The sequence below is a fragment of the Triticum aestivum genome, chromosome 7B (genome assembly GCF_018294505.1).
Source record: "Triticum aestivum cultivar Chinese Spring chromosome 7B, IWGSC CS RefSeq v2.1, whole genome shotgun sequence".
NCBI lineage: Eukaryota > Viridiplantae > Streptophyta > Magnoliopsida > Poales > Poaceae > Triticum > Triticum aestivum.
The window spans coordinates 532,375,313-532,447,401 of record NC_057813.1 but is presented as its reverse complement, the minus strand read 5'-3'; the positions used below and the strand labels follow the sequence as shown (position 1 = coordinate 532,447,401).

At 46.7% G+C, this 72,089-nt stretch overlaps 2 protein-coding genes across 2 annotated transcripts; one reads left to right on the top strand and one right to left on the bottom strand.

Moving 5' to 3' along the window:
• Positions 1 to 35,189: 35,189 nt before the first annotated feature.
• On the top strand, positions 35,190 to 39,095 carry LOC123162247 (RPM1-interacting protein 4). The gene is made up of 4 exons (XM_044580023.1): positions 35,190 to 35,423; positions 37,923 to 38,417; positions 38,507 to 38,719; positions 38,802 to 39,095. Exons 1-4 carry the CDS (start codon positions 35,418 to 35,420, stop codon positions 38,835 to 38,837), a joined length of 750 nt encoding a protein of 249 aa, XP_044435958.1. The 5' UTR covers positions 35,190 to 35,417; the 3' UTR covers positions 38,838 to 39,095.
• Positions 39,096 to 55,509: 16,414 nt separating this feature from the next.
• On the bottom strand, positions 55,510 to 59,534 carry LOC123162434 (fatty acyl-CoA reductase 1). The gene is made up of 11 exons (XM_044580212.1): positions 59,356 to 59,534; positions 59,155 to 59,258; positions 57,908 to 58,107; positions 57,653 to 57,753; positions 57,394 to 57,586; positions 56,749 to 56,910; positions 56,699 to 56,702; positions 56,555 to 56,635; positions 56,183 to 56,452; positions 55,942 to 56,069; positions 55,510 to 55,849 (listed from the first exon to the last, which is right to left on the bottom strand). Exons 1-11 carry the CDS (start codon positions 59,444 to 59,446, stop codon positions 55,684 to 55,686), a joined length of 1,500 nt encoding a protein of 499 aa, XP_044436147.1. The 5' UTR covers positions 59,447 to 59,534; the 3' UTR covers positions 55,510 to 55,683.
• Between the last annotated feature and the right edge of the window lie 12,555 nt (positions 59,535 to 72,089).

The following is a 72,089-nucleotide window of genomic DNA, read 5'->3' as shown; positions in this document are numbered from 1 at the left end:
TGTTGATTTTTATGGCACCAGAACGATAGACCTCCTCGATAACGTAAGGACCTTCCCATTTTGAGAGAAGTTTTCCTGCAAAAAATCTTAAATGAGAGTTGAATAATAACACATAATCTCCTACGTTAAACTCATGCTTTTGCATCCTCTTATCATGCCAGCGTTTGACTTTTTCTTTGAAAAGCTTGGCATTCTCATAGGCTTGGGTCCTCCATTCATCAAGTGAGCTAATATCAAATAACCTCTTCTCACCGGCAAGTTTAAAGTCATAGTTGAGCTCTTTAATAGCCCAATATGCCTTATGTTCAAGTTCAAGAGGTAAATGACACGCTTTTCCATAAACCATCTTATATGGAGACATACCCATAGGATTTTTGTATGCAGTTCTATAGGCCCATAATGCATCATCAAGTTTTTTGGACCAATTCTTTCTAGATCTATTCACAGTCTTTTGCAAAATTAATTTGAGCTCTCTATTGCTCAACTCTACTTGACCACTAGACTGCGGATGATATGGGGATGCGATTCTATGATTGTCATCATACTTAGCAAGCATCTTACAGAAAGCACCTTGAATAAAATGTGAACCACCATCAGTCATAAGATATCTAGGGACTCCAAACCTCGGAAAAGTAACTTCTTTAAGCATTTTAATAGAAGTGTTATGATCAGCACTACTAGTTGGAATAGCTTCTACCCACTTAGTAACGTAATCAACAGCAACTAAAAAATGTGTATAACCATTAGAGGCAGGAAAAGGTCCCATATAATCAAAGCCCCAAACATCAAATGGTTCAATAACAAGAGAATAATTCATAGGCATTTCTTGACGTCTACTAATGTTACCTATTCTTTGACATTCATCACAAGACAAGACAAACTTACAAGCATATTTGAAGAGAGTAGGCCAATAAAAACCAGATTGTAGTACCTTGTGTGCAGTTCTATCTCCAGCGTGATGTCCTCCATAAGATTCAGAGTGACACTTGAGTAGAATATGTTCCTGTTCATGCTCAGGCACACAACCTCTAATAACACCATCTACTCCTTTATAAAGGTGTGGATCATCCCAGAAGTAATGTCTTAAATCATAAAAGAACTTTTTCTTTTGCTGGTATGTGAAACTAGGCGGTATATATTTAGCAACAATGTAATTAGCATAATCAGCATACCAAGGAGCAGTATGAGAAGCATTGACGACCGCTAATTGTTCATCAGGAACATTCTCTAACCTAGACAAGTTGTATGCAACGGGGTTCTCAGCTCCCTTTCTATCAATAATATGCAAGTCAAATTCTTGGAGCAAGAGAACCCATCTAATGAGTCTAGGCTTAGCATCTTTCTTTTCCATAAGATATTTAATAGCAGCATGACCAGTGTGAATAGTAACTTTGGAATCAACAATATAAGGTCTAAACTTATCACATGCAAACACAACTGCTAAGAACTCTTTTTCAGTAGTAGCATAATTTCTCTGGGTAGTATCAAGAGTCTTACTAGCATATTGGATAACATTCAATTTCTTATCGACTCTTTGCCCTAAAACAACATCTACAACATAATCACTAGCATCACACATAATTTCAAAAGGTAAATTCCAATCAGGTGGCTGAACAATAGGTGCAGTGATCAAAGCTTTCTTAACTGTTTCAAATGCTTCTACACAATCATCATCAAAGACAAAAGGAATATCTTTTTGCAATAAATTAGTCAGAGGCCTAGAGATTTTAGAAAAGTCCTTAATGAACCTCCTATAAAAACCGGAATGACCAAGGAAACTCCTTATACCTTTTATGTCCTTGGGACATGGCATCTTTTCAATAGCATCAACTTTGGCTTTATCAACTTCAATACCTCCCTCGGAGATCTTGTGCCCCAAGACAATGCCTTCATTAACCATAAAGTGACACTTTTCCCAATTCAAGACGAGACTAGTGTCTTTGCATCTCTGCAAAACTCGATCAAGGTTGCTCAAACAATCATCAAAGGAGGATCCATAGACTGAGAAGTCATCCATGAATACCTCACAAATCTTTTCACAAAAATCAGAGAATATAGCCATCATGCATCTTTGAAAGGTAGTAGGTGCATTACATCAACCAAAAGGCATACGTCTATAAGAAAAAGTACCAAAAGGGCAAGTAAAAGTAGTTTTAGATTGATCCTTTGCTGACACAGGTATTTGAGAGAAGCCAGAATAACCATCTAGAAAGCAAAAATGTGTGTGTTTGGATAGTCTTTCTAGCATTTGATCAATAAAAGGTAAAGGGTGATGATCTTTCTTAGTGGCTTTATTTAACTTACGGAAATCAATTACCATCCTATAACCTGTAATAATTCTTTGCGGGATCAATTCATCTTTATCATTAGGAACAATGGTAATACCTCCCTTTTTAGGAACACAATGAATAGGGCTTACCCATTCACTATCAGCAACGGGATAAATAATACCTGCCTCAAGGAGCTTTAGTATCTCCTTTCTTACCACTTCTTTCATCTTGGGATTTAATCGTCTTTGAGGATCTCTAACTGGTTTGGCATCTTTCTCCACTGAAATTTTGTGTTGACATAATGTGGGACTAATGCCCTTAAGATCATTCAGAGTATATCCAATAGCTTCTCGGTGCTTCTTCAGAGTTTTCAATAATCTTTCTTCTTCTTTCTTTGAAAGTTTAGCACTAATAATAACAGGATATATTTCTTTTTCATCAAGATAAGCATACTTAAGATTATCAGGTAAGGGTTTAAGTTCAAACACAGGATCACCCTTGGGTGGAGGGGGATCCCCAAGTATTTCAACGGGAAGGTTATGTTTCAGCATAGGTTCCTGCTTAAGGAATACTTCATCTATTTCCTCCCTTTCCTTCATAAACATATCGTTTCATGGTCTAGAAAATATTGTTCTAACGGATCAGTTGGAGGAACAACAATGGAAGCAACACCAATAATCTCATCCTTACTAGGTGGTTCCCTTTCACGAGGTTGTCTACTAAACTTAGCGAAATTAAACTCACGAGACATACCATCTATGCCAAAAGTGACAATATTCTTTTCACAATTTATCTTAGCACTAGCTGTATTCAAGAAGGGGCTACCAAAAATAATGGGACAAAAATCATCTTGTGGGGAGCAGGGTATTTAACATCTCGAACAATCCCAATAGGTTTAATGGTATCCCTATTAGCAAGCTTAATAGTAACATCAATGTCTTCTAATTCAACGGGTGCAATGTCATGCATAATTTCTTGATATAAAGTATAAGGTATTGCACTAGCACTAGCACCCATATCACATAAGCCATGATAACAATGATCTCCTATTTTAATAGAAATAATAGGCATGCCTACGACAGGTCTACGTGTCTTAGTATCAGGTCTAGCAATATTAGCAGTCTCACCCAAGAAATAAATAACATGCCCATCTAAGTCCTCATCCAAGAGATCTTTAACCATAGCAATACTAGGTTCAACATTAATTTGCTCAGGAGGTATATAAGTCCTAGTATTACTCTTACGAACAACAGTCGAAGTTTTAGCATGATCCTTTATCCTAACAGGAAAAGGAGGTTTTTCAACATAAGCAGTAGGAACAATAGGATCACTATAGGTAATAGTCTTTTCTTCGACTGTAATCGGTGCAACTACTTTCACTTCAACAGGAGGATTATATTTAAACCACTTCTCTTTAGGGAGACCAATGTGAGTAGCAAAAGATTCACAAAAAGTAGCTACTATCTCAGAGTCAAGTCCATATTTAGAGCTAAATCCACGAAAAGCATCGATATCCATAAAAGATTTAACACAATCGAACTTAGGTGTCATACCTGACTCCTTACCATCATCAGAACCCCAATCTTCAGAGTTGTGTTTAATTCTTTCCAATAAGTCCCATTTGAAATCAATAGTCTTCAGCATATAAGAACCAACATAGGAAGTATCGAGTAGGTTGCGGTTATCAAGAGAAAGCCGAGCATAAAAATTCTGAATAATCATTTCCCGAAAGAGCTCATGATTGGGGCATGAATATAACATTTACTTAAGCCTCCCCCAAGCTTGAGCGATGCTTTCTCCTTCGCGAGTCCAGAAATAATATATGTAATTACGATCACGATGAACAAGATGCATAGGATAGAACTTCTGGTGAAATTCCAACTTCAATCGCTTATAATTCCAGGATCTCATATCATCACATAGCCTATACAATGTCAATGCATATCCCTTCAAAGATAAAGGGAAGACCTTCCTTTTGACAACATCATCGGGAATACCTGCAAGCTTAAATAATCCACAAACTTCATCCACAAAGATAAGGTGTAAATCGGGATGCAATGTTCCATCTCCTACAAATGGATTAGCTAGCAGTTTTTCTATCATACCCAAAGGAATATCAAAGTAAATATTTTCATAAAGTTCAGTAGGTTGAGGAGCAACTCTTTTCTCTTCTGGCTGGGGTGAAGATACCCCAAACAAGCCCCTCAAAGGATTAGTTTCCATAGTGACAAGTAACAGAAAATTTCACCACACTATATAAATGTTTCCTTACCAAGTTCCACTCACCAAAAGCGCTACACTCCCCGGCAACGGCACCAGAAGAGAGTCTTGATGACCCACAAGTGTAGGGGATCAATCGTAGTCCTTTCAATAAGTAAGAGTGTCGAACCCAACGAGGAGCAGAAGGAAATGATAAGCGGTTTTCGGTAAGGTTTTCTCTGTAAGCACTGAAATTGTAGGTGATAGATAGTTTTGTGATAAGATAAATAGTAATGAGTAACAAGTAAATAAAGTGCAGCAAGGTGGCCCAATCCTTTATGTAGCAAAGGATAAGCCTAGACAATTTCTAATAATGAGGAAGGAGCTCCCGAGGACACATTGGGAATTATCGTCAAGCTAGTTTTCATCACGTTCATATGATTCGTGTTTGGTACTTTGATAATTTGATATGTGGGTGGACCGGTACTTGGGTACTGCCCTGACTTGGACAAGTATCCCACTTATGATTAACCCCTATCGCAAGCATCCGCAACTACAAAAGAAGTATTAAGGTAAACCTAACCACAACATTAAGCATATGGATCCATATCAGCCCCTAACGAAGCAACGCATAAACTAGGGTTTAAGCTTTTGTCACTCTAGCAACCCATCATCTACTTATTACTTCCCCATGCCTTCCTCTAGGCCCAAATAATGGTGAAGTATCATGTAGTTGACGTTCACATAACACCACTAGAGGAAAAGATAACATACATCTCATCAAAATATCGAATGAATACCAAATTCACATGACTAATAATAGCAAGACTTCACCCATGTCCTCAGAGACAAACGTAACTACTCACAAAGCATATTCATGTTCATAATCAGAGGAGTAATAATATGCATAAAGATCTGAACATATGATCTTCCACCAAGTAAACCAATTAGCATCAACTACAAGGAGTAATCAACACTACTAGCAACCCACAGGTACCAATTTGTGGTTTTGATACAAGATTGGATACAAGAGATGAACTAGGGTTTTGAGAGGAGATGGTGCTGGTGAAGATGTTGATGGAGATTGACCCCCTCCCGATGAGAGGATCGTTGGTGATGATGTTGGTGATGATTTCACCCTCCCGGAGGGAAGTGTCCCCGGCAGAACAGCTCCGCCAGAGCCCTAGATTGATTCCGCCAGGGTTCCGCCTCGTGGCGGCGGAGTTTCGTCCCGTAAGCTTGCCCACGATTTTTTCCAGGGTAAAAGTGATGATATAGCATAAGATGGACGTCGGAGGCCCACCAGGGGGCCCAGGAGATAGGGGGCACGCCCTATAGGGGGGGCGCCCCCCTGTCTCCTGGACAGGGTGTGGGCCCCCTGGCATATTTTTTTCGTTTAGAAATTCTTATTAATTCCAAAAAGTTGTTTCGTGGAGTTTCAGCACTTTTGGAGCTGTGCAGAATAGGTTTCCAACATTTGCTCCTTTTCCAGCCAGAGTTCCAGCTGCCCGCATTCCCCCTCTTCATGGTAAACCTTGTAAAATAAGAGAGAGTAGCCATAAGTATTGAGATATAATGTGTAATAACAGCCCATAATGCAATAAATATTGATATAAAAGCATGATGCAAAATGGACGTATCAGCGTGTCCGATTCTTTCAAGGATCGCACTAGTCTGGGTTTGATGCCGCTCATGATGAGACCGTTTGCATGTCCGACCTGGCCGTTTGTTTGGGATGATAGACGGAGGCGTAATCGAGCTTAATGCCCATGTTGCCGCACCAAGTTTTCACTTCATCGACTGTGAAGTTTGAGCCATTGTCAATGATGATGTTGTGGGGGACACCGTAACGGTGTACAACCCCTGATATGAAGTCTATCACTGGTCCGGATTCGGCCGGTTTAACTGGTTTGACTTCTATCCATTTGGTTAACTTGTCCATGATGACCAATAAGTATTTTTTCTTATGGCTTCCCCCTTTAAGAGGTCCGACCATATCTAGCCCCCAGACCGCGAAGGGCCAAGTTATGGGGATTGTTTGGAGAGCAGTAGGGGGCATATGGCTCTGATTGACAAAGAGCTGGCAACCGACGCAATGTTGGACAAGGTCCTGTGCATCTGCTCGGGTTGTCGGCCAATAAAAACCTGTACGGAAGGCTTTGCTGACAAGTGCCCGAGCCGCAGCGTGGTGCCCGCCGAGTCCGGCATGGATTTCAGCCAAGAGCTGCCACCCTTCCTCTTCGTAGATCCATCTTTGGAGCACTCCGGTGGCACTTTTCTTATAGAGTTCTCCCTCATGGACTTTGTAGGCCTTGGAACGCCGCACAATACAGCGTGCTTCATTTTGGTCCTCGGGGAGCTCTTGCCTATTGAGGTAGGCCAAGAAGGGCTCGGTCCACGGGGCGATTACAACCATGATTTCATGGGCCGACGGTGTTATTTCGGTGGCGGAGCCCCCGATTACGTCAGATGGTTCGGAATCTGGGGTTGTATTCGGAGCCGGACTGGTGTTGCCGGACTCCTCTTCCCATACCATGGATGGCTTGAACAGCCTTTCCAAGAATATATTAGGTGGGACGGGGTCGCGTTTTGCACCGATGCGGGCGAGGATATCCGCAGCTTGATTGTTTTCTAGAGCCACATGGTGGAATTCGAGCCCCTCGAACCGAGCTGACATTTTGTGGACGGCATTACGGTAGGCCGCCATTTTCGGATCCTTGGCATCAGAATCTCCGTTTATTTGTGATATTGCGAGGTTTGAGTCCCCGCACACTTCTAGGTGTTGAATGCCCATAGAGACTGCCATCCAAAGACCATGCAATAGAGCCTCGTAATCAGCTGCGTTGTTAGTCTGTGTATAATATTTGGAGTACGTATTGGACCGTGTCTCCGGTGGGGGATGTCAGGACTACACCAGCTCCCAATCCGGCCAGCATTTTAGAGCCGTCGAAGTGCATGATCCAACTGGAGTACGCGCCGCACTCTTTAGGGAGTTCGGCTTCTGTCCATTCGGCGACAAAGTGAGCCAGTACTCGCGACTTAATGGCCCGCCGTGGTTTGTATGTTATGTCGAACGGAAGGAGCTCGATAGCCCATTTAGCAAACCGTCCTGTGGCGTCGCGGTTGTTTATTATGTCGTTGAGTGGTACTTCGGAGGCCACCGTAATTGAACACTCTTGAAAGTAGTGTCGTAGCTTCCGGGATGCCATGAAGACCGCGTATGCTATCTTTTGATAGTGTGGGTATCGGGATTTGCATGGAGTGAGGACAGTAGACACGTAATATACCGGCTTTTGGAGCGGGAACTTGTATCCGTCTGCTTCTCGTTCAACGACGAGCACTGCGCTTACAACCTGATGTGTTGCAGCTATGCATAATAGCATAGGTTCGCCAGTATTTGGCACGGTCAAGACTGGATTGCTGGCCAATAGGGTCTTTATTTCATCTAGTCCGGCCATGGCCGCATGTGTCCACTCGAAGTGTTCGGTGCGTCGAAGAAGGCGGTAAAGAGGTAGTGCCTTTTCTCCTAATTGGGAGATAAAGCGGCTTAAGGCAGCCACACATCCAGTTAGTTTCTGGATATGCTTGAGGTCTGTTGGGATAGCCAAGTGCGACAGAGCTCGGATTTTTGCCGGATTTGCTTCGATTCCTCTATTGGAAACGATGAAGCCGAGCAACTTCCCGGAGGGTACACCAAAAACACATTTTTCCGGGTTGAGCTTGATGTCGTATGTTCGGAGGTTGTCAAACGTGAGTCTCAAGTCATCTATTAAAGTTTCGATGTGTCTTGTTTTTATGACCACGTCGTCCATGTATGCCTCCACTGTTTTGCCGATTTGCTTCTCCAGACATGTCTGAATCATACGTTGATAGGTTGCGCTGGCATTTTTGACCCCGAAAGGCATAGTGTTGAAACAGAAGGGGCCATATGATGTTATGAAGGCCGCTGCGGCTTGGTCGGATTCCGCCATCTTTATTTGATGGTATCCGGAGTATGCGTCGAGGAAACATAGTGAGTCGTGTCCTACGGTGGCGTCAATGATTTTGTCAATGCCAGGGAGGGGGAAGGGATCCTTGGGGCAGGCCTTGTTGAGGTCTTTGAAATCGATGCATAGGCGCCAGGATTTGTCCTTCTTTGGTAGCATTACCAGATTTTCCACCCAATCCGGATGTTTTATATCTCTGATGAATCCGGCCTCAAGTAGCTTGGCTAGCTCTTCTCCCATGGCTTGCCGTTTAGGCTCTGAGAAGCGCCTAAGAGTCTGTTTGACTGGCTTGTATCCTTTCAGCATATTGAGGCTGTGTTCGGCCAGCCTGCGTCGGATGCCTGGCATGTCTGAAGGATGCCAGGCGAAAATGTCCCAATTCTCGCGTAAGAAGTCTCGCAGTGCGGCGTCCATTGTGGGGCTCAACTGTTTCCCAATGGAAGCTGTCTTTGTGGGGTCCGTTGGATGGACCTGGAATTTGACTATCTCGTCCGCGGGCTTGAATGAGGTGGACTTGGGTCGTTTGTCGAGTATTACATCGTCTCTGTCCACTTTGGTGCGCAGCGTTGTTAGTTCTTCGGCCGCTAGGGCTTCGGATAATGCTTCGAGGGCTAGTGTGGCAGTTTTATTTTTGACGCGGACTGGCTAGAGTGATGATTCCATTGGGTCCGGGCATTTTGACCTTCATGTACGCGTAATGGGGTATCGCTTGAAAGTTCGTGAATGCGTCCCGCCCTAAAAGGGCGTGGTATCCGCTGCTGAACGGGGCCACTTGGAATGTGATTTCTTCGGACCTATAATTCTCCGCGTGCCGAATACCACATCCAGTGTGATTTTTCCCGCACACTGTGCCTCCCGACTAGGGATGATTCCCCTGAAGGTCGTGTTGCTTTGCTCAATGCGGCTTTTGTCAATTTCCATCTTGTTGAGGGTTTCTTCATAGATCAGGTTTAATCCGCTTCCGCCGTCCATGAGTACTTTAGTGAGCCGGAAGCCGTCCACGATTGGGCTAAGGACCAAAGCGGCTGTTGCCCGGACTGTTTGGAATTGAGGTTCGTCACTAGCACTGAAGGTTATAGCAGTGTCACTCCACGAATTTATTTTTCCACGTGGTAGACTTCAGCCAAACTTCAATGAGCTCGCTTGCGCCTATTATTTAAGGCAAAAGTCTAGAAGACTGTCAGTACTGCATTGTCGTCTTCGGCGGGATGTTTCTCTGCTTTATGGTTTACAAGAAGATCCTCACCGCTCTTTGCTACCTGCCGAAGTATCCAACATGCTCTAAGGCTATGCATTGGCGTGGTATCCGACGTGCTGTGAATTTTGCATGGCCCATTGAGCCATTCTTCCAATACGGTTCCACCCCCTAGAGCGGGCTTTGGTTTTTTAGGAATTGGATCGGGTAACTTATGAGAGTTTGCCCTTTTAGTTCGGACGAAGGGTTTAGTGAGAGCCGGATTATCCCAGAAGTCTGTTTGGGTTTTCCAGGCGCTTTCCATCATGCAGTACTTCTGTACTATGGTTGTTAAGTCTGCAAAGTGTACTATGTCACGGTGACTTATAGCATTAAGGATCCCTTTGTTCGTGCAATTTTTGCAGAAAAGTGAGATTGCGTCTTCCTCGTGACAGTCCTTGACCTTGTTTACCACAAGGAGGAATCTGGCCCAGTAGAGATGTACTGTCTCTTGGGGCTCTTGTCTGATATGGGAAAGTCGACATAAGTCTGGGTGGGTGGGCATAGTTAAGTCTGAATTCTGACCCGATCTGACATCCAGAGGCAGAGGAGCTTCCAGTCTTGGCAGCTCCAACTCCGGGATGTTGCCCAATTTTTCTGGCCCGTTGCCAGATTCTAAGTTCGGGGTCTGGGTCAAGTCCTCCCGTGAACGGGTATCCGGCTCAGGGAGCTCGGTAATCCAGACATAGTTCGTCCTCAAAGTAGAGGGATAATCCATGTATGGCCCTTCCACTACCGCTATCTCATGGGTGCCGGTGGGGATTTAATATCCCTTTGGTATGGTTTAAACCCAATCCGATCATAGTCTGTAGCGACTCCCAGAGCGGCGATGCGATCCAAGAGCTCATTAAGGGAGGAGAGCTCCATTGGATCCATCTGTTCGGCAAGTTCTGAATTGACGTGGAGGCTGTTTTTGATGACCCGAGAAGTCATCGTCAGCGCGGCAGCCGATCGAGCGGTCATGACGAAGCCGCCTAGTCGGAGAGTTTGGCCTACCGCCAGGGCTCCCCCAGAGGTGATGTTGTCCTTGACAACAAGACGAGCCATCAAGCCTTGTAGCGACGACATAGAGGAACTCTCAATGAAAGCACCAATGTCGGTGTCAAAACTGGTGGATCTCGGGTAGGGGGTCCCGAACTATGCGTCTAAGGCTAATGGTAACAGGATGCAGGGGACACGATGTTTTACCCAGGTTCGGGCCCTCTCGATGGAGGTAATACCCTACTTCCTGCTTGATTGATCTTGATGATATGAGTATTACAAGAGTTGATCTACCACGAGACCGTAGAGGCTAAACCCTAGGAGCTAGCCTATGATGATTATGATTGTTGTCCTCCTACGGACTAAACCCTCCGGTTTATATAGATAGCGGAGGAGGCTAGGGTTACACAGAGTCGGTTACAAAGAAGGAGATCTAACATCCGAATCGCCAAGCTTGCCTTCCACGCAAAGGAGAGTCCCATCCAGACACGGGACGAAGTCCTGAGTCTTGTATCTTCACGGTCCAACAGTCCGGCCAAAGTATATAGTCCGGCTGTCCGGATACCCCCTTATCCAGGACTCCCTCAGACCCGGCACTCTTTAACCCAAAAGGCATGCGCATGAAGCAGTACTTACCACATGGGGTGTTGAATGAGGTCTTCTCTTCGTCTTCTTTGGACATGAAGATCTGAGGATATCCAGAGTAAGCATCCAGAAAAAAGAGCAAATCACAACCTGAAGTGGAGTCCACGATCTGGTCCATGCACAGCAAGTGAAATGGATCCTTTGGGCAAGCCTTGTTGAGATCTGTGAAATCTATGAAAAGCCTCCATTTCCCATTGGCCTTGCGCACAACCACTGGGTTTGCTAACCGTGTCGGATGCAGTACTCCTCTGACCAGACCAACTGCTTCAAGCTTCTTAATCTCCTCAGCAATGAACTGCTACCTCTCCCAGGCCTGCTTTCGAACCTTCATCTTGACGGGTCGGGCATGCGGGTAGACAACAAGGTGGTGCTCGATTACCTCCCTGGGAACACCGAGGATTATCATATGGTTGCCAGGCAAACACATGGATATTCGCCCACACGAAGGCAATGAGCGTGCTTTCCTATTTGTCATCAAGGGGGCGCTGATAGTGAAGGTACCATCAATGATAGCCAGCCCTGCCAGGACCTTCTTCACATGTGGTGCAACAACCTTGGATCTCTTACTGTTGGAACTCTCCGGCAAGTCATCAACAGGTGCAGCGCACTCCGAGGGGGTATGCTTCCTGGATTCCTTGATGGTGTCCCTACTATCCTTTTTCTTTCCTTTGTTCTCCTTGGTGGGGACTGCTGCTGCCGTGGCATCTGCCGCGATTGCGTCCCGGTACATCTTATCCACACAAATGATTGCGTCTTTCTCATCTAATGAAACTGAAATGACTCCTACCGGCCCTGGCATCTTAAAGGTGTTGTAGGCATAGTGGGATGCTGCTATGAACTTTGCCAGAGCTGGACGTCCAAGGATCCCATTGTACGGTAGGGGGAGGTCAACCACATCAAACACAACCTTCTCAGTCCGATAGTTCAATTCTCCCCCAAATGTCACTTGTAGCATGATCTTTTCCTTAGGACGACTCCTGCCGGGATTGACTCCTTGAAACGTGCCCGTGACTTTTAGTTCCTCCTCTGCTATCTGAAGCTTGCTGATAATCTTTGGGGAAATCAAATTCAACCCGGCCCCGCCATGAACCAGCATTTTTGTGACTTTGAGGTTGCGAATTGTTGGAGATACCAACAACGGCAAACACCCTACCGCAGTGGTGCGGTCAGGATGGTCCTCTTTGTCAAAGATGATGGGCGTGCTTGACCATTTGAGCAGCTTCTGAGACTCTGCCGCTGGCTCCACGACATTGACTTCACGCACCCACTATTTAATTTGGTGGTGAGAGGAGTGCAAAGATGCACCCCGTCAATGCACAAGGCGTCGGTGGCCTTCTGGAATTCCTTCTCGCTGGTTTCCTCTTCATCCCCTCCATCACTCTCATCATTGGGAACTTCTTTCTCTCGGCCCCTGGCGGGTTTTCCTTGGTTTCGAAAAGCCTTGCCGAGGCGATTTGCTTCACCGCCTCGGCCCTTCTCGCCAGTACTATTCTGAACTTTTTCCTTATCACACTTCTCATATTCATCCCTCTGCCTCTTGACGAGTTGTTCAACCTGACGACACTCTTGGAGATCGTGGCTTTTGGTATGATGGATCTTGCAGTATGGCCCACCGCGTTTCCCAGCCCTCTCGGCAGCCGCAGCCTCCCGGCAGTCAGCGCACGCGGCAGCTTCCCTACCCGGGGCCTCAACCTTGGCCTTCTTGCCGGTACTAAGCATGCCCGATCCTTCGACTGTCATCACTGCCTTATCCTTGCACCTCTTGTTGCACTTCTTATTCTTCTTCTTCTCATTGGTGGACTCATCGTCATCCTCTGAGTCGATGTCAACACAATCTTCCTCCCCAGGGAGTTTTCTTCCCTCCTCCACCCGAGCGCACTTGTTCACCAAGGTGTAAAGCTCCTTCATAGTCTTGGGCAACCGCACATTCATCTGGGAACGTACCCTGCGGTTGTGCACATTGGACTGGAAGGCAGCTATCACAGCCGTCGGGTGGATATTTGGGATATTTCTGTGGACTCTGCTGAACCTCTGCAAATATTTGTGGAGAGTCTCTCCTTCTTTCTGTTGGAGAAGCTGCAAGTCGCTGGGCCGCCCTGGTTCTTGATGGCCGCAAGTGAGGGCGCCAATGAACTCATGGCACAGGTCAGCCCACGACAAAATGGAGTTCTCTGGCAGGTGCATCAGCCAAGACCTCACGTTGGACTTGAGTGCCAAAGGGAAGTAGTTGGCAAACACCTTCTCATCTCTTCCCCCAGCAGCTTGAACAACGATGGTGTAGATGATCAAGAACTCTGCCGGTTTTAGCCTCCCATCGTACTTCTCGGGTATCTCTGGTTTGAATGTGCGAGCGGATGGCCAATGGACTTGCCGTAGCTCACGAGTAAAGGCAGGGCACCGAACCTCGAAAGGCAGGCACCCGCCTTCCTCGAGCGCAGGCTAGTCGACGTCGGGACCATCGCACCCATTGGTCCAGCGGTGGTCGTCGCGGCATTGCTCGATGACGACGCGCGCACCTTCCCTCCCCCTGTCCTCCGGAGCTCGCCGTTGGCTTGGATGTGCTCGAGGGTCGGAAGAGGCTATCGATACATCATCGGGTTCTTGATTTTGCAGCGCCCTACTGGCTGCCGTGGTGGGGCTGCACAGTGGGGGTAGCCGCTTCCATACGACCAGCGGCGTGAGCCGCCGTTGTAGCTTGGGGAGGCTGTGGCGGGCCAGCTTGCTATGAGCCCCCAGCCTCGGTGAAGCCAATCAGACTCTGAATTGTGGCTCTCCATTCATCCATCTGATCGGCCGCCGGTGGGAACCTCAACAACAGCTGGGCCTGCACCATGGCTTCCGTAGCGGTGCTTGGCATCGGAGATGATGATGTGGATCGTACCGTCGCCCGGCTTCTGACAATGCCGGTGGCGATGGCGACGCGCCCTTGCTGATGCGAGCCAACCACTTGAATGGTATGGTGATATGGTGAGTGCACTTGAGGGCCAGTGGCTCCGTCGGGCACAGTGGCCAGGTCAGCCTGCTCGGGGGAGTGTTGCGGTCGCGCTTGTGGCGAGGGCGGACGGAGGGCGGCGATTCGCCCCACACTGGGCGCCACCACTGCGGTTGTGCCCTTAGGCAAGGGGGAGAGGTACATATGGAATAACCCCTTCGTCCGTACCTTGCGGAGCACAACCACCGGGATGTTGCTGATGCTGCTCTCCTCCGGTGCCTTCCGCTCCTGCTTCGGCCGCGGGGAGGTGGTGACGCCGCCGCCTGCGCTGACCGCGTCCCCCGCAGCGCCCGCATCCTTGTATATTTCCGCATTCTCCACGGCGTCAGCAGCCGTGGGCGGTGGAGCCTTCGAGGTGGATGGGTGAGCTGCAACACCGGGCTTTTTCTTGGGCGCCATAGTCGACGGAGCCGCCGATGATGAAAATGGCGATGAAGATGACGCGTTGCTCACTCTTTCGGGTTCGCGCAAGTGATCCCCCTACCTGGCGTGCCAAAGATATCGTGGGAAACCACAACCACCTATGGGGCCATGAGCCCTTTTCTGGTTCGACAGGGAGATGGCACGTTGCACAAAGAGCGAAGGAGCATGAGACAACATGATAGAGATCACACGGGAAATTTTTACCCAGGTTCTGGCCGCCGCGAGGCGTAAAACCCTACTCCTGCTTTGGTGGATTGATGGTGGACTGTGGTGGAAAATGCAACGCTCTTGCCCGACAGGGTTGCCTCGGGGCGAGAACGTCTACGCGCGTATGAGTGTGCAAGGGTCTGAATCCTTTCTAGTTTCCATGGGCCTCCTTTTATAAATCAAGGGGTTACCACAGTGGCAAATCAGTCGTTATGCACTGATTAGATAGCAAACATTTCTATCATACCTAACTCTGCAGGATACCAGAGCGCATTAAATGCGCCACTCAACGTCACATCACAGCTCGCCCGGCAGGCCTGCCGGGCCTCGCCAGCTTTGCGCCTGCTCGCTCGACACGTTGTAGGACGGGTGTCGCTCGTAGGTACTTTCTGTAGGAAGTGGCCGCCATGTGGCATATAGTAGCCACTTAGTCACTTTGGAGCTTGACATTGCAGCGATCGATGACTTGGGTCGCTTGTGAGGTGGTGCGGTGGCATGGCTTGCCTTCGCTAGCCCAAGCAGGCCAGCCGGGATGATCCAAAGGTGTGCTTCCGGGGATAACCTCATCCTCGCCAGGTTCGCCTGCCCGGGAAGGGAGGTTTCTCCCTTTAGCAGTATCTTGCTTCTATAGATAGTCTACGTCTTCTTTGTGCTGCACGTTGGTCCTTAGGAGAACTGGTCCCTTGTGCTTGAGTCTGATCTTGGTGCTGCAATTTTGTTCTCGTGCATGTGCATAGTCTGGGCAACGGACCCAGGGTTTGTTGCACCGACAGGAACTGCCTATAATTTGTCTAGAATGGAAGATATTAGGAATTCTTGGTCGTTTTCATTGGCCGGAAAAGCATGCCTCTCAAAATAGTTTTATCTCTAATTCAAGCCTTGAGCTCTCGCACCTTTGCAAATCTCTGCTTCCCTCTGCAAAGGGCCTATCTATTTACTTTTATGCAAATTTTATTTTAATTTGAGTCTTCGTCTTCTCTTATAAAGCACCAACTAGAGAGCACTATTGTCATACTTTTGCATTGGATATAGCTAATATTGAGTATGTTTCATGAATGGGTCAATGATTGAGCATAATGGGTTAGGGATAACTTTCTTTAGCGTTGATATTTTGAAAGACATGGTTGCTTGTTAGTATGCTTGAGTATTGATGTCTTCATGATAAATTATAGACTATTGCTTTCAATCATTCAAGTCCAAATATCCATGCTACAAAAGAAAAGAATATATGATGAATGTATTAGGTAGCATTTCACATCAAAAATTCTGTTTTTACCGTTTACCTACTCGAAGATGAGCAGGAATTAAGCTTGGAGGTTCTTGATACATCTCCAACGTATCTATAATTTTTTATTATTCCATGCTATTATATTATCAATCTTGGATGTTTTATATACACTTTCAAGCAATTATTTATTATTTTTTGGGACTAACCTATTAACTTAGTGCCTAGTGCTAGTTGTTGTTGCTTTTTGTTTGTTTTTTTGTTTTGCAGAATATCAGTACCAAATGAAGTCCAAATGCCACGAAACTTTTTGTAGATTTTTTTGCTAGACAAAAGAGACACTAGAAGCTTTGGGAGAAGACCAGATGATGAAGTATGGGCCCACATGGCTCCTTTTGAACTAACTCCGCCTCTATAAATTCTCTAGAATCATGAAATCAACAGAGGAGTCCATGAAATACTTTTTTCGCCGCCGCAAGTTCCAGAACCACGAGATCCCATCTGGAGGCCTTTTTCGGTATTCTGCCGGAGGGGATTCGATCATGGAGGGGATCTACATCATCCTTGCTGCCCTTTCGATGATGCGTGAGTAGTTTATCATGGACCTATGGGTCCATAGTTAGTAGATAGATGGCTTCTTCTCTCTGTTTGATCTTCAATACAATATTCTCCTTGATGTTCTTGGAGATCTATTTGATGTAATGACTTTTTGCGGTGTGTTTTTTGGGATCCGATGAATTGTGAGTTTATGATCAGATCTATGCATGAATATTATTTGAGCTTTCGGTGAACTCTTTTATGTATGATTGTTATATCTTCATAATTTTTCTCTGATCTACTGATTTGGTTTGGCCAACTAGATTGATTTATCTTGCCATGGAAAGAGGTGTTTTGTAATGGGTTCGATCTTACAGTGCTCAATCCCAGTGACAGAAGGGGACATGACATGTATGTATCATTGCTATTAAGGGTGAAAAGATGGGATTTATTTTATGCGTGAGTTTATCTTGTCTACATCATGTCATCTTACTTAAGGCGTTATTCCGTCTTTCCATGAACTTAATACATTAGATGCATGCTGGATAACGGTTGATGTGTGGAGTAATAGTAGTAGATGCAGAATTATTTCGGTCTACTTTTCTCAGACGTGATGCCTATATACATTATCATTGCCTTGGATATCGTCATAATTATTTGTTTTTCTATCAATTGCCCAACGTTAACTTGTTTACCCATCGTATGCTATTTTCAAAAAAGAAACATCTATTGAAAACTATGGCCCCCGGCTCTATCTTTTATCATATAGTAAAACCAAAAGTATCTTATTGCGTTTTTCTTTTATTTATTTTATTTTGTATTTTTGTCCGATCTATCTATCAAAAACTATACAATTTAATTTTGCTTGTAACCGCCAAGGGATTGACAATCCCTTATTTGCGTTGGGTTGCAAGAATTTGTTGTTTGTGTGCAGGAGCTGCTAGTGAGTTGTTGCTTGGTTCTCCTACTGGATTGATAACCTTGGTTCTTAACTGAGGGTAATACTTATCTCTACTGTACTACATCATCCTATTCTCTTCGAGGAAATCCCAACACAGCTCACAAGTAGAAATGTCGTAAGAGCGAGCGCGAAGCTCCTACAAGCAAGGAGCGGCGGTGGTGGTTCCTGCACAGGAACAACGGCAACAGGGTTAGAGCAACTCCAATGGGGCGACCCAATTCGTCCGCCCGCGTCCGTTAGGGTCAGCGCAGACAGAAAAGTCGGCCCGACATGCCGACCCAAGCGGACGCGCATCCGCTTTCGTCCGCCTGCTGACCCATTCCAGACCCATTTTTGAGCCGGATTTGCATCGGCACGGACACAAGACGGACGCGCGCGCTTGTCCTCTCTTCTCCCCGCGCGCGCACACCCTCCACCGCCTGCTTCGTTGCCAACACCGCCGGCCATTTTTTCCGATGAAAAGGGATACATAAATAGTTTTTGCGTACGCAGATAAAAGAAAAGATCAACTACTCGTCGGTTTCCGACTCCAACTCGGTAATGTCCTCCTCTAACATTTGAATGTAGGCGTCATCAGCCTGCTTGTCCTCAAAGTCCCACCCTGATGTTTCTTTCAGTCTCAATTGAGCGGCCTGCTTCCGCGCACGCTTGCCCTCCCGATAGGCGGCTCGCTCCGTCCTCCTCGCCTCCCTCTCCATCCTCCTTTGCTCATAGAACTGACGTTCGTCGGCGATGTCGTGCGGGAAGCATTCGCAGCACACAACCAAGGCTTGCACGTCCATCTCAGCGATGGCGAGGCGGCGCTGCTGCCTTCGATGGACGCGACGATCCTCGTCGGCGAAAAGAAGCGAGAGATGCGCCAGATCCTATGCCTGCTGGCTCGACACGTCGGGAAAATTCATCTCCCGACTAGGCTGTCAGAGGCGCCATGCCGCCGCGTTGTACACGCGGGCCGCCTGCTCTACGGTGTCGAAGGTGCCGAGGATGAGGTGTTTCTCACCAAACAAGATCTCGGCGGAGAAGGCGACGGAGGGGCGCTCGCGGACTCCGCGAAAATCCGAAGCACCAAGGCGGCGCATCGACATGGTGGCGCAGAGGTGGCGAGGCTAGTGAGAGTGGGCGAGACGAGTGGGCGGCGGACTGAGTGTGGAGGGAGCGCCTTCTTATAATGAGCGCCGGCCGCGGCGCCAAAGCAAGCGCGCGAACCTTTCCCGCGCTCTGGAGCACCAAAGCCAGTGCGCGCTAGACCGATTTTCCCCCCTGCGCGTGAACCTTTCCCGCGCGCTAGAGCGCCGAAACCAGGGCGACAACATGGCCGCTGGCATGACCTAAAAGCGCGCATGGTCATGAAATGAGTCAGCGCGTTGGGGGCGCTGCCGACCCAAATCTAAAAAAGGGCGGACGCCGGACGGGTGGCCAATCCAAACGGACAAAAAGCGTTTAAAAGCACCATCCATTTGGGTCGGCCCGTTGGAGTTTCTTTTAGAGAGAGAGGAGAGGAAGACCGAGAATAGGAGAAGGAAGGAGAGGACAGTGACTCGGTGGAGCACGGTCGGCGGGCATGGTCGCTATCGCTGTCACGGTCGTTGTACCACCCCCTGCCTCTTTCCCTCTTTGCACTCTCTCACTCTCTGCGCCGTGAGGAAAAAAATGGGGAGGGGGGAGGGGTCTTTCTGTTGTCCGGGTAGTAGACCTGCACACGTTGACCAAAGACACATTCCCATCGAACCTTTTTGTTTTTGTGATGTGGCCACTAGGGCTTCTTTAGGATCCGTGTTTTTCATCCAACGGTTAAATTCTAGTTCGCCAAGTGTGACATTCCCCTTAGAGCATTTCCGTTTATTTATTGGGTCGCGATAACTGCCACACGTGTGGCATGGATACGAACCCGCCCACACGCCTCGTGTGGCGTGAACAGGAACCCGCCCGCACGACCACGTCCGGGCGCGCAATTGCACAGCCCGCACGTCCGGTGTGTGGCAACCCCGCCCGCACTGCCCCGTCCGGGCCAGATGACTCGCTGCCCGCACGACCCAGCCGTTCCCGGCTTCCGATCGTTCCCCTCTCTCGACTGCTGCCATCGTCCCCCACCTCTCGAACCCCTACCTTTGTCGTCGGCCTTCTCTGGTTGCCATGGCAACAAGAGCAGATCCGTAGGGCACTCCCACCGCAAACCACACCCCAACCCTCCCCACCCCCGGCCCCCCACTCCAACCTAGCCCTCCAAAAGACGAACAACTGAAATCAGGTGAAATCTCCCGATCTCGTACTGCTTCTCATCCTTCTTCTGCTTCCACCGGATCCATGCTATAGGGGTAAAACACTACATGATTCAGTGTATCTTCGCAATTGCCAAGCAGAATACACCAGATCTTCCATGTACTGCGTTGGAGATTAACTTAAGTTCCTAGTTTGATTGACGCAAGTAGTTGGGTGTGAAATGGATGAGTAGGAATCCCTAAAAAAGGACAGGAAGGACAATTTTGGAAATAAAGGGGGTGGGAAAAATTAATTGCCACTTGTGTATAACGACAGTTGCCACCTTTCGTTGTCAGTAACTGCCACCTAGTTGACTTGTTGCTTGCCATCCCTATCTTCTATGTGCAAGCAGCAGAAGAATACAATTCTTGTGGATTGTTGATGCGTTCTTCTTCATGCAGTGATTGAGAAGACATTGGAAGAAGCAAGACACGGAAAGAATGAATCACGAAGATGGCGATGATACCTGGGGTTATCAAAGGCCAGAAACGCCCCCTTGGGATGCATCAGAGTACAGTCAACTCATCTCTGCAGGGCCGTTGCTGCCACTACTAGAACAATATGCAGGCATTGGTATGATGCATGATAACAAAAGAAGAGAACAGTTGCCATCTTCGCAACGATGAAGATGACATTCTACTTATGTCGTACACTGTCATTTTTTCGCAGGTTCTTATGACCGAAACACACTCAGGGGCCCCCCGTGGCAAGTTCAGTCACAAGGCGCTAACACTGACAAATGTACGGGCAGCCAACTTCAACTAGCTAATATGGCTAATCAAGGTAATGCATACGAAAAAGAGCACATACTGGTCTGGACATGAAAAATAAACATGCAAAAAATGGCAAAAGGACTCATGAGTTATCATGGGTGAAAATGCAGAGCCTTCATGCAGCACGTGGCATCAGGCAGCACCCATGTACCTGCCATCAACGTCATACACAGGTGAGTCCATAAAAAAGTGAAGTTGCGGATGGTCAATTAGCAGAAGGAGCATAGTTGACAACTACAGTTGCCATGACTGTACATCTACAATTGCCATGGATAAATAACTGCAGTTGTCATCTCTGGACAAATGTTGTTGCCATCACTGGACAGATGCAGTTGCCATGGAGGAACAACTGCAGTTGCCATGCCAGTGCAACTACAGTTGCCATGCCAGGACAACTGCAGTTGCCCCATCAGGGGCAACTGCAGTTGCCATGGAGGAACAACTGCAGTTGCCATACCAGTGCAACTACAGTTTCCATGCCAGGAAAACTGCAGTTGCCACATCAGGGGCAACTACAGCTGCCATGCTAGCACAAACTGCATTTGCCATGAATTGACCAACTACTACTATGCTTACAGGTTATTACGGTGGTGGTAACCCGACAAACGTCTCGTGGCAAGCTTCACAGATTGCAGGTGGAGCACGTCAATTTGGTGTCACAGACCACACAAGATGGTCACATGCAGCACAACAAGGTAAGAAAAAAATTTGAACCACAAAACAACACTACATTTGTTTTTGTGGCAAAAAAGATCACGTGACGAAAAAAAGATTTGTAGCAGTGATGGTGGACAAAAACCAAGCATAAAACGCTGACAAGTGGGTTCGTGTAAATGAGTCATGTATTGTCTTTGAAAATTTGCCAACTGCTAAAAGCATGTGTGCATCACTAATGGTTGAACGCATTTTGCCTAGTGAGATCAAGCTTAGAATGCAATAGTTTTGTTGCTAGAACACAGTGGTTGCCATTTGTTGGTAGCAGTATTTGCCATGTATGCAAGACTGCAGCTGCCATGCATATAGAATCCAAGTTTTCGTACTAAAAAAAGGAGCTTGTTGTCGTGCAAACAATAGTTGCCATGTTTTTTGGACTGTAGCTGCCATGACTGGACAGCTACATTTGCCACCCATGTCCACGCGCAAACTCACATCTTGTTGTTCGAATGATGTAATGCCAAATCACTCGACGTTGATGTCATCCGTTGCGACAAACATGTTATTCAAACAAAAAAATCTTACTCTCATACCTGTTTTTTCCATTACAGGGCCTACAACTACAGTGAACAGCGGCGCGGGCACATCTACTGCGGGGAGCTCTGAGCGCACAGAAGACGCGTTCCCCCAGCCAGTAGACAATCATGCTGCAAACAATGTTGAGTCAGTGTCAGAAATAGCAATCATTCCAGCAATTCCCACAGCCACCCCTTTGAACGCAAGCACTGGCAACACTCAAGTAGATGAAATTACCGCCGATACTGAAGTGAATGATGAAACTGACGACGAGGCACAAGGGGATGAAGATGATGGGCAACCAGAGATCGTGGTACCTCAGCCACCGTACATTGGGTAGAGATTTGAATCATTTGCAGAAGCAAAGGAATTCTACCAAACATATGCAAAGTTCCATGGGTTTGCCGTCAACACTGAATACCGTAGGAAAATTAAGAAAACTAACGAGTACAGCAGAGGTGAGATGAGGTGCCACAAGGCACGAAGGAACAAGAAAGGGAAAGGTGTTGCGCTTATCGTTCCGGAACGAAAGAGAGGGATCATTCTCAAGACGGGATGCCCTGTCCGGTGTAAGCTAAACGTAGATGGAACACAGTATGTGGTCACTGAATATTTTGACGAGCACAACCACAAGCTCATAAATAAGTTCGACCTGGTCAAATTTCTGACCGCCCACAGAGGATTCACCCCAGTCGAAAGGCAATTCATAAAGCTGCTACATGATTGTAACATCGGTCCATCAAGAATGGTCCAGATACTATCACTCATTCACAGCAAAAAGGAGAAACTGAGTAGCATGCCCTACATACCAGCTGGCGTCACAAACCTACATGCCAAGTACCATAGAGAGAGCAAGTTGGCTGACATAGAGGCCACAATGGCCTACTTCGATGAGAAAGCGAAGGAAGATCCAGATTTCTTCTACAGGATAAGGTTGGACGATGAGGACCATGTCAGGAACATGTATTGGGTGGATGGTGCTGCAAGGAGAGCCTACAAACATTTCCGAGATTGCATTTCATTCGACGCAACATATCTAACTAATATGTACAAGATGCCATGCGCTCCGTTCATAGGAATAAATAACCACAATCAGTCGTTGCAGTTCGGCTGCGGGCTCATTCTGAACGAAGACACAGATGGGTACGTTTGGCTGTTCAAGACCTTCTTGGAGTGCATGGATGGACTTGCTCCGATGAACATAATAACAGACCAGGATTTCAGCATGCGTGCAGGCATAGAGGAGGTATTTCCGTTGGTAGTGCACAGGCACTGCAGGTGGCACATTATAAAGAAGGCTGAAGAGACGCTAGGACCGTTCTTTGCTGACCGTCTAGAGCTCCATAAGGCGTTCGAGCTGTGTGTGGACCACAGCTTGACGGTGGAGAAGTTTGAAAGGAGCTGGATGGCCATGATTGAAATATATCAAGTCCAAGACAACGAGACGCTTGCTAACATGTGGGAGAAGCGAATGTACTGGGTGCCGGCCTACTTCATGCAGTGCTTCTTCCCCTTTCTGTAGACTACGCAGCGCAGCAAGGGGTTCAATGCTGTTTTGAAGCGGTACGTGAGCCCTGGAAACTCATTGCAACAGTTTGCCAAGCAGTACACAGCTTTGCAACAAAAAATTCTGGGATCTGAGCTACAGCAAGAAGCTACCACCGCGCCAAAGCAGCTGAAGTTGCTAACGTATTTACTGATGGAGAGGCAAATGAGCAAGATATACACAAACAAGATCTTTAACAAGTAAGTCAGTTGCGTTACAGTCTTATTTGCGCAAAAAGCACTAAGGCAGTAGGTGCCTTATAGAGTGCAATGCAGTTGCCATGATATGCAGTTGCCATGTTTAATGAAATACTGTTTGCCATGCTTACTCAGCTGCAGTTGCCATGTTCAATGAAAATTCTATTTGCCATGCTTGCTTAGATGCATTTTCCATGTTCAATGAAGTGCAGTTGCCATGTTTAATGCACTGTACTGCCATTGGGGCATGTTGGTATGCAAATGCCAATGTCAACTGAAAAATGTTATATTCTCGACACATATGCTGAAATGCAATTGCCATGTTTACTAAAAATGCAAACTACCATGTTTGTTGAAAAATGCAATTGCCATGTTTACTGAACTGTAGATGCCATGTTGAATAAAAATGCAGTTGCCATGTTTTATGCAAAGTGCTTCCAGTGAGGAATGTTGGTGTGGAAATGACAATGGCCAGTTGAAAATGCACTACAGTTGCCTTGTCTAGTTTACTGCAGTGGCCATGTTCAATGTACTATGTTTGCCATGTTCAATGTACTATGTTTGCCATGTTCAGTGTACTATGTTTGCCATGTTCAATGTACTATGTTTGCCATGTTCAAACAAAATGTATTTCTATTTCCATGACAACATAAGGTGCTACAAAAAAAGATCGCACGATAGTTTAACAGAAAACACACGAAACTTGCAGATTCCAGGAAGAAATGAAGCGTGCCAGCATGTTCACGGCTTTCCAGGTGGACGAACATACGTTCAAGGTGTGTTCTATTTTGGGCATGTCAGATTCAGAACCTGAAGACCCGAACAAAGTAAGGAACTACTTCGTCAAAGCCTCAATAGGCGAAGGCGAATACTACTGCCAATGCTGCAAGTTTGAACGGGACGACATTGTGTGCTGTCACATACTAAAAGTAATGGACATGAACGCTGTGACACAGATGCCCCGCCATTTCATAAGGCGGTGATGGACTTGGGACACCGACGACGTGTTTGCGCCGCAGACAACAAATGCAGTTCTGGTTGTGCATGACGAGAGACCTGAGGCAACCATGGAAGCCGTGAGGCACGTTGTGCTGACAAAGAACTATGCTGAGCTAATTGATGAAGCGTGCAAGAGTGATGAGACAGCGAGAGTCGCAGAAAAACACAGGAAGGCCCTGAAAAGAGAGCTTGATGAGATCAAGAAGAGGAAAGTTGAGGAAGCCTTACACCGGTTCCCCCGCACATCAAGTGTGCCTTCATCCACGGGGCCATCATCTGAAAACTCTGATATAGGATCTGGAACAGCAAGCACACAAACCCAGGTCAGGAACCCACCCCGTTCCATCACAAAGGGTCGTCCAAGAGAGATAAGGTACAAATCGGGATTGGAGATTCAAGCAAAACACAAGAAAATGAAGAAAGGGACGGGCAATCCATAAGCAAAAATTGGGGCGCTGTGATATGGTCCTTGTGCACATTTTGTTTTGTACCCTAGATGTTGTGATTTTTTTTAAATTGGGGTAATGACTCTTGAGGGGCTTCAGAAGTTGAAGGAAAATGCATTGAATGGATAAATGTAGTTGTCATGTTATGGGTACTTAATCTGCCATGTTATGTGTAGTTAATCTGCCATGCTATTTTATCCTAAATATGCCATGCTATTTTATACTAAAAATATGCCATGCTAGTTGCACTGGATCTGCCATGTTAGTTGTACTGGATCTGCCATGTTAGTTATGCTGGATCTGCCATGTTAATTATGCTGGAACTACCGTGTTGTTTGTACTGGATCTGCCATGTTAGCTATATTGAAAATATGCCATGGTATTTGTAATGACTCTGCATCGCATATATTTCCATGACAATTCGACGCGGTTTAGTGACACATATTGTGTTGTGTGCAATGTATGGGAAACAAGTTGGAAAAAGTGTAACGTGCATAAATCGCAGCAAAGGTTGTGGCTACATGATCAACCTACCATGCTAGCCAGTGAAGTTAGTGATGAAAAAGAAGAAGCAAAATGCCCAAATGAACAACGACGATGACTTTCACTAACCATGTCTGATGAGCTACATTTGCCATGTTTTAAAACATCATGACGCATTCGATACAGCAAACAGGTGCTACAAACGATGAAACCATAGTAATAATGATAAACATAAAAACATATCTGCTGTCACGCCTAAATAGGTTCACATCCACACATATATTACAGAAACTATTCAAATGTCGCTCACACACCACCACTACATAGTAGGCTACGCGGGGTTGCAGTCATAACATAGCACACGAACATAGTTTTTAACGAGAACAAAAGAGACAGTACCTTACATTCCTCAGCGACAGAATGTAAGGTATGCGTCTGGTGTGTATCACCGCGTGATCACTTGTACCTCTTGATGACTTTCTTGATAGCTTCCTCCACAAACTCGCATGCTCCGGACCGCTTGTTGAAATCTTCACTCGTCAACCAGTTCCATGTGTAGATTTTCCGGAGCTCAACGGCCATTGCAGCTGTGACAGCGGGGACAAGTCTACCTTCCCACTTTGCAAAGTATTCCAACGTGTGAAAGCCACAGTCCGTCCTGCACAAGAAAAAGAGTCAGGTGAACTCGCAAAAAAGGACAGACATAGCAGTGATAGACTTCAATTCAGATGTAACAACAAAAGAGGGGTTGGATTGATGTAAATGCCACATGAAGGAGGGGGGTAGGAAATTACATGTTCCCTTGCTTCGTAGTTGACACGTACTCAATCGGGAAATGTCTGATCTGGATCTTTGAGTGTTTGTAGTGACGGTTCCATGTCTCCTTGAGGTTGTTGATGAAGAATTCAGCATGCCTAGTAAGGTCTGCATCAGTTGCCGAATGAATTGAATCAAGCACCTCAACACATTGGTTCTTCAGGTCAAGACAGATCGCATAGTGGTGACCACACTTGTCGTGTTGGTCATGTGGTGCAAGCTCCTGGAACATGGGGAACATGACCTGCATTTAAAAGTGAGGGAAATGAGAAGCGGAGTTCACATGAAGAACCGCAGAGGGACAAAAAAAAGTAGAATCACGTAGAATGTTTGGTTATGGGTGGGGGTAGTTGAAAGAAAGTTGCCATCCATGTATGAACAAAATTTGCCGTGTATTTTTCTATGAAGTTGCCACATAGTTTGCACGAGATGCAAAAATCAAAAAGTCAGGTTGCACGACAACTATTGCCACATGAAACATCTGCCACATAAACAGAGTGCAGAAGATGGCAAAAAACCATACCATGTGAAAAAAAAGTGCAAACAGGGAAGGAATACTCACATATTTCTTCATTGTGAGCTTGAATTCACCGTGTTGTGCACAATTCTTCCTCAGGATTTTGTGGTGGAAGTCACCATCCCATATTTTGCAGGTCACACTGTAATGCATGATTGTTTTGTCGGCACACACATCCATATGATTGTTGATGTAGTCAATCCCGCATGCAACTACATTCATTGATATTTTACCATTTGGCCTCACGGACTCGGCAAGATCACCCAGGTCGACGTACGTCGCTTCGCATTGAATGACCTTGGTTCTGTCCAAACATGAGCTGTATGAAAGCGATATAACATGAAAGAATCATGCCTACTAAGTAAAAAGAATGAAAGAACTAAAACGTAAGCGGATCATGTATAGAAAGTACAAAAAGAAGATGAATGGTAAAAAAGGAACAAAGCAAAATGAGAGATTATGGGGGTGTGGTCATTTACGCTTTCAGGTCCTTCATGTGCTTGCTGCTGGACCTCACATTTCCAAAACGCTTGACAATATCGTACAGCTGGGTCTGATCCTTAGTGGCCCTGAATTCGGGCTCATAGTCTTCCGCGGGAGGTGGGTGAACTACCCTCTGCTGCATCACAGAACCAGGGGTGGCACTCCTGATGGTATCCTCAGATATCGTATCTGCAGGCACGTTGGAACTTGATTGCCCTTGCCCTCGTGAGGTCCTCCTCTGCAATGCTGCCTCCTCGATCCTGCGGTAAGCTTCATCAAGTGACGGTGAAATCTCCTCAGGGGTGGCTGCAAGGATCAAAAAAGTGGATTAGGCCTAAAAATCAAAAACAGATGCATTGTGAGAAGATAGGGTACATGATGTGAGATGTATGTACAAAAAAGTGGGGAGTTGCCATGTGTGGTGCAACTACAGTGGCCATGTTGTAGCAACTACAGTTGCCATCTAGTTGCACTATAGTTGCCATCTGGTTGGACTAGAGTTGCCATCTGGTTGGACTGTAGTTGCCATGTCACAACAACTACAGTTGCCATGTTGTGCTAACTCCACTTGCCATGTGCTTGCCGAATGGAAAAAATGCAGCATGGAAACAAAAAAATGCAGGTGACATAGTGCAGCAAATCCAGTTGCCATGTGTAATGCACTGTATTTGCCATGTGACAACAACTATAGTTGCCATGTTGAATCAACTTCAGTTGCCATATGGTTGCCCAAAATGTGAAATGCAGTATGGCAGCAAAAAAAATGTAGGTGACATGGTGCATCAAATACAGTTGCCATGTCATCACATATCAGTTGCCCATCATAAGTGAGGACCCAAAAAAATATGATTGCCACAAAAGTCAAACTACAAAGATGTATACAAGAAAATGATATAAGCACATGATAAATGTACCTTGAACTATCGGCTCTACGAACTTGATAACCTTCCTGCCCTCGACCATTGGTTGTGCCATCATTGCGGGCATGCCTCCCAGGAAAGCAAAGGCAACTGGCATAGGATCTGGCACCACTGGTTCATCTTGACTGATGCCAAGACTGAAGCTCGGTGGGGTGAAGGCTATTGGGTGCCTCTCATGCCTACTGGCCGGACCACGAACAACTTGCGGGGCAGAATCCAAGGGTGAAAGATCAACAAACATATCTGAATCGGCCGCTACCGAATGATCGGGCTTATTTGTAGGGCGGGGCGTGTTGTCAGCGGTATCAGCCGCAGCTTTCTTGACAATCTTCTTGTTTGGGCTGTATGGGACACCCACATTGACTGGGAGCCTGGAAGTGCGCAGATTTAAGCTGGGGATTTCCACTGCTGGTAAAGGCGCAGTCTGCTCCGGACGTTCACCTGCGTCACTCGTGCCTGGCTTGACACCTGCATCAGTTGTGCTCTGGTCTTCCGGTTTCTCCATCGCATTGCTTTTGGCAGGTGGGGGGAACAGTGTGGACACAGGAACATAACCAGACTCGTCTCTGCTGCTCCTAGCTACAGCCGGTGTGTTGGTTATGTCTGTTGATTGCTCGCGGGGGCTACGACGCCTAGGTGGAAGACCAGCACGCGAAACAGTCGCCTTAGCAGTATCTGCACCGACAGGAGCTGGAGCTATTGTTCCAAGACTCTCACATGTAGATGGCATATCATTGTGAACTGCCGTCTCAGCTGCTTCTGTCGTGGACACAGGAGTGCCACCATGCACGCGCTTGGAATCAGTGTCAGATGAGCGGGAATCTTCCTTGCTTAGGTTGGTCTCGGGAGCGTCCACTTCAATGCTTGCTGATGGGGTGGCATGGCTCACAGCAGCATCCTTCATTACCAGAAGAGTTGGCAATATTTCAGCTGTCCTGGCAGATACCGACTCATCACTCCCCGATGTACGGACATCTGTTGTTCTAGCATGCACATCTGCAGTCGGCGGAGATGGTCAGCCACTTGCATCAGAGTTAGTGGGAGCAGTTGACGGTGCAGCAGCAGTATTGTCGCCTGGCGCCTCATGAACATCTAAGTTTCCCCCTATTGACAACTTTGAATGCAGGCGTTCGAGTGGGTCCTTAATGATATGCTTGGCCCCGCGCGTAGTAGTCTTCTTCACCCTGCAAAAAAAGAAAGCACATGAAAAAGGTATTAAAAATGAACAAAATATATTTGCCATGGTAGAAATCTTAAAAAATGAAAAACAAGTGGAAAAGCTGGTAGTTGCCATGTAAGGGGAACATGAGTTGCCATGTGACATAGTTGGCAGTTGCCATACAAAATTCAGCAGTAGTTGCCATATTAGCCAACTTGAAGAATGATAAAAATGTCTGATCTGCCATGAATGCAATTTCAAACCTAGGTATGGGATGACCACACAAGCCAACGATAAATATGGCAGTTGCCATTAGGTACAGTAAGAGTTGCCATTTGGCCTGGATGCTAGTTGCCATGTAAAAACCAATAGGAGTTGCCATACACTAAAAAGGAAGGAAAAAAATCATTTGAAAAGCGGCAGTTGCCACGTGGGGGACGATGACAGAAGACCATGTGAAAAGTTGAACGGATGCATTGGAAAATCAAGAAAATATAGCACTATGTCAATGAAAGTGCATGGAAAAACCTACTTCTTGACTGGCTTCCTCAGGTCTGGTAACACGACAGGATCCCCGGTGTTGGTCGTCGTCGTACGAGGAGATGACCTGGTGGAAGGGGTGTCACCGGCAATGGGGGCACCTTTGTTCAACCGAGCAGAAACACGGGTTGGCGTTGGCGCCTGTTTCTTCATAACTGCTCGTCCACCAGCTGTCGGCTCGCTGCACGTATGAGATGGAGGGAAAAAAGGTGGCAATTGTCAGACAGCAAACTCGTTGCCGCGCTTGACAAAAACAAGTGCAAAAAAGGGATGAGTCTGTTCCAAGAAAATAGACAAAGCAAAAAACTAAAATTAAAGTCAAACCTCCTCCTGGCAGCTACGGGATCGGTCCTAGACCTCTTGCTAGGATAACCCTGCCCAACATCCTCTGGAGCCCTCCCCCTCTTTGATGGCAACACCCCCTCGCCTCTCGCAGCCGTATGTTCTTTGACTTTCTTCGGTGGGGGGACATCTGTTGCAGCCTTGCCCTTGTTACCACCTGCGTGAACTTCAGCATGTTCATCATCATCGGTGTCCTGTTGCACATTCTTCATGTCATCGTCGTCATCCTTGCTGAGACCAGCGTCTCCATCTAGTTCATCTTGTGTGTCACCAGGCTCTTGGGAACTGTTGTAGTCATACCGGCCTTGGCCGATGTGTACATTCTGGGACAAATGAAGTGAACTGCCTCGCAACCGCGTCACTGTCAGAGCCACTGAGGGACGTCCACCCCTCAACCAACTTCCCGAGCAAGCCGGTCATTCCGGATGCAAACTGCCCAATTAGATTCTCAACAGGTGCCCTCGCCTGTGCACGAAACAAGAAGCATCAATAACCACCCATATTGCATTCACTTGCGCGACATCAAAAAATAATCCACGACAAACCATAGATGTAGATATTTTGATTACCTCAGTAGGGCAAGACGGAGCTGAGTGCACGTCCATCCACTTTCCAAAATTTTGAGGCCCCCCAAACACGCTGTAGTCTATAGCATGCTTGGCCATCAGCTAGAAAAAACAAAAAATAGCTAGGATGTAAGAGAGAGAATGTAAGTTTCAGCACGAATGAAAGAGTTCCCATGTGGAGTGAGACATGGATACAATACGCAGACAGCCATGGATAACAAAGGTAGTCATCTCTTATGAACCACAGACGGTTTCCTCATGTCAAATTTGTAAGCATGCCGTGTGGAGAGAAACCAGAACTAACCTGCAGTTTTCCATATTTGGTATCAGTTACCCTGTCTGCGGCAAGCACAACCTTGACAGCGTTGATAGTCCACGCAGAAACAACAAACTTGTGCATAGGCGGCGGGCCTCCTGTCCCAGTGAAATCCACGATGGACAGATCAAGACAGTCGACGTACATGAGCTGATTTAAAACAATTTTACAAAGAAAGAAATATCAGTTGCCATCATGGGTACTTTGTGGAAAAAAACAGGATAATCTATGTTCCCATGATAATCAAGTTGATGTGCATGAAAGAAGAGAAGAAGAAGAAGAAGTTGCCATCGGTGTGTGCTAGTTGCCATCATAGTGTGATGGCAGTTGCCATATTGCTATGATGGCGGTTGCCATCATAGTATGATGACAGTTGCCATACTAATATGATGGCAGATGCCATATTATCATTATGCCAGTTGCCATATTGCCATTATGCCAGTTGCCATCTTGTCATTATCAGGTTGCCATGCATGAATAAAAGTGTGTTAAAAAAGAGTGTTCACAGAAAGGACTGGTAAAAAAATACCATTAAATGCAGTCGACAACCCTTTTGGTACATCTTGCTTGAGAATGCATCATGCAGGAAGTCGGCAATAAACTTACACCAATTCATGTTCTTCACATTTTTCAGATCCGCCTGCATCGCACAAAATTTCAGGACAAAAGGTTGCCACATCAGAAATCAAATGGAAAAAACATCGAAAACACTAGCAGTGACTAGCTTTACACATGACATCGGAGCCAAAAGATTGAAGAAAAATAAAGTAGTAAAGATGGATCATTCACCAGGATGGGGAAGCATTTGTTGCTTGGGCGAAAAGAAGTGGTCGGCGCGAAAATAGCTGAGATGAGGTACATGAGTAGCTTCATCTTGAAAACATCTCCATGCGTCGTCATGGCCTGCAGCGAATCTGCCAGTGCAGATGTGTTCGGCATGGATTCCAACCCAGGAAACAAACGGGGGAACAACGCTTCCTCGATCTCGTTGTTGACCTCGTATGGGACTTTGATATGTTCACGAGGCACACCCCAAGTGCAGAACACGGATTCCTCATTCAACGGTAGTCTTCCACGTCCCGGAATCACGAATTCCCTGGAGGCGGGGTCGTAAATTTCACCAAGCCAGTCGCATACAGGGTTGACAAGGTTCGTGCACCGGACATTCATCAGAGCCTGCATACCCATCTCAGCAGCAGCTCCCTTCTGATCGTCGGTGAATTTGTTAGTCAACGCAGTTAGTCGTTCTTGGGAGGCTCTGTTGCGAATATGTTTCTTCTTCTGCAAAAAACAGACAAAAAGTGATCAGTTGTTGCCATGTTTTGCAATGTCATGAAATTTTAGTTCATGACAGACGACTGCAAGCTCGAGGTGGCAACCAGTAACATAAGCAGGAGGAGGGGGGATGTGTGGACAGTTACCTCATCACCCTCTTTTCTCCGTCCAGTTGCCCGATTATGCTGTGGTGGATCCATGAAATCATCATCATCATCTTGATGATCACCACGAGCCATTCTGCTGAGATAGGAACAGACCAAATTGTCATGGTGGAAATGTAAATGCAAGAGGTAAGCAGTTGCCACCTAACAGAAAATGTCAACTAGTGAATGCAAAATATGACATGAACACACACGCACCCCTCCTATGATTGTCGAAAACATAAACGTGGCAAGTAAGCACATTGGTTGCATTTTCAAAAAAAAAGAAGTGCATAGATCATAAATGCACTTGAAAACAAAAATGTTGAAGTTGCCATGTTAGCCCAAGATAGTAGGATAGAAAGTCACAAAGTCCTCCACATCACAAAAACTAAGATGTGGCAGCTCACACCCTGTCCTAAAAATACACCAATCAAATGCCATGTGTTCAGCTGCAAAAATGTGCTAGGGTGAAATTGCCGTGTTGAAATGCAACACATACTACAAAAAAGCGATGAAAACACATCTAATCAAGAACCTGAAAATTGCCACAGTGTGTTCAGATATCACAAGTCATTGTGGCAAAACACAAAAATTGTGTCTGCAGTACAATGAATTTGCCACATTGTACTGACTGTAACATGGCAACAGACATGATGTCGTCAGCAAAAAACTTGCCACATGGAAAGCATATGTATGGCATCTGACACAATTGATATGCAAATTTGGTTGCCATATTATGCAGCCAATTTGCCACATTGTCCTCTCTACAGTATGGTAACAGACACAGTGTGTTCACATTCTATTTGCCACATGAATATACTATCCAAGTGGCAACAGGCACACTTGATGTGCACATTAGTTGCCGTCCAGTGCAGTTGGTTGCTGAAACTACATTGGCTACCGATTTACTACACTTACCATTCACACAGTGTGGCAACTATCACAGATCATTCAGAAAAATTAGTTGCCACAATGAAAAACATGTTTGTGGCTACTATCACAGTAATTCAGCAAATTAGTTGCCACATGGAAGAGCGTGTGTGTGGCAACTATCACAGTCATTCAATAAATTAGTTGCCGCATGGGAAAGCTTGTTTGTGGCAACTATCACAGTCATTTCAGTAAGTTAGTTGCCGCATGGGAAAGCACGTTTGTGGAAACTATCACATTCATTCAGGAAGTTAGTTTCCATACAATCATGATAGTTAATCAAACTACCACGTTTGCCTCATACTGCAGTTTCAAAAACCAACTAACTAGACCTAGGGTTCAATGGCAACTACAGTGACTTCAAATTCAACCTCAAAGTTCTCCCCCGAACTGATTGCAAACACCAATTCGAACCAATGCGCAACAAACAAACCGGGAGACACCTGCCCAATCCCAAGGCACGACTAGTGCGTGCCTCCGGACAGGCATAACCACACCGACGAGGCCGCGGCGGCGGCGGCGGCGACGAAACTGCCCAGTGCCACCGAAAACGGCTAGCATATGACTCCGCCGCCGGCGGGAACGCCGACGCATCGCCAAATCGCCTGAATCTCTACGAATCTCGAGTGAGGAATCGAACAGGGAGGGAAGGGGGGAAAATGCAGGAAGGGATTGCGAGAGTTGTAGCGAGCATTACCTTCAACCCGCAGGCGCTCCGGCGAAGCCGCTCCGTTCCGGCGAGCACCACCGACGGCCGTGAACACCGTCGATTCTTCCGCCTCCGCCGTCGCCTTCTCCCCTCGCCTTCTCTTCCAATGGTTTGAAATGCGAAGTGGGTTGTGCCAGTAACTGCGGTGCGGGGGTGAGTAAATGGAACCGTGAGGGAGAGGGGGGAGAGGTGTGCGACGTGTTTGACGTCAACCGCGGTCGGCGCGTGGCGTGCGGGCGCATAGCAGTTCCATCGCACGCCCCCGAGTGGCAACCGCTGACCGCGGGAGGGCAACCAACGTGCGGGCGAACTGTCTCGCACACCGCACACGCGCCTCGTCCTACGTGGCGCAGAAAAACGACCGGATTGTGCCAAGATTCGTGCACAAAATACCTAATGGTGATCGTTGTGTGTGGTCGAGATGGTGAACGCCCACACGTGTGGGCGTTAACATTTTAACATTTCCGTATTTATTTATCATTTCACCGTCAGCTGTTTCCGCTCCATTCCCATGCTGAAAAAGAATGTACCGCAAGTCGATAGAAAGTGCACGCCTAGAAGGCTTCAAATGTTGCACTTCTACATCTGACGTATCCTTTCTTCACCCGCGTTCATCTCATCCTTCTTCTTACCGCGTAAGAAACAGGAAATTCATTAAACAAGGGTACACACATACTCCTACATACTCCGTGGAAGTCAGTTCCGGTAGGAGGCAACTTGGGACGACGGAACCAACCTCCTATCCTAGCCTAGCCTGTACTAAACAAGCGCACCGGTCGAACCGATGAGGCGCCAGCCTTGGCCTCGCCATCCCCGTCGTCTATATATCAACGGGGTGGCTCGACCAAGGGAGGCTATTTTGCAGCTTGCGCACCCACAGCCCAAGGGGGGTGCGGCCATTATTAGAAGGCCTGTCAAATTTAAGCCATCGCCTCTCCGACCTCCCCCCAGCCTCGGTCGCGCCCTGCCGTTGGCCCCCCTCTCCCTCCTCTCTGCGGGGGAAGGAGAGAGACGGAACCCAAGAGACAGGGGCGGAGAGGGATCAAGCTCAAGCTCAGGCTCTGCCTCGCCGGGCTCCGGCCGTCGACCGACTCCTCCTCAGCGGATGGCCGTGAGTGCTCCCCCTCCCCTCCCCTCCCCTCGCTTCCATGTCCGTCCGCATGCATGGATGTTTCATGGCCACTGCATGGTGCATGATTTGCTCAATTCCTGTGCTCCTAGCGTAAATTGTGGTTGATCCCCATCAAATGCGCGCCTGCTCATATATTTGGCCTGCCTCTAGCCATGTGGTTCCATGGCCTTGCCTTAGGATCATGTCTATAACTCTCCAACGTCAAACCAAATCATCGATCGCTTAGGATGGGGAAAGTTGCATCTGCCAAGCGGCAAAATACAGCACAGATGGAGTCAAATCCAAAATTGGGTGCGTCGGAATTTAATCGCGGTGATGGGATTGTGCATGTACGGAGTATACTACTACTGCAGGGTATGTGTCCGCTCTCTGTAGTCTGTAGCAGGGCTCTGCTTTCAGGAAACATTCGCACGGCCTTGTTTTCTACCGGGAGGCACGTCGCTCTCACGCGTTAGTCGGAGACACATTCGCACGACCACAGCCGCCGTGACCATTGCCAAACCAATAATGCGATGCTATTGGCAGATTTACGAGTTGACTCCGATTAGGGTGCCAATCAGCTAAACTTAGCTCGTCGTTTGATCGAATAAACATTAACCCCCATTGCTGTTGGAGCTGTTTGACTTTTTTTAGGCTAAGTGGCTAGCAGACAAAGAGTGTCATTATCTAAAACGCTTTTGCTAAGGCACATCTAGATATGCTCTACGTATTGGACAACTAAATCCTATGTCATTGATTTTACTTGAAGATTCGTGTATGTATTTACCTTTTGGGTCTGTCTAAGGCACATCATTTCACATCTAAGTGTCAATCAATCACAAAAAGAAAAAGGAAAAGGAAAAAAAGTGAAGTGCATCATAGGTCCTTGAACTATTTCCGAGGTGTCACATAGGTCCTTGAACAATGAAAATTATCATACAGATCCTCAAAGTGCAATATGTGTGTGTCATCCTGGTCATCAAACTATTTCAAAGGTGTCATGTAGGTTCTTGAACTATTTCAAAGGTGTCACATATATACACATTTATTACACTTCAAGGATTTCTGAGGACCTAGATGCCCTTTTCATAGTCTGAGGACCTACGTGACACATTCGAAATAGTTCAAGGACCTAGGATCCACTTTACTTGGAAAAAGACACCCGCACGAATCTGCACATAAAATTAATGGTATATGACTTTAGATGTGCAATACTAAAGGCACATCTAGATGTGTTTTTAGCAAAACGTTACTTTTTATTATGTTTGATTGAGTCACTTAGATGTGCATTGTTGTTTTAATGTTGCTGGATATGTTTATGCTATCTAAAAAGCCCGCAATGTTGTTTAATTGCTGCTGGATATGTTTAATTATGGTATTGTGTTCATGGATCGACTTTGTAAACGAAAGTTCTACCCTGCTCCCAAACATAAATGCACCTGCCATGGACAGTAAAATCCCCAAAAAAGGTTTTAAAAATTATATATTTTGTGCATCAGACATTGTTTAGTGTTCTACCTACATGCACATTTTCTTGAAAACCAGCAAAACAAATTTCTTGAGGGAATGACATTCGTGGTTGTTCGAAAGAAAAACAAAACCAATGCTCGTGAATGTTTTGAAAATAGCCTTTTTAAAGCATCAATTTTGTTTTTTCTTCCAGAGTACTACAAATGATTTTTCTTCAAGAAAATTTGCACGCAGATAGAACCTTCTGCCTTGGTTCTTGCCAAAAAGACAGAATTCACTATTTTTCAGATTTTACTGTTCACAAAGGTGCATATGTCCTATTGTTATAGTCTAACTTTAGTACCTCAACTATGTGAGTTTCTCAAAAAGATCTTCAATGGTTATATCATTACTTTTCCCTGATTTCACTTCCATTTTTATAGCCTTCCTCAATTTCTTCAGTGGTAGCAGGCTTATAAGTGTATAAAATAGTTGACACGCCATCGCCAAAACTGCTTTTAGTGAGAATGAAGAAAAATATAGACGGTTGTCAAACTTAAAGGGCCACAAGGATATCTGGTATACAACTTATAACAAATAAAAATCAGGGGGAGCAAGATACTTTTTCAAGCACTTAGAAAAATAAGACAAAATAAATTTTATTTAACAATATATTTATGATAATTAGAGATGAAAAATCAAAGGAAAATGAAAATGAAAATAAGAAAATTTAGGGAAAACACAAATAATTTAGACAAACGTTGGCAATATTCTCGAGAAGTTAAGGAGAAAACAAAAAATGTTTGAACTTTATCTAAATCCATGGTTTGCAAAATATTTATGATTACACTATAATTTAAAATATTATTGGAATATTCAGTAACTTTTCTTAACTGTGGTTCAACGTTTCCACCGAAGAACAATATGGGTGTGATCTGATTTTGTGGCTTCTGATTCTGAACTGTACAAACATTCTAAACAAAGACCATGAATTGATTGAATTTATATATTTTTGGGAGTAACACATTGGATACATTTGTGTACGTGCAGAATCGGCCCAGCGTGCCCAAGTTCGGCACCTGGGACAGCGACAATGTGGGCTACACGGTCTACTTCAATAAGGTGCGCGAGAACAAGGGCGCCACCGCGCCGCCGCTCCAGCGGCCGTTCAACCCCAACGACCCGGAGGAGGAAGCCCCGAGGGTGATCGCCCCGGGCTCCAGGCCGGCCACCTCCAGCGGCGACCGCGCGGCGCCGCAGCAGAACGGGCACCAGCACCGCCGAGCCGGGAGCAGCAGCGCCGAGAAGAGCAAGTTCGCGCCGCCGCCGCAGTACTACCCGCGGCCACAGGTCACCCACCACCAGCCTCCGGCCGGACACGGCGGCGACAACGGCCAGCACCGCTCTTCGTCCGGGCACGGTAGCGACCACGGCCACCACCACCACCACCGGCCGGCCGGGCACGGCGCGCACCACAAGCCGCATGACACGAGGTACAAGCCGGCGGGGGCACGGGCGCGGTCCGCCTCGCCGAACCACGCGCCGGTGAGTTGCCTGCCCGCTGCATTTACACACCTCGAGTGAACTCGCGTGTGTGATGGGCCTCGCGCTGACTGACGACGCGTGGCACGCAGGGGCGGCAGAGGCCGACGGCGGTGCCCAAGTTCGGGGCGTGGGACGAGCAGAGCGGGGGGGCACAGGGGTACACGGTGATGTTCGACCGGGTGAAGCATGACCGGGAGGCGGCCCGCCGCGGCGGGATGCGGAACCTCCCTCGCCGCCGGATGCCTTCGCCGGAGAGCTACACGGCCGCGAGGCGGCCCCGGCACACCCCCTTCTACTCCAAGGTACGCACCTACTACTCCATACTACACCACGGTGATCGCGCTCCGTGTGTCCGTCCTGAGCTGAGATGTGACGTGTGTGCAGATGTTCGGGTGCTTAATCCCTCACACCAGAGACTGAGACGAGGCTGCCGGAGGCTCTGAACGCGACCTTGACCTTACTTACGTGTGTGTCATTTTGTTTTTTCTCCGTGGGCCTGGAGAGGATTGTTCTTCTTCTCCGAGACTGGTCTATTCATTCTTCTCTTTCTTGCTCGCTCTTACATTGGGTTGGTTTTTGCACGGTGGTTTGTGGGGCCTTTGTACGTACGGCGGGCTGTGATGTATGATTATATGCATATTGTTCTACTGTTTTGCTTTAAAAAAATGTTCTACTGTCTTTCTGGGATCTCGGTCTTATCTTCAATTTGCATTTTTGCTTGATTAGAGCATTTATAGAAGCGCCCAAAACCGGTCTCAATCGCCCGGACGGCCCGCCCGGTCACGGATATCTGATCCAGACGAGCGCCTCGAGCGGGCCTCAAACGCCCGGGCTGACCGGTACCCCTCATATCCAGTTCAAATTTGGAGCGGATATGGGGCGCCTCAGCGTGCCCGTCACGTAGGACTGACGATGGGGTCCCTCGCGGAAACGTCTGGAAACCCGGCGGTTCAACGGACGCCTCCTCCGTCGCCGCGTGGCGCCGCTCTGGCTCGCCGCCCGAGGCCAAAGCTGGCCAGCGCCCCCAACCCTAGCCCATCCACCTCCTCACTCTCTACCCCGCCACTCGAGCCTGTCCGCCTCCTCTTCCCACTCCCCCAAGCTGTCCCAGCTCTTCCACGTTGTCCGGCATCACCATGGTCCGGCGGCTGATCACCAAGGGCAGGCCCTGAGGGGGGGGGGGGGGGGGCAGGGGGCGGCCGCCCCGGGCCCCCAAGGTCAAGGGGGCCCCGTCAGATCGCACTTAGTCTATGAGCCTGGGAGGCAGGGGCGCTAATCACTAGTAGTATTAGGCCCGCCTGATTGATTGATTAGGATCGCATGCATAGTATTGACGCGGCCGCAAGGGCCTAGCAGCCACGACGATCCCGAGGGAGAGCCTACGGGCCTTGGAGACAGGAGTCCACGTTGCAATCGTCAGTTCCTTCCGAGAGCAAGTCCTACGATCCCTATCCTATGCCCCGGGTCGCGATGCGAGTTGCTGGCGGCGCTGGACGAACCTCCGCCGGAGTGCAGCACGCCTCTGGTCTTCAGACGCTGGACGCGCACGCACGCTGTTAAGCGCCTCCTTCCGGAGCCTGACGCAAATTCACATCGCATTATCTTCGAGATCTGACCAATCAAGGTAATATCAAATCTTCAACTTATCACTCCCCATGTCATATCGGCATATCTATCTATCTAGATTTATAATGGGTTCACGGTCGCTCATTCGTTGTGTTGTGTGACGTGATTTGCTCCAGCACCCACCGTGATGCATCTAGGAAGATTCACAGACATAGGTCTAGAAGAGCCCCATAATTCCTACAACTGGTGTTTGCCCTGTCACACGCACCATGTACGCAGTCCGTTGTGCTATATTAGTGTTCTATGTGTATGGTGTGGATTTTTGGAATCTGGATCTACCCTAATTATGTAATTTATCTTCATATGCATCCAGGGGCGATTCTACTCAACAGGCTTTAACGGGCTCTAGCGTGCCCTTGAAGTTGTGCCTGCCAGCATTTACGTCCTAGATTCGCCACTGTATGCATCATCCATATGTAGCTTGCACTTTTCAAGCTTTCATGCAATTTTTTAGCACTTTGTGTTATCATGACGTTTAAAGAGCATATGTGTTTGGCCGCAAACAAAGATTTATGACCTGAAAATTGATTTTTAAGATGCATTTACATGCTTATTGGTAATATTTTGTACATATATCAATTACAACTACTCTACTGCTTATACGGAAGGGCCCCGAGTTTTAGGTTTGCCCCGGGCCCCCAAAATCTCAGGACCGGCCCTGTGATCACCACGTATGTTATGCTCACGGAGGCATATCGCAGAGGAGATCCAGGCAAGGCACGCCGCCTGCATCACTGCCGGGCTGTCTCCGGACTCGCTAGAGCCGGAGGAGGGGGAGGAGGAGCAGCAACCGGAGGAGGAGGGAGAGACGCTGCCGGAGCCGATGGAGGTGGCGGATCTGGAGGAGGAGGCAGAGCAGCCTGCTCCCGGGGGGGGGGGGGGGTCAGCATGGTGGAGGCAGAGGCGGAGTTCGCCGTCGCCCAAGCTGTGGAGATGGTGGAGCAGCAGGCATTCTGGAGTCCATCCAGGATGAGACCTATTTGGAGGACAACTGACAGTTCCTTTGGCAGGAGCAGGCGGCGTCCGACGCGCTCTTCACCGAACTCGAGGCGGAGATAGAGGAGGAGGAGGAGACCGAAGCTGAGCAGCCGGAGGCGCCGGAGCTACAGCTGCTGCTCATGTACCTAGAGTCGGGCACCAAAATTGTCGACATCTTCGACGATAAGTAGCTACGTAGTACGTAGGTTTTTAAGTTTACATGCTTTTGTATGGATTTGAGAATCTAGTATGAGATGTCCGGATGCAGTTGTGTTGATTTGAGGAGTGACCGGTCACTGCCTGCAGACGTGCCCGGGAGTGTCCGCGGGCGTTTGAGGAGCCGTATTTTCCATATCCGGGTGTAGATGCTCTTAATTATCATGATTCCAATAAACATATACTCCCTGTAGGAATATCACTAGTAGAAAAACACCTAATAGTCCCGGTTCGTAAGGGCCTTTAGTCCCGGTTCATGAACCGGGGCTAATGGGTCGTTACTAATACCTCCACCCATTAGTCCCGGTTCAAACACGAACCGGGATCAATGTGCCTCCACGTGGCCCTGTGCGTCGAGCCCAGTCAGGGGGCCTTTGGTCCCGGTTGGTGGCTCCAACCAGGATCAAAAGGCATCCACGCGTCAGCATTCCAGTGGCTGGGGGTTTTTTTTGAAAGGAGGGGGGGTTGGGGGTTGGGGGGGGGGTTAATTTAGGTGTTTCATATATTGTGTTAGCTAGCTAATTAATAGAGAGAAGTGTCCTCTCTTATGTCCGTGCTTGGTCGACGCTACGTACTATATATACATAAGTGATCGAGAGAACCATTCAGTACAGAAGTTCGTCATGCATACCGAGAGAAGTGATCGATTGACCTCTCCTTCTCCGAGAGATTGGTCAAACGACAAGTTTTCATATCATGTATCCGACGCTACTGGCTACATACATGTACAATATGTATAAGATCTCTTAATTACAAACCCCTTGCATTTGAAATCAATTTCCACATGGTATTCTCCGGCTTTACTGATGACGTGGTCAAGAAAGAATCTCGCCAATTCCTCTTGAATTTCTTTCATGCGATCTGGTTCTAGGAGTTCATTCCGCATCTGCCACGTCTAATTTGAAGAAGGGGGTTAATTAATACATATATATGAATGAAACTCAACAGAAATGATGGTGTAATAAAATGAAATTGTGAATATTATTGCTTACACACTTCATATTGTCTTTTAGAGTAGCCCCGCTTGTTTTTCAAAGTCGCGGTGTGGATGAACTCACACACGTAGTATCCACAGAAATCATTCCCTTCCTCCTGCCACAAGCACTTTACGAGAAATAGAGGTCAATCAAACTGATAATGAAGCATTATAAATGGCATTGATGAAAGTATAGCTATAGAATCAACGGGAGATGCGCGCAACTAGCTAGCCAGTAGTACTTACTTTCGGGTATGTATATCGCAGCTCCTTCGGCAGTCCCGGAGCTTCTGCGGTGAACTGTTTCCAAACCCTGCAAGACAAAGAAAATAATTATTATTACTTGAGATATCAGGAAATGAACAAAAAGTTGCCGATATGGTGCGATAATGATCGATTGAACTTACTTGCTGAGCATTTCAGTCATGTCCGCATAGGTTTGGGATCTTTCCGTCTCGAGTCTAAGACGGTTACTAGTCCACGCTCAAGCTTAATCTCCAGAAGAATATAGTGGTACCTGCGCACGCATGCATAACTCATCAATTACATTACTATAACCTCGCTCGAGTAATAAGGGAAACCGAATATGCACACGACAGTAACACTCACTTGCCGTTGTAAGGAAAGAGTATGGTATCTTTGTTTTGATTTTTGATCAACGATTGTAGCAAGTTGTCCTCGGCCTCTTTGACGTCCTTTTCAACCAGAAATTCATCTATGATATTTGTGTTAATGAACCCAATATCATAAATTTCTTGTTTTTTGCACTCGACGATCTTCAATCTGCATAATATATTGAGGATAATTAATTATAAATACATGCAATGAAAGAGCCGAGCTATATATAGAGACTTAATGACAGAAATAGTACTTACAGGCAGTAGCAAAAGACCATTAATTTATCGAGGGCCTTTTGATTGAAGAACGCGAAGAACTCATCAAATGGAACACACAACAGATCATTTGAAACGAGGTCGTGCTCCTCTTTAATGTTCAGATACAAACTATTCGTCCCCTCAGACTCTCTGCAGGTTTTCATGTACCAACTATGGAATCTTCGCATCATTGTTGTCAGAGATTTTTCATCTTTGACGAGAGGCTTCCCGTACTCGTATCTGTGTTCGTCCACCTCCATGAAATCAGGAAGTGCATCGCCAGGCAGGTAATCTTCAAGATTGCCATAACCGGCCACCGTCCCCGGAGCATTAGACACATTGAGCGGGGGGCACGATTGCTGTGCTTGTTCGCCGAGCTGGGCAATTTTTTCCCCTTTGCTCGTTCTTTTAACCTTTTATCACTGACAGTAGTTCCCGACCGCTGGGCTTGGAGATATGTCTATTCAGTAATGCGCTCATAGTTGGTTCTCGGTGGAGACTTTGGTGGTTTCCTCAGGGCATCGATAGTGCGCTTTGCTTTCACCGGATCTACCTTCTCCTCCGGAGGTGGATGTCTCTTTGCTTTCACCCCTTCAAAGAACTCCTTCACGTGGGTCCGCACAATCGTATCGTTTTCCTCCTCTGTCCTCTCGTACGGTAACTTCTATAGAGGCTTGAGAGGTGGACCGTATTTGTATTGCCTCCCGCCTCTGGTTGTGCTGCTAGACGCCGGAGCAGACGGAGCGGCTGCGGCGTCTGTCTTCTTTCGTGCTTGCTTACGAGGCGGAGGAGAAGGAGTACGATGCGCCGGAGCAGCCGGGGCGGCGGCGGGTCTCTTCCGCCCTTGCTGGCGAGGCGGAGAAGGAGGAGGCTGTTGGCTGCTCGAGAGTGCCGACGCAGGCGGAGAAGGAGGCGGAGTGCCGCCACACACCGGAGAAGGAGGCGGAGTGCCGCCACGCGTGCCCTGATCGTCACTCGCCGGAGAAGGAGGCGGTGGAGGAGGCGGAGTGCCCTGACTCGCCAGAGGAGGAGGAGGAGGCGGAGGCGTCCAGTTCGAAAGGTTGATGAGCTCCTTCCGCCATAGGCATGGAGTCTTCAGAGTAGAACCCAGCCTAGTCTCCCCTTCACCGGTAGGGTGGTCAAGCGGGAGGTCCTCAAATCCTTCTGTTATTTCATCCACCATCACCTTAGCATATCCTTCTGGAATCGGCTGGTAGTGATAAGTTGTGCCGGGTCCACTAGGATAAACAGAGCCAACAACCGCCTTGACCTTCAAATTCATCCATCGCGCCATTATGTGGCAATTTTGAGACTCCGTGATATCATCCACGGGATAGCTCGCAGGAGCCATCAAGACATGCTCCGACTGAAGCAGCTCGGTGGAAGCCACGCCGCTTCTCCGCTGAGATGGCAGGGTAGCTTCGGGGGAAGCTTCGGTAGGTCGTTTGCTGCGATCTGCTGCTTCTCATTCCTCTTCTCGTTCCTCTAGCCCCATTACCCTTTCGTGCAGCGCCTGCAGTTGGCCCTGCTCCAGTTTCTTCCTCCTCTCGTGGGTTTTGTAACCCCCTGCGTCCGGAAAACCAACCTTCCACGGAATGGAGCCTGGCGTGCCTCGTGTCCGTCCAGGGTGCTCAGGATTACCAAGGTCCATTATGAGCTCGTCCTTCTCCCTGTTTGGAATGAACGTCCCTTGCTGCGCTGCATCGATATAGTGTCGAAGGTTCTTGACTGGTATTTGCAGTTGCTCGTCCGTCCAATGGCACTTCCCTGTTACAGGGTCCAAGGTTCCGCCAGCCCCGAAGAACCAAGTCCGGCAACGGTCTGGCCAGTACATTGTCTCTGGTTCGATCCCTTTTTCAAGCAGATCATGCTCAGCCTTGGACCACTTAGGCCGGGCTTTGAGGTAGCCACCTGACCCCGTGCGTTGGTGAAGCTTCTTCTTTGCAGCATTTTTCTTGTTTGTCGCCGACATCTTCTTACTCTTTTCCGATGTCTTGTGGGCCACAAATGCGGGCCATTGATCTTTGATCTTCTCATATTTGCCGATGAATTCTGGTGTCTTTTTTTTCGACAAACTGGTTCAGCTCTTTCCTCCACCTCCTCATTAGGGTTGCCATCTTCTTAAGAGCACAAGACTTGATTAATTGCTCTTTAACTGGCTTCTCCGGATCCTCCTCTGGCGGTAGGGTGAAATTTGCCTTCAGCTGAGTCCAAAGATCTTCTTTTTCCATATCATTGACATAAGACACCTCAGGGTTTTCCTCCTTAGGCTTATACCATTGCTGGATGCTGATCGGGATCTTGTCCCTAACAAGAACCCCGAACTGAGCAGAAAATGCCTTCCTTGTCCAGATGGGTTCAATCGCTTCGCCGTCGGGCGCGCTTTCTATGATCTCAAACTTTTTATCTGAGCTCAACTTTTCCTTCGGGCCTCGTCTCCTTACCGAAGTTGTGCTCGATCCGGAGGGCTAGAAATTATAAGGAAGAAAGATGAGAGTAATTAATATGTGTACATATACCAAAACAATGGAAGCATCAATTAACTAGTCAGCACGGGCTTAACTAATATATATATATACCTGGCCAGACTCGGTTCGGTCACCGGAGCAGTCAGCACGGTCTCCTTCTTGTACCTCCATTGTGTCATTGGAGCCATCATGAACATAGTCCTCTTTTTGTACCGGCATTAATGGGCCGAAGCCATCATGAACATAGCCCTCTTCTTCACCCAGTCCTTCCAGCTGACCATCGGTGTCGAGGAGAAATGACGCAACTTCATCACTTCCATTTGCGATTATGTCCCCCAACATCGCTTCTGTTTCTTCGTCTCGGGAGTGCTCCATAGTTTCTGCAAATATTTACAACATGTCAATTATTATTCAAACATGGTACAGATGGAACTAGCTAGCTAATCACAATAAGGACTCATGTTAGTGGCCTCGACGCTGCTTCTCTAGGGTTTGGGATCGCCTCGACACAACGCTTCAAGGGTTTGGGGTGGCCTCGACGACAACGCTATTTTAACTTGGTAAATTTGGGTGGCCTCGAGAGAGTTAATTTGTCGGGTAGGGGCACGGCGGGAGGGGGTAGGAGACCAATTCTCTCTAGGGTTTGGGTGTCCTCGAGAGTTTTGGTCGAGCGAGAGGGCCGAGGGGGGTGCTACCGTTGTATAAGTTATCGCAGTTGAGAGGGGGTATATATATTGACCGGCCCTCATGTCGAAGTTATCTCGAGGGGGTTATATCGACAACGACGCGACAACGACGAGAAAGGAAAATAATTAAGGAAAAGGAAGAAAAGAGGAAGAAGGAAGAAGGAAGAAGAAGAAAAAAAAAGAAGAAAAAAAGAGGAGAAGAAGAAAGGAATAAATGAGAAGAAGAAAAAATAAAAATAAAATTCTATTTTTTTCTTCTTCTCCTCTATTCCTTTCTTCTTCTCCTCTTCTTTTTCTTCTTTTTTCTTCTTCTTATTTATTTCTCCTCTTCTTCCTCTCCTCTTCTTCCTCTTCTTATTTTCCTTTTTCCTCTCATTCTTTTTCTTCTTCTTCTTCCTTCTTCCTTCTTCCTCTTTTCTTCCTTTTCCTTATTTTACTTTATCCTCTACACTAACCTAAAATGCACTAACCTAAAATCGATATCTACTAACAACCTAAATAAAAAATTAATACATACATGAAAAAACATATATAAACAAAAAAATGCTATGAACATTATATTCATACATACATATATAGCCACATCCATTCATCATATATATAGCTACCACATACATATATACATTATATATATGAAAAAAATGCAATGAACCAAAAAAATACACTTATGAAAAAAAATACTATGAACATGTACACACATATATACAGATACAAACACATATACACAAAAAAATGCAAAAAATTGCTATGGAAATTGCAGGGGCGGCGGGGCGGCGCGCGGCGGCCGCGCAGGGCAGGGGCGGCGGCACGGCGGCCGCGCAGGACAGGGGCGGCGAGCGCAGGGCAGGGGCGGCGGCCATGCAGGACAGGGGCGGCGCGCGGTGGCCGCGCAGGGGCGCGGGACGAGAGGGGCGCGGGAGCAGGCTGTGCTCACAGGGGGCGGCGGCGATGGCTCAAGCGAGCAGCCTGACGGCGTCGGTGGCGGCAACGACGACAAGGTGGAGCAGGTGCGTCGGGCGGCGACGGCGACGAGGAGGAGCAGGGAGCGTCGGTGGAGAAGTGGGCAATTTGGCCGGAAACTGCTAAGTGCTGCTTATATAGCAAAGCCTTTAGTCCCGGTTGGTGGCACCAAACGGGACTAATGCACCCTTTAGTCCCGGTTGGTGCCACCAACCAGGACCAAAGGCCTCTTTTTCGGCAGCCCAAAGGGCGGGAACCGGCGGCCTTTGGTACCGGTTGGTGCCACCAACCGGGACCAATGCCTCCCCCTTTAGTCCCGGTTGGTGCCACCAACCGGGACCAAAGGCCCCTGTGCTGTCCGCGTCGGGGCCAAACTTTAGTCCCACCTCGCTAGTTGAGAGGGGTGTGTAGTGGTTTATAAGCCCCACTGCTGCACCCCTCTCGACCTCCTCTCCACCGCAGGCTTTCGGGCCTACTTGCTATTGCTTTGCCTGATGGGCCTTCTGGGCCTACTGCGGGCCTGAATCCTGGCCCATACTTGGGTTTCTAGTCGTATTCAGGCCGTGGGGGCCCAGTAAGAGGCATTTTTTTTTGTTTTCTTTACTTATTGTTGCTATTATTAATTTTTCCACTTTTTTGTTTTGTTTTCTGCATTATTTATTTTCTTTTGTTTTTCGCTTTATTTTTTAATTCTTTTTGCTTTTAGTTTTAGAAAAATTATAAACTTTCTGTTAGTGCCATTAGTTTTCAAATTTGAAAACATTTTTTTGTTTTTTTGTTTTCTTTCTTGCTTTATTTATTTTATTTTGTTTCTACTTACAACAAAATACTTATTGTTGCTATTTTTAATTATTTTCCAGTTTTTTTGTTTTGTTTTCTGCCTTATTTATTTTCTTTTGTTTTTTGCTTTATTTTTAATTCTTTTTTCTTTTAGTTTTAGAAAAATTATAAACTTTCTGTTAGTGCCATTAGTTTTCAAATTTGAAAACACTTTTTTTGTTTTTTGTTTTCTTTCTTGCTTTATTTATTTTATTTTGTTTCTACTTACAACAAAATACTTATTGTTGCTATTTTTAATTATTACGAGGGCCGAACCATAAGACATTAAAGCATTTCAAATGAACTCTGAAAAAGTTGAAAGTTGGCATGGTATCATAAATTCACCCACATAGCATGTGCATGTACAAAACGGACAATGGTATCATACTCGTCTGTTACAAAGTTGGCATGGTATCATCATAATAGTTGCGGGAGAAAGTCTTCACTTTTTCTTCGCTTGTGTCATTTGCTTATTGCGCCGTAACCATGGATAATCTTCATCGTTTATCAGGATGCTGGGGTCAGCCTTGACTTTGAAGGGAGGAATTTCATGAAACTTTTCATAATCTTCAGACATGTCTGTCTTGTCCTCCACTCCCACGATGTCCCTTTTTCCTGAAAGAACTATGTGGCGCTTTGGCTCATCGTATGATGTATTCGCTTCCTTATCTTTTCTTTTCTCGGTCTGGTAGACATGTCCTTCACATAGATAACCTGTGCCACATCATTGGCTAGGACGAACGGTTCGTCAGTGTACCCAAGATTTTTCAGATCCACTGTTGTCATTCCGTACTGTGGGTCTACCTGTACCCCGCCTCCTGACAGATTGACCCATTTGCACTTAAACAAAGGGACCTTAAAATCATGTCCGTAGTCAAGTTCCCATATGTCCACTATGTAACCATAATATGTGTCCTTTCCCCTCTCGGTTGTTGCATCAAAGCGGACACCGCTGTTTTGGTTGGTGCTCTTTTGATCTTGGTCAATCGTGTAAAATGTATTCCCATTTATCTCGTATCCTTTCCAAATCGTAACAGTCAAAGATGGTCCCCTGGACAACAAGTACAGCTCATCACAAACAGTGTTGTCACCTCTGAGACGTGCTTCCAACCAACTGCTGAAAGTCCTGATGTGTTCACATGTAATCCAGTCGTCGCACTGCTCCGGGTGTTTGGAGCGCAGACTGTTCTTGTGTTCATCGACATACGGGGTCACCAAGGTAGAGTTCTGTAGAACTGTGTAGTGTGCTTGAGACCAAGAATATCCGTCCCTGCATATTATTGAGTCCCTTCCAAGCGTGCCTTTTCCAGTCAGTCTCCCCTCATACCGCGATTGAGGGAGACCTATCTTCTTAAGGCCAGGAATGAAGTCAACACAAAACCCGATGACATCCTCTGTTTGATGGCCCATGGAGATGCTTCCTTCTGGCCTAGCGCGGTTACGGACATATTTCTTTAGGACTCCCATGAACCTCTCAAAGGGGTACATATTGTGTAGAAATACGGGGCCCAGAATGACAATCTCGTCAACTAGATGAACTAGGACGTGCGTCATGATATTGAAGAAGGATGGTGGGAACACCAGCTCGAAACTGACAAGACATTGCACCACATCACTCCTTAGCCTTGGTATGATTTCTGGATCGATCACCTTCTGAGAGATTGCATTGAGGAATGCACATAGCTTCACAATGGCTAATCGGACGTTTTCCGGTAGAAGCCCCCTCAATGCAACCGGAAGCAGTTGCGTCATAATCACGTGGCAGTCATGAGACTTTAGGTTCTGAAACTTTTTCTCTGCCATATTTATTATTCCTTTTATATTCGACGAGAAGCCAGTCGGGACCTTCATACTAAGCAGGCATTCAAAGAAGATTTCCTTCTCTTCTTTGGTAAGAGCATAGCTGGCAGGACCTTCATACTGCTTTGGAGGCATGCCGTCTTTTTCGTGCAAACGTTGCAGGTCCTCCCGTGCCTCAGCTGTATCTTTTGTCTTCCCATACACGCCCAAGAAGCCTAGCAGGTTCACGCAAAGGTTCTTCGTCACGTGCATCACGTCGATCGAAGAGCGGACCTCTAGGTCTTTCCAGTAGGGTAGGTCCCAAAATATAGATTTCTTCTTCCACATGGGTGCGTGTCCCCCAGCGTCACTCGGAACAGCTAGTCCGCCGGGACCCTTTCCAAAGATTACGTGTAAATCATTGACCATAGCAAGTACGTGATCACCGGTACGCATGGCGGGCTTCTTCCGGTGATCTGCCTCGCCTTTGAAATGCTTGCCTTTCTTTCGACATTGATGGTTGGTCGGAAGAAATCGACGATGGCCCAGGTACACATTCTTCCTGCAGCTTCCCAGGTATATACTATCGGTGTCAAGTAAACAGTGCGTGCATGCGTGGTATCCCTTGTTTGTCTGTCCTGAAAGGTTACTGAGAGCGGGCCAATCGTTGATGGTCACGAACAGCAACGCCTTTAGGTGAAATTCCTCCTGTTTGTGCTCATCCCACGTACGTACACCGTTTCCATTCCACAGCTGTAAAAGTTCTTCAACTAATGGCCTTAGGTACACATCAATGTCGTTGCCGGGTTGCTTAGGGCCTTGGATGAGAACTGGCATCATAATGAACTTCCGCTTCATGCACATCCAAGGAGGAAGGTTATACATACATAGAGTCACGGGCCAGGTGCTGTGATTGCTGCTCTGCTCCCCGAAAGGATTAATGCCATCCGCACTTAAAGCAAACCATACGTTCCTTGGGTCACTTGCAAACTCATCCCAGTACTTTCTCTCGATTTTTCTCCACTGCGACCCGTCAGCGGGTGCTCTCAACTTCCCGTCTTTCTTACGGTCCTCACTGTGCCATCGCATCAACTTGGCATGCTCTCCGTTTCTGAACAGACGTTTCAACCGTGGTATTATAGGAGCATACCACATCACCTTCGCAGGAACCCTCTTCCTGGGGGGCTCGCCGTCAACATCACCAGGGTCATCTCGTCTGATCTTATACCGTAATGCACCGCATACCGGGCATGCGTTCAGATCCTTGTACGCACCGCGGTAGAGGATGCAGTCATTAGGGCATGCATGTATCTTCTGCACCTCCAATCCTAGAGGGCATACGACCTTCTTTGCTGCGTATGTACTGTCGGGCAATTCGTTATCCTTTGGAAGCTTCTTCTTCAATATTTTTAGTAGCTTCTCAAATCCTTTGTCAGGCACAGCATTCTCTGCCTTCCACTGCAGCAATTCCAGTACGGTACCGAGCTTTGTGTTGCCATCTTCGCAATTGGGGTACAACCCTTTTTTGTGGTCCTCTAGCATGCGATCGAACTTCAGCTTCTCCTTTTGACTTTCGCATTGCGTCCTTGCATCGACAATGACCCGGCGGAGATCATCATCATCGGGCACATCGTCTGGTTCCTCTTGATCTTCAGCAGCTTCGCCTGTTGCAGCATCATCGTGCACATCGTCTGGTTCCTCTTGATGTTCAGTAGCATCACCGTATTCACGGGGCACATAGTTGTCATCGTACTCTTCTTCTTCGTCGTCTTCCATCATAACCCCTATTTCTCCGTGCCTCGTCCAAACATTATAGTGTGGCATGAAACCCTTGTAAAGCAGGTGGGTGTGAAGGATTTTCCGGTCAGAGTAAGACTTCGTATTCCCACATATAGGGCATGGACAACACATAAAACCATTCTGCTTGTTTGCCTCAGCCACTTCGAGAAAATTCATGCACGCCCTTAATGTACTCGGAGGTGTGTCTTGAACCGTACATCCATTGCCGGTTCATCTGCGTGCATTATATAATTAAGTGTGTCAAAAATCATTACAGAACATCATGAATAGATAATTAAGTGACCAAATTAATAGAAGTTCATCATCACATTAAAACCAAAGTACATACATAGTTCTCATCTAACAACATAAAGCTCTGCAGAGCATCTAAATTAATTAAACCATACATTGAAACTATGTAAAACATTTCAATGCGAAAACAAATGCGATCATAATCGCAACCAATGTAACAACTGATCCAACGCATAATGATACCAAGCCTCGGTATGAATGGCATATTTTCTAATCTTTCTAATCTTCAAGCGCATTGCATCCATCTTGATCTTGTGATCATCCACGACATCCGCAACATGCAACTCCAATATCATCTTCTCCTCCTCAATTTTTCTAATTTTTTCCTTCAACAAATTGTTTTCTTCTTCAACTAAATTTAACCTCTCGACAATAGGGTCGGTTGGAATTTCCGGTTCAACAACCTCCTAGATAAATAAAATCTATGTCACGTTGGTCGGCATAATTGTCATAAACAATAAATGAACCAATAGTTATGAAAAGATAATATATACCACATCCGAATCATAGACAGGACGAGGGCCGACGGGGGCGGATACCAAAACCATCGCACTATATAAGATGCAATAATAAAAGTAAGAAAATTATACAAGTATCTATATAAACATAAAAGTAAGAATTTTTTTTCCTTTCAGAAAGAAGATAAGAACAAGAGGCTCACCACGGTGGTGCCGGCGACGAGATCGGCGCGGGCGATCGACGGTGGTGAAGACGGGGACGGGACGTGACGGACCGCTAAACCTAGACAAATATTGAGGAAAATGGAGCTTGGAGGTCGAGCTTGGAGAGGAGAAAGCTTAAGTAGTGTGGCTCGGGCATTCCATCGAACACCTCGTGTGCATAGGAGGTGAGCTAAAGCACCACAAAGCTCTCTCCTCGCCGGCCACGAAAAACAGAGCAGTGAGAGTGCTCTGCTCGCGGGGTATATATAGGCAATTAATTGGTCCTGGTTCGTGGCTTGAACCGGGACTAAAGGGAAGCCTTTGGTCCCGGTTCAGGCCACCAACCGGGACCAATGGTGGTGGGCCAGGAGCAAGGCACATTGGTCCCGGTTCGTCCCACCAACCGGGACCAAAAGGTCCAGACGAACCGGGACCAATGGCCCACGTGGCCCGGCCGGCCCCCGGGGCTCACGAACCGGGTTCAATGCCCCCATTGGTCCCGGTTCTGGATTGAACCGGGACTAATGGGCTAACCCGGCCTGGACCATTGCCCCCTTTTCTACTAGTGTATGTATACACTTGTGGCCTTTATCTCATCAGCATCAGAAAATCGAACTTGAGTCACTATACTCTTCAATCCATTATAGCAAATGTCATAGCTCATGGCTCCCTCTAGATATCGCATTACTCTCTCAAGAGCATGTCAATGGTCATATCCCAGATTGGAAACTAAACAACTTAGTTTGCTCACAATGACATTTTTGGCCTCTTGCGCTAGCTAAGTACAAGAGCGAGCCAATTATCTGAGAGTATCTCAACTGATCTCTAGTAGCCATTTGATTCTTTTGAAGCAATATACTAGAATCATAAGGAGTTAGAGAAGCTTTGCAATTGAAATATCCAAATATGCTCAACACCTTTTTCACATAATGAGATTCCACAAGAGTAATCCCATTATTTTCATTTCTCAGCAGCTTGGTGTTTATGATAACATCGGTTTCTTCAAGGTCATTCATCTCATGACATCGAGATAAGAAAGTTTTGACCACGTCAATGACTTTGAGTGTGGTCCCAAATATTAGTATGTCATCAACATACAAGTAGGGATTACTCCTTCGCCCCGCCATAGTGGTAGTAGACACATTTGTCGGCTTCATTAACAATAAAGCATATGGGTGTTGAAGTTGTGTCAAGAGACTAGCAACCTACTTTTTCGATAAAGGGTGGATTTTATCAACATAAAATGGAACATCAAGAGTATACAAACACAATGAACACACACCCGACCTCTGCATAATTAGAATGCACACAACCAACACCAAGACGCACACACAAAAACACGCCGGCAAGTAGGAAAGTCATATAAGACCAAAGCTATGCGTAGACAAGAAAAAAAAAAACAAAGCGACCCGATCCACCATTGGCAAACTACGACAATGATCATATCCGCGCCAACCATCTCATGACACCATACGAGCGATGAGGTTTTTCAACAATGATGCCTTCAAGAAGGGAGCAGTCAATCACCGCCGCCATCAGATCCAACCACTCAAGGCAGAATCTAAGTTTTCACACATGCATATGAGTTTTCCTCTAAATCTTATATTCAAGAACCATAGCAACTCTAGCATAGAAATGTAAACATTAATTACAAGCATGGAAATAAATAAGAACATTTACTACTACCTCTAAGGCAATATTTCCAACAGGTTTCGACAAGCCGTTTGACTCGGCATACTGGAAAGGCTTGATTAAAACGAATTCTTCATAAGGATTTTCTGGGTACGCAATGGAAAGACCATGAGATTTTGCGACAACCCATGGCTTGGAGATGCACCTCTAGCCTTCAGTACACATCTCTATATAGTATTGTACAACAAAAAGAGGTTTTTGGTGCACCTGTTTTAGGGAAGTCGCCGAACATTCAATTACGTCGGGCTCTAGTTGGGGATAAGTCGATTGCATCGCTGTATCTAGTTCGCCGGTTGATTGCCATCAACTTAATTATCACAGGAAACCTGATATATTCAGCCGAAAGTTGCACTCTCCTAGTGTTTCTCCGTCAAGTCCATGCACACTGATCTTATGGACTCCTAGGTACTCCCTCCGTTTCAAAATAGATGAACCAACTTTGTACTAACTTTCGTACAAAGTTGGGTCATTCCAAAATTAGTATAAAGTTGGTTCATCTATTTTGAAACGGAGGAAGTAACTTTCAGTATGAAGTCTCTTTCGAAGATTAAAAGTACCCTTTTTGATCAATGTTTTAATGTGGTATCTCAATCATGGTGCTATTTTGACCAATCGTGGATGGAGGGATGCGGAAAATATTGTTTTGTGAACAGGAGGAACCGATTCAACATCTTTTTTTATTTCATGCATGTTTGCTGCTCTCACTTGGCGTACGATTCACATAGCCATTCATCTGTCTCCACCTACCATCATACAAAAGTACGTTGGGGACTAGCTGGTGGGGGTCCATGTGAAAGCGTGTGTCTTATTGTGAGCAATTTGGAATTACCATAATTACTAGTGTTTATAATAGAAGAAACCTTTCAAAATTCTTTCAAGTTATCTTTTTTAGGGGATCTTGCAGGGTTATCTTCTGATCTACAGGATGAATCCGTATATGATGCTCTTTATAATGTGTGGGACATCTATGGCCTTTGATTTCCAACCGATGGTCGCACGGGATACAATGGATAGCGGTCCAATAAGAGATTATGTATAGGAGTGTAATCCCGTTATTGGTTGGTTGTGATTGGTTTTATTTTCTGCATTTTGTGCTTCTTCGGATGTTGGTTGCATAACGCTAATAAGGATGTATATGTGCATCACACTATGCAGTGGTCATGGGTTTCAACTTCCATTTTGTGAAAAAAACAACATTTGTAATACATTCATGGTCGTGGGAGTTGCATAACTAGTGGAGTAAGATAGATATATTCATTAGAGTTGCATAATAAAACCCGGAGAAGAAAAAGAGCCGCATAACAAAGGGAGACAATTATTACCGCGTGGTAGGCATGGCGATCAATGTTTAAATCATTCCCAAAAAAAGGGAGACAATTGTTCTCAAGTTTCAGTGGTAGCAACTGGCTGGAAATTTGACTAGTTAAATACTTGTAACTCAATCACGCATGTACTTGAGCACACCGGGGATGTGAACACCATAGAAATAGCTGTCCCAGTCGATGGACTTGGGATCGAAATCAAAGTAGAATTCTTCTGCAATGTTGCTATGTTGCTCCTTCTTCATCGCCATCCTTAGCCTCTCCGTGTTCATGTCATCAAAGCTTCACACGGTCGAGAAAAAACCAAGTCAAAGAGCCGTGCTTATCTTACGCACTGTAAAAATGTTACTACATTTTGACGCGTACGTACGTACCAGCCTTTGAACAAGCTGTAGGGCGCGTAGAGCTCGATGAGCTGCACGATGAACCTGTACTTCCTGCTGAGGTCGTCGTAGCGCTGCGAGAAGAAGCCGCAGAGCGCAATGTTCACCAGCCGAAGCATCTGTTCTCCATCCAACCAACCCAGCAGATTGATTGAGTAGTCTCATCCTCATCTCACTCCAATGAGTCCCATTCCCATCCAATGTTGAAATGGCGGGCTAATTTTGAATTTACCTCGAGCGGGAGCCTGTACCTGACGGCCATGTACAGGCTCAGCCGCGCCACCGTGCTGAAGAAGCGCATCTTGTTGAGCCGGGCGGGCTCGCCGTTCCTCCCCGTGCGCGGCGGATTGTCGTAGAAGTAGCGGTGCCCCGTATCCGCCAGGATCGCGTAGGGCGCCGGGTTGCGCAGCGACGACGTCACGTGGTAGATGGTCTGCGCCCGCTCCTCCGAGTGGGCCGCCATGGCCACCATCATAGCGTTCACCACCATGTCCCCAGGAATCTGTCCAAAACAGTTGGGTAACTTACTAGGTATGCTACTCCGGGTTAACTTTGTAATAAGCACTTTTCAAAAAAAAACTTTGTCATGAGAAAACTTAATTACCACGTCCATTATCAAGCTGAGGTCGACTAGGAAGAATGGCAAGGTCTGCTTGGCGTAGCCGATGACCACCGCGTGATCGTCCTGCGGAACCCGAACATGAAGATGTTCATTCAATTAATGCTTATTGTTGTAGGAGTAGTTTACTGTCCTGAGAAAATAATCAAGAAACAGATTCTTGACAGAGTTTCTGTCACCTGATTCCTTCCATCCATCCAGGTAATGGCTCCTTGAGGATGCTGGTTATGATGCTCGGCCGGAGGATGACCACGGGAAGCTCCCCTGGCAGATGCCCCAGCAGCATCTCCCCCATTGCCTTGGTGAAGACATAGGTGTTTGGCCACCCAAACTGCCGAGCCCTTCATTCATACATGTAACCAAGGTTTTGGTTACCGGTCGAAATTTCAAGATTTCCCATGGTTACCACGTATTTCCGTACCCCTCGGTAAATCGCCATACCGAGCAAAAAATACCAGTTTTTTGAAATTTTGGAATTTAAACACTCGATTTACAGTAAAGTACGTAGGATCTAATTAATCCCATGAGAGTTGGTTCTGGCATGTTGGTATCAACCTAGTTCCTATTTTGAGAGGTCTCTGGTTCGAATATTCGTTCATTCACTTATTTGAATTCAAAATTCAACTATAAAATTCGCTTGAAATATTCTCGGTATTTCTCGGTAACCGTGGTAACCACATTTATCCGTGCCCCTCGGTAAAATTGCCTTATTCGGTAACCAAAACCTTGCATGTAACAGATGTGTCAGAATTGCATTAAGGCTAACCAGTTGCAGCAGAAAGAAGTGCACAAGCATATCTATGCTGTTGTTGTTTATGTCTGACCTCTTGAGGCCAAGCTCCTTCATGGTTCTCCTCTCAGCCTTCTCCGAAGAACAGTTGTCCTTCAACTCTCGCCTGGTCTCTCTGATCAGAGTTAACTCGGATTCGATGTCCAAATGTGTGCCCTCCCTTAGTGTCTCACCCATCAAGAATGGCTTCTCTAGTATTAGCCCCTCTTGTTCACCAGCTACATAGGCTGTTCAAATCATGTAATCCATTTATGTAATCCACAATGCATTGATCAGTCTTATTGATTTCCCACCAGTTGAAACATGAAGCAGCATCTTGAGTTTCGTACACTTCCTTGCGAATGCGCACACGTGCTTCGCTCCCAACACGTTAGCATCGAAAGCCACGTCGTATCTGAAAAGGCATCATATCTTGATCAATTATTTCAAGCAGCGTCTATGTCATGTCGCTAATCTCTTACAAATACATGCACTGGGAAGAAATTCCTACCGTTTCGTGTTGAAAGAAAAACTAATACAGTATCTTACAAGGAAACACCGGCTCAAACCTTTCAGAGAAGTTTGTAATCGCAGCTATGTTGACGATGATGTCTATGTCCTTGGACAATTCTCTCAGGTTGGCAGTGTCTAGTCCAAAGTTCTCATACATGATGTCTCCTGCCAAAGGGCATATCTTTTCTTCGATGAAATCGTCGAACCCCATACCATGTTTTTCTTTCAGAACTAGAAAGATCTCCCTCCCTGTGACCTGAAAAATACCGAAACAGCGTTCATAAATTACTGCTACAGTACTATGCAGTTCTAGAATTACTCTGGGGAGGAAGTATTTCTGAGAAGTGAATGCTGCTAACACAATTGCAGACTTGTTACTAGATTCAGGAAACCTGCAAAATTTTAAGTTTATTTGTCAAGTGCACTGGAGAAGCCTCGACTACTACCGTGTCCATCTATCTCCCATCCTTCTCCCTTTTTCGTGCTCTGTTGCCATTCATTTCCCCACAGATATTTGCGGTAATTTGGCACTGCTTCCTACTCTACTGTCTTTACTCCACTGAAAGGATTTCTGCAGCTTCCACCGCAGATTTGCTCAATAAGAAACATCCATCTCGTGAGTGAATGGGTGGAGTAAATTTAATTGTCTTCACATGATTCATTCATGACCCCTACTTCTATCGGTGGACAGCAAGATGCATTTATGCTGACCTGAATATTGGTGTATGGCTGATTGAAGTAAACGAATTGCTTGATATATCTAGCAAACAAATAACTGTGGTATTGATTTGCAGAAAATACATTTTGTAGAAAACAGTCTTTGATATGGAATTATTGATCAAGACAACAAACAACTTTCAGCAAAATTATTTTTGTTGCTGAGCCCGGGGGGTTTCCCTCCTTTTCGAAAAAGAAGTCAAGACTCTCTTTTCTTTACTCAAGTGCCTATCTACTTTAAACCAAATGGGCAGGGAACTCGCATGAATCTTTTGTGAGCAAAGCTTCGAGAAATGCATAAGGTGTGCATGAGTTCCGTGCAGTACGAGTTTTGACATCACCTATATTTGCGCACGTGCACACAATAATACTGAACTTCTCTCCGTGCAGTACGAGTTTTGACATCACCTATATTTCTGAAGTTCCCTCTGTTCTTGAATGGCAGAGAGAAGTTCAGAAAGTAAGCAAGGATTGTATTGTCCGGAACAAATTAAAATGGCGACGAAAGTTCAGACGCGGGGGAGTTACAACTTACAAGACATGTTATCGAAATCAAAGAGAGAGAGGCCAGAATGAAACACTTCACCTCAGTCTGAATCCGAAGCTTTGCGGATTCGACGTCGGGGGCGCGAACCAAGAGGAAGAGCTTCTTGACATCAGGCTGCACCCTGAGTATCTTCTCCACGAGAACTGCCCTCAGATCAGAACAACCAGCGTATGGCCCTCTGAGATGATCAGCTAAAACGCAGCGCACATCCTGAACGATTAGCCGTGCATGAACACGTACCTTTTCCTAAGAACCCAGTTGAGCCGGTGATGAGGATGCTCTTGCCGCCGAAGTATCCTACGACCATGTCCGCGTCCATTTCGCCGATCATCGTTGCCGAGCTTGCAGTGCCTCGAGAGGGCGTGAGATCTGTGTCTCCTGGCTGAAAGAGTATCTGTTGTGTGTTAGGTTGTCAAACGGAAGTATCACTCTGGTTTTCCTGAGGAAGTGGCACTCGTGTATTTATAGGGAAGGAAGGAGAAGATGCGTTTCAGAGGACAGATAGAAGTGGTGGGTCATGTGCTGAAAACGCAACCCGGTTTCAATTGCTACAATACGGTTGCTATTTTTACTTCAGAAATAATAATGATATTTGTTCATCAGAGATAATGGTCCCCGTCTAGGTGAGATCATTTTTCTCATCCGAAAATGTTCCTATATGTTTTTCTTCTCAACCACTTAGATCAATAACACAGGTAGATGAGATCATTTTTCTCATCCAAAAATGTTCAAATAGTTTCTTTCGGTCTCAACCACTTAGATCAATAAGGACATCTCCAACAGTGACCCGCAAATTTCCTCCCGCATTTATCCGCGAACAGAGGAAGACCAGTCCGCGGACAAGGATGCAGGAGCCGACCATCCAACGCTGCCCGCATACATCCGGCCTCTATTTTTTTTCTGAAAGTCCGCATGTTTAAATAGCCACATACATAGGCCTTTGACCGTCGAAGATGCTCAATAGATCTTCCTTCAGCTGCTCGTGAGTTGCTCGATGCCGAATTTGTTGATGCATTTGAATAAAGCCTTCAAATGTACTCGGATTCTGGTTTGGAAGTTCGATAGGATCAACCATTTTCTTAAATTCTAGAGACGTGGCAGCATCCTCGACGATCATATTGTGCATGATCACACAACATGTCATAACCTCCCACAAGGTCTCTAGATCCATTGTTTAGCAGGTCCACGAACAATTGCAAAACGGACCTGCAGAACTCCAAATACCCTCTGGATATCATTTCTAGCTGCTTCTTGTCTTTGGGCAAAATGAGACTTTTTCTAGAAAACTAGGTTAAGGATGGTGTTGAAAAAGGTAGCCCACGAAGGATAGATACAGCCACAACATAGTAGCTCATGTTGTACTGATGTCCATTGACAGTATATTAGCAAGGAGGAGTTTTTCTTTCAATCAGCCTCGCAAACAATGATGATCGCTTTGGCACATTGATGTCATTGTGAGACCGGGCATGCCAAAAAAAGTGTGCCAAATCCAAAGATTATGTGATGCAACTGCCTCAAGAATGATGGTGGGCTTCTTAACATGACCGTGATATTGCCCTTGTAAAGCCTTCAGGTGGTTCTTCCATTTCCAATGCATGCAGAGATCCAAGGAAACATGGCCACCTTCTTGCTTCCGAGATTGCCAAGAGCCTCTCAGTGTCTGCCACAGTTGGTTCTCTCAGGTATGGAGGTCCAAACACCTCAACCATAGTAGTTGCAAACCTGACCACGACATCTCTGCATATGCTCTCAGACATCCGTAGGTACTCGCCCCACAAATCAGTGGTCGTGCCATATGCAAGCATCCGGAGTACGGCCGTGCACTTCTGGCAACCAGAGAACCCAATCGTTCCCACGGTGCCCTTCTTTAAGATGAAATAGTCATCATAGGATCGGGGCCATGGTACAAACTATCGAAGACAATCTTGCACATATGAAAACGCCGGCAAAAATGGTCAGCGAAGAGTGCATCCGGGGCAAAGTAGTCATTCATCGGTGTCAAATGGTCGGGCGCCCTGTTGCGGTTGAGTATTCGATGACCCTTGATCGCTCCCTTCAAATTGAGAACATGCTCCTCTGCACGCTCCGCGTCTTCAAAGACTGCTTGCATCATCGGCATCTCATCCGGGCAGCCCTCCTCGTTGAACGAACCATCGAACAACTCAACATAGTGCTCGTATATGTACTCCAAAACGGAATCCATTGCTTGAAAGAAGAAGGGACGACTTTTTAGCTCTAGCAATTCATCGAACAGTTGTCATGCATGTTGAGTATAGCAATAGCGGATGCTACCTGGCGAGGCAGTCGGAGGGGAGGAGTTGAATGACGACGGAGGAGAAACGGGATGGAGCCCGGCTGGAACACTCGAGGTGACGGAGACGTAGAGTTCCGGAAGGGGTGTGGCATGGCGGCCGGGGTGGTGGAGCGGCGGCAAAGGCGGGAGAGAAAGGAGAGAAAATGGGGAGGATGGAGGCGTGGTGTTCGGGAGGGGTTTTGGATGGGCCAGGGGTGTCGATTCCTACGTGGATATTGTCCGGACTCCTGCAAAGCCCTCTATGTTTGTCTCGAGTTTGCTGGAAAAATACGTCTGAACCGCTCGGCGGATCGATATATGCCTGCATTGAATGACAAACCACGTCCAGACCTTGCGGTCCAGACGTATGTGGGTGATTTGAAGGTCCGCTTTGGAGATGGCCTAATATTGGTAGTTGGAGAGGCTAAGTCGGTTGGATGTGTCGTTTTGCTAATGGCACTGTACATATTGTAGTTAAGGAAGATTGTATGAATAAGTCGTGTAAAACATGGTTTCGGATAGTCGGTGGTAAACTTGGAATTTCGGTGATTTAATAAAATGCAACAAGTTCCCACTTAGAAAATATTTGTAGTGGAATGGAGTCGTACATTGCACTTAAAAAAATGAGGAAAAAGGAGCAAGACTGCTGATTTTCGTTAGTGGAATATAAGAAGAGAAACGCACAAGTGGCCCAGCGGTGGAGAAAGGAAATAATAATGAGGAACAAAAGCATTGTTAGTACTCACACAATTGGTGTGAAGTGAAGCATAGGGGTCTTCATCTCTGATCATCAAGATGGCATGATTAGTTTTACCTTTTACGCCAATCGTTCTTCTGTTCTACTCTTTCGATTTCAAAATAAGTGTCTTAACTTTATATTAATTTTAATATAAAATTTTATTAAGGTTAAGACATTTATTTTGGGGCGGAGGGAGTACTTACTTAGCTACCTTGCTTATGCACGTGCAATCTACACTTTTTGACAGAATAAGGATCCAGTTTTTTTTCCTGCAATTGTGTGGCCTGTCCGTGCCTCTGTCAAGCTTGATTTCACACAAGCAAAGACAGCAATCTAATACGTACTCTTTTCGGTAATTTTGTTAAGTTACGGTTCAAGACGGGACACCGTTTCTTACTTGGAGACCGTTCCTCCAGTATTTATGCCAGTAACCAGCGACCCAAAAGCAGCGCCGTTCTCTGAAAAGAGAGGCTGCAATTTGTGTCAACACTATTCTTGCTCTTCCGCAGAAAATTGTACCACTTGCAGAAACTATCAGAATCATAGTAACATATGATTCTACATCACCTGATGGCCAGGAATTTATTTGTAGTTAGTTTGTCGATTCTTTCACTTGTCTTTAACTCATGCACAGCTCACTCATGGAGAAACAATAGTTCTCTGGATGATATTGTTCCACGTTGTGAACCTTCTTCCCATCCGTTTGGTCTGTGCAAGACAAAGAGCAGCAGCTTTTGGCTATCCATGTGAAGATCACATGGTATGTGAGCTCTTATGAATGTACTCCTAGGGATCATTTCTTACAGGCAAGTAGAGATGAGACGAGACGAGAGACGTCCCCCGCGCGTCGCCTCTGGCGCATGGGGAAAACCCTAACCTCGCCGCCAGCCGCCCCTTCCCGCTCCTCCCCCGCTTCGCCGCCCCCGGAGGGGACACAGGCGAAGCCCGCGTGGTCCCCAGGGAAGGTGGCGGCGGGGGGTCCTCGTCGTTCTCGCGAAGATCTCGCGGTGGCTGGTGGCGCGCGGCGGAGTTCCGCCGGTGGTCGGCGCCTGCTGCCCGTGGGGCGGCGTCCCTCACGGCGGCGGGGCTGTCCCTGAACGGCGCTTGGTGGTGGCCACGTGGCAGCGCGCGGGTGGACCAGATCTGGGCTTCCGGTCTGCGTCCTCGCCGGGGCAGCGCTTGTCGTTGCCCTCGGTCATGAGGCGTGGTCCGGGACAGGCCGAGCGCTGGTGGTGCTGGCCAGGACGCACGCTGGCAGCGCCCTACTTCATCTGGCGTCGTCTCGCTGGCCAATGGTGGTGGTCATCTTCTTCGTCAGAGATGGCCGGCTAGAGGCTTGGTGATCGGATCTCGGGATCCATCATCTAGTCCCGGCTGCGAGTTGGGGAAACATGGTTGCCGCTGAAAACCGAGCCGTTGGAAGGTGATGGCGGCATTCTACGCCGTTTCCTTGATGGAGGCATCGTCGTGTAACTACTGTCGACCCACTCGTGCTGCTCTGGAGGAAACCCTAGGATCTGGTGTTCCAGATCGGACGATGGCGACACTGCGGTGTCGTTTCTCTCTTGGGAGCATTGTTTGTGGAGCAGCGCTGGAAGTCAGAGGCAGGAGGTGGAGCGGCTTCGCCTTGCACGGAGCTTCGGTGGAGATGTCAAGTCATGTCTAACCTACGCTTTGTCATGCCTGATCGGCAGGTGGTACGCATGACAGATTCTCCAAAGACTTCAAGCTGTGTCGGCTGGTGGTACTTGACAGCATGGTGCTGAGGTGTATCAGTGGCGACCACAACGTGCTCAGCTGTTTGCGCACAGGGAGGAGGTGTCGTTGGGCGCCGTGGTGGCGTCGATGATAGCTACACCTAGCGAGGTTGATGCATCAGTACAGTTCTGAAAATGGAGCGGTGGCAGTTTGCGGCAGCGGCCTCTGAGAGCACGCCGGACCGGCGAGACCCATGCCCGGCAGGCGTCCTGGATGGGTCCTCAGGTCTTAGATGTTAGGTTTGGCTGCGATGTTTGTTTGGTATTAGGCCCAGTCTATCTGAGCCCCTTCATCAACTGGATAGGTGTAGCGACAGTTTGTTGCTTAGAGGGCGGCTTTAGGATTACTGTGGTATTACTTTGTAAGGTCTTGTGAGAATAATTAATAAAGTGACCGTATGCATCGCCCAGATGCAGAGGCCGGGGGTCATCCTCCTTTTCTAAAAAAAACTCCTAGGCATTATTTTAAACTGCAATGTTATGCTTCCATAAGATAATTCTGGCGTTTTGTAAAGTATACAGCTTAAATCTATGACAGGTCACAAACAGAAGATGATTATATTCTTAGCTTAAAGAGGATTCTTCATGGTGTTTCTAACTCGACCACATAGACTAGGTTACCACTATGAACAACTTATATTATGGGTCTCATACCCATCTCCTTCGATGCATTATCTATCACATTACGTGATAGACCCTTAGTAAAAGAATCTGCCAGATTTTTCGATGTTTGGATATAATCCAATACAATAACTCCGAATTTTCTCATTTTTCTGACAGACTCTAACCTTCTCTGAACATGTTATCCTTTGAGCTGCTCATTTTCGTGATCATAGTTTGATTGTCGCAGTTCATAAGTATACCTGGTAGAGTTTTCTCAACAACTGGCAAGTCATTCAAGAGCCGACGAAGCCAATCTGCTTTGACCGTAGGTGTATCTAGTGTTGTGAGTTCTGCTTCCATTGTTGACCTTACTAAGCTGGTTTGCTTGCAAGACTTCCAAGAAACAACGCCACCTCCAGAGTGAATACATATCCGCTCATGGACTTTATCTCATCAGCATCTAAGATCCAGTTTGAGTCATTATACCCTTCAAGCACCTTTGGGTACTTAGTGTAGTGAATTCCATAATTCGCAGTGCCTTTCAAATAACGCATAACTCTCTCTAAAGCTTTCCAATGATCATCTCCCGGTTTTCAAAAAAATCGGCTCAGTTTGATAACAACAAAAGAAATGTTAGGTCTTATAGTACTGGCTAAACTAGATGATACCCCGCGCGTTGCTGCGGGATATTAGTATGCCATATTGTAAACGTTCATGAGGTGCATTCTTAGAATGTAGATAAGAGACAAAAGGAAAATGAACTAATCACTGAATTAGTATGTTTGTGAGGTCAGGCAAACAACAGTTGGAAAATGTATAAGTGACTGTCATCATACTTAAATGTTAGTTTTATACTTTCAGTCATGCAAATTATTGGAAGCTTGTCAAATCAATGAAGCAATTGCAGTGAGGTAATCATTCTGCAAAGTCTCTTTAGAATGTTCCAACAATATATATATATATATATATATATATAAATAATAATAATAATATTGTGGTACCCCTCGCGTCTATAAGGGCCCCGTTTGCCGAACCCCTGGAGCCCATCGTTCCCACTCCTCTCGATCCCTCCAAAATAAAGAGCTCCCACGCCCCACCTCCCCACTAAGAGCATCTCCAATAGACGCGCTATATAAGCTGTCATGCCCAATATGCGATACTATCCTAAAGAGACTCGAAGGTCCCACCAAGGATAGAACCGCATATTGAAACACTTTTGCAAGGTGGATATTATTACATCAACATTACATAATAGATGGGGATACATACAAAAGGCATACAATGCCACACGAATACAACATCATTATGCATAAGAACAACATCTGACTACGGATGAAACACAAACAAAAACTCAAACGACATCCACCCTGCTAGCCCAGGCTGCCGACCTGGAACCTATCCCCTGATCGAAGAAGAAGCAGAAGAAGAACTCCAAACAAGCAAACGTCGCTCTCGCATCATGATCATCGCATAACCTGTACCTGCAATTGTTATTGTAGTAATCTGTGAGCCACGAGGACTCAGCAATCCCATTACCATGGGTATCAAGACTAGCAAAGCTTAAAGGGAAAGGAAGGGGTAAAGTGGTGAGGCTGCAGCAGCGACTAAGCATATATGGTGGCTAACATACGCAAATAAGAGCGAGAAGAGAGCAAGCGGAACGGTCGTCAACTAGCAATGATCAAGAAGTGATCCTGAACTCCTGCTTACGTCAAACATAACCCAAAACCGTGTTCACTTCCCGGGCTCCACCGAAAAGAGACCATCACGGCTACACACGCGGTTGATGCGTTTTAATTTGGATCTGGTGTCAAGTTATCTACAACCGGACATTAACAAATTCCCATCTGCCGCATAACCGCGGGCACGACTTTCGAAAGATTATACCCTGCAGGGGTGTCCCAACTTAGCCCATGATAAACTCTCACGATCAACGAAGGATATACCTTCTCCCAGGAAGACCCGATCAGACTCGGAATCCCGGTTTACAAGACATTTCGACAATGGTAAAACAAGACCAGCAAAGCCGCCCGAATGTGCCGACAAATTCTGATAGGAGCTGCACATATCTCGTTCTCAGGGCACACCGGATTGTCCAAACTTCCGGTAGGCCAGCCCAGAGTTGCCCCTGGTGGCCACTGGCGGCTGACAGATTGGACCAACACTCATGACGAGCACTGGCCCGGGGGAGGGGGGGGGGTTAAATAAATATGACCCTCGAGAGCGCGACTCCCAAGGGGAAAAAAGGCTAGGTGAGGCAAATGGTAAAACCAAGGTTGGGCCTTGCTGGAGGAGTTTTATTCAAAGCGAACTGTCAAGGGGGTCTCATAAATCACCCAACAGCGTAAGGAACGCAAAATCCGGGAACATAACACCGATATGACGGAAACTAGGGGCGGCAAGAGTGGAACAAAACACCAGGCATAAGGCCGAGCCTTCCACCCTTTACCAAGTATATAGATGCATCAATTAAATAAGAGATATTGTGATATCCCAAACATAATCCTGTCCACCAAGGAGCAATCTTCAACTTCACATGCAACTAACAACGCTATAAGAGGGGCTGAGCAAAGCGGTAACATAGCCAAACAACGGTTTGCTAGGAAGGGTGTCAAAGGTTAGGGGTTCATGGCAATTTGGGATGGCTTGAAGAGTAAACGGTAGGTAGCGCAGCATAGCGATAGAACGAAGCAACTAGCATAGCAATGATAGTAGTGAGATCCAGGGTAGCGGTCATCTTGCCTGAAATCCCGCTAGGAAGAAGAACAAGTCCAGAAGATGAAGCCACGAAGATGAGCCAAGCGTAGACGAATGAATCCTCACAATCGCAACAGAAACAGGAACTATCGAAAAGAAGCACACAACATAGTAAACACACCACACATGAACATGTCATGATGCACAAACAAGTATGATACAAGACAAGACTACATGAAGCCACTCATGGCAAGAGATGATGCATACAAGAGAACACATCAAGGCAAGTTTAAATGAGGCCGGAAGCAACATAGAACTAACCCGGTAAGTCCTCATATGCAAATTTCGAAATTGGTCCAGATCTGAATTAACCTTATGTTCAAGTTGTTAAACAGCAAGTTAAGATGCACCAAGATGATCTACACGAGATTCTAGTCAAGTTACATATAAGGTTCATTTAGTTCGGAGCTACGACCTAGAAGATATGGGCAAAACAAGATAAACATGGCATTGATGCAAAATGCATACAAACATCAAGCAAACACTCCAAAACAAGGATGCAACATGATAATATGAAGCTACATGCAAATTCAAGAAAGTTTCATATAGAGCACACTCAAAACGGAGCAACGGTTCAACACACACTCTATACAAGTTATAGCAACAATCTGTCCAAAACAGCAACTAGGCATATTACAAGCATCAAAACAACATGCTACAGGACCCCAACAAGAAAACAAAAGGCATGAGCATGATTTACAGGTAAATCATAACAAAACATGAACACTGAGCTATCTCCAGAAATCACTAGAACATGCTCAAACACACATGGCAAGATTGCAAATAATAATAGTTCAGACTTTGCAGAAAATAACATCAGGTTGCAATGTTTAGAGCTATCAAACAACATGTTACAGGAACTTGTCATGGCAAACAAAGGCATGGCATGAACCTACTAAATGCATAGAACAAAAGGCCCTTACTGACCATGAACCAAAAAAGGATCAGAAGATATGATGGCACCCATGTAAACATAGCAAGTTATAATACAGATTCATACATGGCAGGAACAACAATAAGTAGGCATGTTGGCGAGCTTGTACCACTCACCACCAAGCAAAACATGGCATGGCAAGGCAACCAACAGTAAGAAGACATATTTATGAAGCTAGGAATGGCAAGAGCAAGTTCATAGGGTGGATGTATCACTAACAACAATCATGGCAACAACTGAACTTAATGTTAACAGGCTGACAACAACATTATTTAGCAACTTTGGAGCAAGATTACAACAAGCTACAGCAGGCCATAAATGCAACCAGGGGCATGGATGGATAGAGCATGACATGTATAACAAAATACCCTTAGTGAACATCTCCAGCATATGCATAGAATGACTTGTAGCAGCAGGTTTACATAGCATCACAAAATAACAGATTCAACCTAGCAAAACGGCAACAGCGAGTACACTACTTAACAAGCTTGATTCACTCACCACAAGTCATTGAATAACAAGATAAGCATAGAATCAGCAAGAAGACATGTTTATGAAACTAAACAAGGTAAGAACAAGTTCATAGCATGCAAGGATCAACTACAACAACATTGTCAAAATTGAATGACATGTAAACAATCTGCCAGGAAACATTTTATAGCAAAAGTAGAGCACGAAAATGACATGCTAGACTACTCCATAATTGTAACCAAGGGCATTAATGGATAGATCATAAGCACATGTTCAAAACATCCTTACTGAAGTATCTCAAAATAAGCATGGATCTCTCTGTAGCAACATGTTTACATGGCATCGAAATAACAACAGAACAGGGACTAAAATCAGCATCATCACGAAGCCTAGTTTAGATGATTGTGCTAGTCACCACATTCATCACAAAAATACATGGTAAGTACCTCTATAAAGAAGACATGACATAGTTCAAAACACATGTAGACATCAACCTCATAGGATGCATACATCAATCATGGCAAAAATGACAAATGAGCATGTTCTGTTAACAGACAGCAGACAACATCATATATCACTCTTGCAACGATGATTCAGGCATCAAGATGAGCTCAAATGAACATGATGCAATGGAAAGAGTTGAAGTACTCGTTGAGGCGAACAATTTGACATATTACACGCACGAAACGGAGCAGTATGTATGAATTTATGATGCGATGAACATGGCAACATTATGCAAAATATTTCGGGGACTTGGCCAAAAAATCACCTCGGGGAAAAGCTGGACGGGGCGATCCGGGACGGGGGCGTTTGGATCGGGGGCTTGGTGGATCTGGTACAGCTTCCTGGATCCGGCGAACTCCGGCGAGGGCGAACTCCGGCGAGCTCCCAGCGGCGCGGGGAGGAGTAGGAGGTGGTCGGCGTCGACGGGGAAGGGCGGAGGCGGGGCGCGACGAGGCGCGGCAGGGCCCCTCCGATCCGGACGATGGTGGGCCGGTCCTAGCCGAGGCGAGGAAGAGGCGGCGGGGAGGCGAGCTGCGGCTCCGGCGAGAGGAGCTGGGCGGCGAGGGCGGCAGAGGCGGGCCCGAGGCGGAGGGAGGCCGGGGCTGCGGAGGGAGCTGGTCGGGCGCGAGGCCCGGCGGACGGCGGCGGAGGCGTCGGGCGGCAAGGCGCACGGCGGCGCTGGACTCCGGCGGCGGGAGGCGCGCAGCGGCAGGCGGGCCAGGCGGCGGCGGCGTGCGAGCGCCGTCGGGCTTCGCGCGGGCCCGTGATGGGCTCGGCGGGCCGCGGCCGCGTGGGAAGGCTGGGGGCGACGTGGCGACTGCGGGTTGGCCGGGACGGCGGCGATGATGACGTGGCAGGCCGCGATTGGCCGGAGTGAGGTGGAGGCGGCGGTGGACGTGTCCGGCCACCGGGCGGACATGTCCGGCGCGCGCAGGGGAAGAGGCTAGGGTTCATCTGCGCGAAAATTCAGGGGGAGACACCTATTTGTAGGTAGAGGGAGCTAGGAGACTCCAAATGGGGTGCGGTTTTCGCCCACACGATCGTGATCGAACGACCGAGAGCATGGAAGGGGTTTGGATGGGTTTTGGGCTAGTTGGAGGGGGTTTGGTCTGCAAGACAAAAGGGGCTTTGCGGGCTAGGCGGTTAACCGTAGGAGTATCAAACGACCTCCAAATGGCACGAAACTTGACAGGCGGTCTACCGGTGGTATACCAAGGCCGCTTGGCAAGACTCGGTCCATTCCGAGAACGTTTAACACCCTCTCACAATAGGAGACAAAAGGGGAACGCCGGATGACATAGGAGTGTCGGATTGGAAAACAGACAACGGGGAAAATGCTCGGATGCATGAGACGAACACGTATGCAAAATGAGATGCACATGATGACATGATAAAATGCAACAAGCAAGCAAATGACATGGCAACGCCGACAAATAACTAGCAGACACCTGGCGCATCGGATCCGGGGCATTACATAAGCGCTGCACTAAAAAATCAGTGCGTTTTACACGCGCGCTACCGCTCCGGGCGCTCCAGCGGAGACGCAAAAACTAGTTCAGCGCGCGGGCCGAAATGCCATCGCACGCCACTTATTTGCTGCGCTCGCTCCCGCGCGTTGGACACTCGAGCGCCCGCTTGCAACTCCACCTACCCCATCCAGCCGCTGGCGCTGCCGCCACCCATGGCACCCCATTTCTTCCGGCCACCGTTTTAGCGCTTCCCCGGCCTATCCCCGCGCTACCGCTGCTTCCTCTATCTCCCTCTAGTCACCACCGCCCCTCGCACGCAGCAGTCCTCCGACGAACAGCGCCCAGCCTCCCTTTACCACTCGGCGCTCGCAAGGTGTTTGACAAAACGTCCTCAAGGTATGTATTGCTTCAACATCACATTTTTTACATGAATTTGGTACATGTTGTTTGTAGTTTTTATAGCCTAGTTTAAATTGAACATTGTAGATGAGTTTTGAAGGAAATATGCCCTAGAGGTAATAATAAAGTTGTTATTTTATATTTCCTTATATCATGATAAATGTTTATTATTCATGTTAGAATTGTATTAACCGGAAACTTGATACATGTGCGGATACATAGAAAAAACACTGTATCCCTAGTAAGCCTCTACTAGACTAGCTCGTTAATCAAAGATGGTTAAGTTTCCGAACCATAGACATGTATTGTCATTTGATGAACGGGATCACATCATTAGGAGAATGATGTGATGTACAAGACCCATCCGTTAGCTTAGCATATTGATCGTTCAGTTTTATTGCTATTGCTTTTTTCATGTCAAATACATATTCCTTCGACTATGAAATTATGCAACTCCCGGATACTGGAGGAATACCTTGTGTGCTATCAAACGTCACAACGTAACTGGGTGATTATAAAGATGCTCTACAGGTATCTCCAAAGGTGTTTGTTGGGTTGGCATAAATCGAGATTAGGATTTGTCACTCCGAGTATCGGAGAGGTATCTCCGGCCCTCTCGGTAATGCACATCATAACAAGCCTTGCAAGCAAAGTGACTAATGAGTTAGTTACAAGATGATGTATTATGGAACGAGTAAAGAGACTTGCCGGTAACGAGATTGAACTAGGTATGTAGATACCGACGATCGAATCTCGGGCAAGTAACATACCGTTGACAAAGGGAATAACGTATGTTGTCATAACGGTTCGACCGATAAAGATCTTCGTAGAATATGTCGGAGCCAATATGAGCATCTAGGTCCCGCTATTGGTTATTGACCAGAGAGGTGTCTCGCTCTTGTCTACATAGTACTTGAACCCGTAGGGCCCGCACGCTTAACGTTCGATGACGATATTGTATTATATGAGTTATGTGATTTGGTGACCGAATGTTGTTTGGAGTCCTGGTGAGATCATGGACATGACAATGAGTCTCGAAATGGTCAAT

Bases quoted from the DNA above. Each gene is read 5' to 3' on its own strand.
- LOC123162247 (XM_044580023.1), top strand. The intron at 38,418-38,506 runs GTGAGTTGCCTG...CGTGGCACGCAG, and splicing joins CCTCGCCGAACCACGCGCCG to GGGCGGCAGAGGCCGACGGC. The intron at 38,720-38,801 runs GTACGCACCTAC...ACGTGTGTGCAG, and splicing joins ACACCCCCTTCTACTCCAAG to ATGTTCGGGTGCTTAATCCC.
- LOC123162434 (XM_044580212.1), bottom strand. From the start codon at position 59,446: ATGATCGGCGAAATGGACGCGGACATGGTCGTAGGATACTTCGGCGGC. The intron at 56,453-56,554 runs GTAATTAAGTTT...TGTTTTGGACAG, and splicing joins TCAGCTTGATAATGGACGTG to ATTCCTGGGGACATGGTGGT. The intron at 56,070-56,182 runs GTAAATTCAAAA...GATGGAGAACAG, and splicing joins GGTACAGGCTCCCGCTCGAG to ATGCTTCGGCTGGTGAACAT.